Source organism: Amphiprion ocellaris, chromosome 4, assembly GCF_022539595.1.
Source record: "Amphiprion ocellaris isolate individual 3 ecotype Okinawa chromosome 4, ASM2253959v1, whole genome shotgun sequence".
Lineage (NCBI taxonomy): Eukaryota > Metazoa > Chordata > Actinopteri > Pomacentridae > Amphiprion > Amphiprion ocellaris.
Genome location: NC_072769.1, coordinates 19,174,958 through 19,247,046, shown reverse-complemented (window position 1 = coordinate 19,247,046; position 72,089 = coordinate 19,174,958). Strand labels below are relative to the sequence as shown.

Below are 72,089 nucleotides of genomic sequence, written 5' to 3'. Positions count from 1 at the left end.
CATTGAGAGTATGTATTTTGGGATTTTAGCTTAAATGAAATCAAATTAATTCCATTTCAGGTTGGAATTGTTTGCATCAATGCCGCTGTTGCAGATTGTGTTAATGCACAAAGGGGTTAGCAGTAATTTACACAAGAGCCTTTCAGTGCCAGCATAATAAATCTAATGTACACTTGGTTGTTCAGAAGAACACTATGTTGCTGATTCAGGAAAAGTGCTTGTTCGCTCTGGATGTTTCCTGCTTCAAGTCTTTTGTTTTCGTGTATTTAGAGTAGCATGTGTGCAACCAAGGCAATGGTGACCAGTGGTGAAAATTTGAATTTGCACAGAATGACGGCATATGTTTGACAAAAAATGTAAATATAGTATTGCCAAAGGTGTTTGTGCAGGATTTACAATTCAAATTTAAGAAGTGAGAAAGTCCGACAGGCACACATGACTGCAAACAAATCCCTAAAATAATATGAGCTGAATAAGAGGTAAACGCCATACTGAGATCCACAGAGTAATATAGATCGAAGCAGATTGTAAAGGAGCTCGATACAGTTTTATGTAATGTTGTTGGCCGTATAGTGTTTTATTGCCTTGATGGCAGTTTCAATTGTTACCTCAAGTAAATAATCTGTTTTTGCTTTGATTGTTTAACAGTTTTCTTGGATATTTTTGGTCTTTTTGTCTTTTCAATGGCTGAATTGTATCAGAAAGTGTTGCCTAGTCTTGTTAAATGTGCACCTGACAGTGATATAACCACACCCCCACAGCTGGCAGCAGTAAAGCGATCTCTAACCTCTGACTGGATAGTTTTTTTAAGACAGTTTTAAGAATTATGAATATCATCATTTTTCATTTTTTTCCCCTACATTCCAGATGTTTTGTTTGCAGTGGAGTGGAGGTCGCTGGGGTCCCCAGGGTGGAAATCATTTGTGGTTAGTCTGCGGCCTCTGGGGAAGCCTGAATGACTGCACTTCACTCACTTCATGTGCTGATCCTCTGCCATGTGGTGGGCTGCCCACAGAAACTCAGCTTGACATTATTTATGACAGAATATTACCCCTCTTGACTCTTTCATAACAGTGTAGAAGTTCAGTTATGAGTTTTCTGCTCAGATACACCACCGTTCAATAGTTTGGGGTCACTTAGAAGTGCCCTTATTTAAGAAAAAAAGCAATTTTGTTCAATGAAGATAACATTAAATGAATCAGAAATACAGTCTAGACATTGTTAATGTGGTAAATGACTATTCTAGCTGGAAACAGCTGATTTTTAATGGAATATCTACATAGGAGTACAGAGGAACATTTCCAGCAACCATCACTCCTGTGTTCTAATGCTACATTGTGTTAGCTAATGGTGTTGAAAGGCTAATTGATGATTAGAAAACCCTTGTGCAGTTATGTTAGCATATGAATAAAAGTGTGAGTTGCCATGGAAAACATGAAATTGTCTGGTTGACCCCAAACTTTTGAATGGTAGTGTGTAATGTTTCACAGCATCTGGTGGTCTAGATTTTGTAGAAACAAACACTGTTTGCAAAATATCAGATTCAGCTATAATTAACAGCAGTAAGAAGATAAAACTATAAATGAGATCTGCGTGAATCTCAGTACCATTTTAGTATTGATGCATAATAATATGAGGATCATCATCGATATCAGCCAATAATGGCTTCAGAATCAAGAAAATGAACACTTACAGGCCAGTGACGCCCTCTAATATCCATCCTTCCATTATCTATACACCGCTTAATCCTCTTTAGGGTTGTGGAGGGCTGGAGTCTATCCCAGCTGACTTAGAGTGAAGGCAGGGGACACCTGGACAGGTAACAGTCTATCACATGGCTACATATAGAGACAAACAATCACACTCACATTCACACCTACGGACAATTTAGAGTTACCAGTTAACCTCAGCATGTTTTTGGACTGTGGGAGGAACCTGGAGAAAACCCACACAGGGAGAACATGCAAACTACATGCAGAAAGGTCTCAGGAAGGCCAGGATACAAACCGGGGATCTTCTAGCTGCAAGGTGACGGTGCTAACACCGAGCCAATGTGCAGCCCTGCCCGCTAAAATGTTATATAAAAATAAACATAGCATGTTTGACTTGTACGCTGCAGTAGTTTCCTTATTTGCCTTGTAAATGGGCTCATTTGCAAATCATTGTGCTTCATGTCTGTACCTGTCAGCAGCCCATCATGATAAGAGTAGGAAAAGTATTATGTTAATGCCCCTACAAGAGAGATTTGGTGTTCTTTGCAATAGGTGAAAGTAATATGTGCACATGCTGGCATCAGAGACCAGCCAGGGAGGGTTGGAAAATGTCAGTATATCAGAAAAACAAATCCAATATCGTGCATTTATAGTCTGAACTGAAATGTGCCTGTAGTTTAGAAACATATGAAGTTCTGTAATTTGACATAATTTCATAGAAGGTAAAGTTCTTCTTCAGCTTGTGCAGATAAGAGTGCTTTTTGCCTCTTTGGTTAAATTCATCATTCAAGGCGAACATTTTTCTGTGTATGGGATCAAAATTATTGGCATTCTTGCACCGCCCGTGGAGCTGATCTGTTCACGGCCACATAGTCGTGCCTGAAAACAGAGCAATATGTTGGCAGAAAAAAACTGAAAGTTATCTTCTTCCAGTGCTTGCTGCAGTGCTGGTTGCTTGTTTGGATCCTGTGTGTCCTTGGTTAGATGTTGCTCTTCACTACAGCACCAGTGTTATCGATGTAGTGTTAATAAACCTGTGGATGCATCAGGTGGTTATGAAGTGTATGCTACACACTACTGCACAGAGGTGTATGATTACTACAGTAAACTAGAAAAGCAATCAGAGAGGGCAGTACTCTGCCAAGGCTGCTCAGCTGTTGTATCATTTCCGATGGCTGAATTCTTGAAAAAATTTGACACAGAAATCACGACACTATAGAATGTGGCCATATAATATAGATGTGCCCACAAACAAAATGACCTATGCATGTGTACATTACACATGGATACCAAATTGCGTGACTCAGATATGTAGGGGAATTGATGGGACTCAGAAACACTCTCACAATTTAATCAATTGTTCTTGTATCATTTGTGATGGATAAGTCCTGACAAGTCTACAGCAGTGGCGTGCACACACACACACACACACACACACACACACACACACACACACACACACACACATACACACACACACCCACACACACACACACACACACACACACACACACAATGCCATCCTGAGCCAACATTGTTCCCCATGCTGACCACATAACCAGCAGCCATTTGTGAACAAAGGAGGTCTCATTTACATGGCTGCAGGTTTGCTGAACCCCCAGTGACAGTCGCTTTGTTTTTACAGCGGCCCCACATCCAGCACACACACTGACATTTTTCGATTTTACCGCATGTGGCCTGAATGACATTTCCAGAGGCACAAGTGACACCAATGAAATTTTGGGTAGATGAACATACAGAAGTAGATTCCACTGTGGATAATATTTCGACACAAACCAAATGTACACGACCGTTCAACAGTTTGGGGTCACTTAGAAATGTCCTTATTTTTGAAAGAAAAGTATTTTTTTACCAATGAAGATGACATTAAATGAATCAGAAATACAGTCTAGATATTGTTAATGTGGTAAATGACTATTCTAGCTGGAAAGTTTTAATGGAATATCTCTATGGGGTACAGAGGAACATTTCCAGCAACCATCACTCCTGTGTTCTAATGCTACATTGTGTTGGCTAATGGTGTTGAAAGGCTGATGGATGATGATGGTTAAACACTGTAAAGCTACTCTATTTTACACAGTGACAAGTTGTAATAGGGTTGGAGTAATCCAGCCAGACAAGCTGAGGCAGAAACTGATTCCAAAGCTCCATTTTCACCAGAGAGGGTCTTTAAATGTGTGTCCGGTTGCATATATCTCGGTGCTTTCTGCAGAAGGTGCAGTTGTATTTAGGTTTCTTCCATTCGAGTTTTTTTTTTCCCCCATATAATGTCACTGGGATTCTGCCATGTTGGACAAATGGCTGCTGGTTATGTGGTCAGCATGGGGAACAATGTTGGCTCAGGATGGCATTGTGTGTGTGTGTGTGTGTGTGTGTGTGTGTGTGTGTGTGTGTGTGTGTGTGTGTGTGTGTGTGTGTGTGTGTGTGTGTGTGTGTGTGTGTGTGTGTGTGTGTGTGTGTGTGTGTGTGTGTGTGTGTGTGTGTGTGTTTTACTATGAGAATGCTGTGTTTCAATATAAATTTTCAATTTAGAAACTTAAATTTTCTGTTGATGACTCACTTGCTGATTAGGCTATTTATCGACTAAAAAAGCCAAACATTCATTGATTTGGAATTTTCTTTTTTTTCTGTCTTAAATAATAATCATGGTTTTTCTAGGAGCTTTTGGTCAAACAAAACAAGATATTTACGTGTCACTTCCTGGGCTTTTGGAATACATTTTAGATGTTTTTCTGGTTGTTGCAATCTGTGACTTTTTTTTTTTTTTTTTAATTCATGCACATTTTGAAGGCATGTGTGTGTTTGACAGAAATGTGGAAGAGAACACAGAGAGAGAGGTGTTTGGTAATTGCTGCCTTCTGTCTGCTCCCTCATCCAACAGAAGAGAAATAGGTTTTGTTAAAAAGCCGCTGACCTTCCCATCTCCTTGAAGATCCAGGAGTGTAGCGACCAACAGCTTTGGGCTTTTGGAAAATGGGCCTTTAGTGGCCTCTTTGTTATGCTTGATTACTACAGTAACAAGTACATGGTGTATCTGTTGCTCGTTCTTGCCGTCCACATCATGACATTTATCTCCTAACTGCTGTGTCTCTCTGTTTTTCATCAGATGACTATGTTCCTGCAGGGGTTGGATGCAACCGAAAATGCTACGGTAGGGAGCGCAACCTTTAACCACAGCTAAGCGTTTAGCACTGCTGGATAATATAAAACATCATCCACATTGGTAGCAAGCCTTAAAGCCATTTCCTCAGCGGTTGCTATGGCAATGCATACTTATTTGTTAGCACGTCTGAGCCTCGTGTGGTAAATATGTACACAGTAGATTTAGCAGCCTCTTCCTTGCTGCATTGTTATTGAACTTTACAGTTTTACTACAGTGTCTGAGCTCGTCTTGACCCTTTTCCCAAAGCAGTGAAATTAACTGGCTTTTTATGACATGTCAAATATTCAATACTCACTGTGTAGGTTTTAGTTCTTCACTTGCTTCCCGTCTCACAGAGATTTTTTTGCTTTCTCATTTTAGGTGCCTGTGAAGGAGATTGACATGAGCACAATTAATGAGGTGGGAGATCTGTTTTTGACCTAATATTTACGCGTAGCTGCCGTCAAACATTAACCAGTCCTTTTCTGTTAACAATGGGTGAAATACGTGATGTGTAATATGAAAGTGGCCGTGCGTAGCGAGGAATTCATAGGAAATGATCACCCTCAGGGCTCCAGAGTGCAACCAATTCTGTCATTTTGATCTGTTAAACTGTTCTAGCGTGTGCTTTGACTCACAGGTGTTTCTGTAGTTTGTGGTTGGCCCATGAGACTGAATCACTGCAGTTTGGTGTTCTATTTTAGCTTCTTGATATTTTGGGTACAAGCAGAGTTACTGCATATTTTAGTGACATTTGTTCATGCTGGTTTAGCAGATCCTTTTTTTCTTACTGTTTGCCTTATTCAAGACAATAATAAAATGTGAAATGTGTCCTTTATTTGCTTTATGCGTGTTTTGACAGTCTGGTAATGATGTAACTTGCAGTGCTCTGGGTGTTTTCTGCTGTCACATGGTGTCATCTCGTTTGATATGCCACCTGTAAACGCTGTTGATGCTCCGTGACTGAGCAAAATCATGTGAGGCGTCATGTCACTGTGGGTCTGGAGAGGGGTCAGCACAATGTTTTGTTTGGGTGGGGCAGGCCGGTGGCCCCCAGCAATTATGAATGCACTGTTGACCAGTCAGTAATAGACCCACCGCTGGTCCCTGCTGCTTGCTCCATACCCTTTATCAATGCATTCTCTCAGCTGTTTTGTACTAGTCTCCTGTGGGAGTGGCCAGCTACAGGGTAGTTTTTGTTTATATGTGTCACAGAATGACACAAGCCAGAAGCCCATTGGTGAGGAAATGTTGAGTTAGTGCACCTCAATGAAAAGGTTAGATGCATGAACGCAACCACTATATAAAATGTTAAATAAGTGGTTGCATGAGTATTAAAGTGACTCACCTAATTCTATACTGCCTGTCCAAAAAATACGTCGCACACTAATATTTCATTGGACCACAATTAGCTCTGAGAACGACACACATTCACTGTGGCATCATTACGATCAGTTTTTGCAATGTCACAGCGTTTATTTCTGTCCAAAGTTGCATTCACTTTCTACAAAGATCTTATATTGATGATGGGAGAGTCGGACCACTGTGCAACATCTTCTCCAGAACATCCTAAAGATTCTCAATGGGGCTGAGGTGTGGACTCTGTGGAGGACAATCCATGTGTGAAAATGACGTCTCATGCTCCCTGATCCACTCATTCACAATGTGAGCACCATGAATCCTGGCATCATCATCTTGGAACATGTCCATGTCATCAGAGAAGAAAAACTCCACTGATGGAAAGACCTGGTCATTCAGTATATTCAGGTAGTCAGCTGACCTCATTCTTTGGGAACATAACGTTGCTGAACCTGACCAACCCCAGATCATAACCCTAAACCCCCACAGGCTGGTAGACACTAGACATGATGAGTGCATCACTTCATCCTCCTCTCTTCTTACCCTGATGCCCCCATCACTTTGGAACAGGGTAAATCTGGACTCATCAGACCACATGACCTTCTTTCATTGCTCCAGAGTTCAAACTTTATGCTTCCTAGCAAATTGAAGCCTTTTTATTCTGATTAGCCTCACTGATCAGTGGTTTTCTTAGAGCTACAGCTGTTTAGTCCCAATCCTTTGAGTTCCCTTCACATTGTGCATGTGGAAATGTTCTTACTTTCACTATTAAACATAGCCGTGAGTTCTACTGTTGATTTCCTACGATCATTTAAGAGTTTGTTCCGAACACATTTGTTCCTCTAAGATGATGGTTCACCACTATCCTTCAGGTTTTAATAATGTGTTGGACGGTTCTTAATCTGATTTTAGTAGTTCAGAAATCTCCTTAGTTGTTTTCTTTGCTTGATGCAGGGCGATAATTTGACCCTTCTGAAACAGATTAACATCCTTTCCATGACCACAGGATATGTCTTCTGACACGGTTGTTTAAGAAATGAGAAGCTCCTCACTGCATCAGCTAGAGTGATTTTTTTTTTTGGACAGGTAGTGTATATAACACATGATAACAGATGCTCGTGTAAATGGGCAGATCATAAAGGTTGGCATTAGCCTCCTATTCTGTCCTGATGTAATGTTTTGATAAAAATACTCTGAATAAAAAGTTAGTGAAGGAAACCATGTAGAAGACTTTCTGCAATGTTATCGTTTCTGCTGTTTTTACATTGCAATGTGGTGTTTTGTCCACTAGGTGGTGAAGCCTCAAGGGAATTCTGGTAGCCAACCTGTAGTCAGTCCCAAGTACTGTCCTGGAGTCAACAACAGTCCAGGTTACCTGTGTGAAACAGGACACTGCTGTGGAGAGACGGGCTGCTGTACCTACTATTATGAACTCTGGTGTGAGTCAACTGACTGACTTCTTCTCACTGTGGACAGGACCATGAATCACTGAAGCATCAAGCGAAAAAATATTACGTTTTCTTACAATACCTTCAAATATTAGGAACATGTTGTGAAAGTGTTCTGCCTTGTGATTGTTTTTCTACTTACATATGTGTCCCACTAGAATCTGCAGACAACTTACTCTATGAGAAAAGAATCTGAACAGGAAATTTGTACTGAAAAACCATCCACATCATTGACACTCTTGGTCAACCAGTTAGTCGGGAAATAGCAGTCCTCACAGATAGAACTGTAGTTTGAATTTCTTCATAAAAGTGTGTTCCATGACAGATTTCAACAGGAGTTTGACTACGTACACGATTGTTCAAAAGTTTGGGGTCAACCAGGCAATTTCAGGTTTTCCATGAAAACTCACACTTTTATTCATGTGTTAACATAATTGCACAAGAGTTTTCTAATCATCAATTAGCCTTTCAACACCATTAGCTAACACAATGTAGCATTAGAACACAGGAGTGATGGTTGCTGGAAATGTTCCTCTGTACCTCTATGGAGATATTCCATTAAAAATTTCCAGCTAGAATAATCATTTACCAAATTAACAATGTCTAGACTGCATTAATTTAATGTTATCTTCATTGGAAAAAAAATATATATTTCTTTCAAAAATAAGGACATTTCGAAGTGACCCCAAACTTTTGAGCGGTAGTGTATATCTTTGAGATTGTAAATATACTATTATAACATTTAAGATTGGATAATAAATAGGCTGTATTTGGGCTTCTACTTGTCAGCTCTCCCTGTACATTACTTTCCATATTTTTCATTGTTTTGGTGAAATTTGTACAACTTTAACATAAAATAATCTTGTACTAAAAAAAACTGTCATGGATAAAGAACAATAGGAGAAATCAAGCAGCTGTTTTAGGTCACAGATTGCAATGCGATGTCATTAAAGTTGGATTATTAAAAAAAAAAAAAAAAACAATCTAATAGCATTTGAAATTTAAACCTTTTTATTGTCAGATCATTTGCAAAACATTTCAAATTAAAAGCGAGCAGCTAAAAAGCACATCATTCATGCCCATGCATTCTCAGGCTGTGTTTTGGACAATGAATGAGCAAAAATGATTTGTATGAAATGGGATAAAACATCCAAAACCACCGGTGTAGTGTTTTTGTAACAATTTCCGCCTCTGTGTAGATCTGAGATGTAATCCAGAATGTTTGTTTTCGCAATGATGAGCGCTGGCTTTGTTTCCTGTTTGCTGCAGGGTTCTGGCTGTTGTGGACGGTGCTGATCCTGTTCAGCTGTTTCTGTGCTTACCGCCACCGCCGGGCCAAGCTGAGAATCCAGCAGCAGCAGAGACAGAGAGAAATCAATCTGATCGCCTATAACGGAGCCTGCAACTACCCTTCCTCAATGCTGGACCTCAGTAGGTTCATTTCAATGTAGTTCCAAACAGCTTGAACCCTCTGAATCCAGTTTGTGGGTGTTTTTTTGCACATTTTTAGTCACTGTGGCGATGTTTTAAATAGCAATTTAAAATCCTGCACTTCATCAAAACAGCACAATCATGGCTAGAAGTAGAGAGAAATCAAAAATATCTTCTGTGTAGTATGACAGAGTGATATTGCCATTAATCATAAAAAAGAAAGAAAAACAGAAGCTGAATTTCTTTGATGACTTGATCTGTAAAAATGGTAAAATCCTCAAGTCAACATGTACATAATTTTTCCAAGTGTCCACAGTAGTTACCAACACTGGAAAAAAAATGTTGACTTGACCTTCCATAGATATTTTTACAACTTTAATTTTTATTGTATTTCGATACTTGTCTCCTCTCTGCTCTTTGTAAACACAGCCTGCAGTTCAATCCAGATCAGCCAAATAGTCCCTGATTTTTTTTCATTTCACAGTCATAGCTTCACGGTTGACTTGAAGAGCACATTATATTTAGTTTTGTTGTAAATAATTTGGTTCATGAAAGTGCTTAATTTTTGGTGATTTTTTAAGAAATGAGACAAGTAGAATAAAGTGATTTTGCCAAAATGTTGCAATTTTAAGCTTAGATTTGGTCAATTTTTCCAACAGAACTGCACCTCACACGCGCATAGTTCATGAACCACTGGAAAGTTGAATTGCTTAAAAATATTTGGACTTTTGCAGTTTCCCGCTCTAACAAATTGTATAATTTTGCAGATTTTTTTAAAAAAGATAATGTGCTTTTCAAACCAGGTTTTGAGGTTAAGCGATTTAAAATCATATCTAGTTCTTGCATAGTAATTGAAATCAATTTTCAATCTTTTTTTTTGTTTGTTTTTAGTTACACCACCTTTCAAAAGTTTGGGGTCACCCAGGCAATTTCACGTTTTCCATGAAAACTCACATGTTTATTCATGCGCTAACATAATTACACAAGGATTTTCTAATCATCAATGAGCCTTTCAACACCATTAGCTAACACAATGTAGCATTAGAACACAGGAGTGATGGTTGCTGGAAATGTTCCTCTGTACCCCTATGTAGATATTCCATTAAAAATCAGCTGTTTCCAGCTAGAATAGTCATTTACCACATTAACAATGTCTAGACCAGAGGTGTCAAAGTCATTTTAGTTCAGGGGCCACATTCAGCCCAATTTGATCTCAAGTGTGCCGGACCAGTAAAATCACTGCATAATAACCTATAACCACAACTCCAAATTTTTCCTTTGTTTTAGTGCAAAAAAGTATGCTCTGAAAATGTTCAGATTTAATGAACTATCTTTTTACAAAACATTATGAACAACCCGAAATTTTGTAAGACAAATAAGTGCAAATTCAGCAATATTAAGCCTCAGTTTATCATTTGTGTATCACAGCTCACAGATCACAGTGTATCTGCAAAGAGGCACAAAACATTTAGTCTCAAATATCTGGAACTGAACAATGTAATATTTTACAACTTGTCAAGATCTAGAAATTATTTTAAATTTACATTCATTTCCACATCTGTGTAGTAACCCTGAGCACCACACAAACTAAAGTGGGAACTTTTAAGGAAGAAGGTTCAGTTGTCCCCCTGCCTTGTAAATGCAGAAAATTTATACATAGAAAAATGCATAAAGGTTGTGGCAGTGAATCAACAATAGGGTTCCACTAAACCAAACTCAGTCATACTGAAGCTGCTGACTCACATGATATTGCACAATGTTCAGTGTCTTTAAATATTTTCACAGTTGTCACTTTCACCTTTTGGCCTGCGGGCCTTATGTTTGACAACCCTGGTCTAGACTGTATTTCTGATTAATTTAATGTTATCTTCATTGAAAAAAAATGCTTTTCTTTCAAAAATAAGGACATTTATAAGTGACCCCAAACTTTAGAACAGCAGTGCATGTCAACACTTTTTGATCGGGTTGATACACTACATGCAGTACATTGTAATGTTACAGCAATGAGTTTCACCCATTAGGAGGGTATTGCTATTACACTAAACACAATAAAATTACATCAACAAAAATGTTCAATAATTAATATCTATTAAATATAACATGATCCAGTAAAACAATCATTATTAATAATGAATTTCCAACCTCTGTATCTGAATTTCAGTTTCTTCTGTTGCAGGTTTTCTGGCTTCGTTCAAGCTGCCCTCCTATGAAGAGGTGGCTGCACAGCCCAGCACCCCTCCGCCGCCTTACAGCTCCATCTTTGCACTGCAGGGAGCTACCACAGGGGGTCCCAGCTCCTCTTACCCACATCACCACCACCACCGTCACCCCTGTCCTCCCTACCTGGGCCCCGGCCCGAGCGGCCTGACCTCCTCCCAGAGCTCTGACAACTACACCAGCTGCTCCTGCGAGTCCTGCTCCCTCACCTCCCCTTCCAGCACCTCCTTCTCTGTGCAGGTGACAGACGAGACGTACGACAGCAGCCGCATGTCCACGCCCAGCGAAGCGGGAGGCGACTTTGTCGTCATGCCGAGAGTTGGGCCCAGCTTCACGCCAACGCCCTCCCCGCCTCCTCTATCACAAGTTCCACCTGACATCATACCCGCGGCCGCTCCAGATGTCATTCCTGTGCAGAGATGCTCCTCTAATGGCGGTGAAAGAGTCTCGCCTCCTGCTCCACCGCTCTCTCTCCCTTTACACTCTCGTCCTTCACACTCTTCACGCCTTCCTCTTTCTCCCCTTGTCCTGTTATCTTTCATTCCCACTGGTCAAATGCATCCTCCTGTTTCCTCAGACCCACTCGGAGCCATGGTCGCCCAGAAAGCTCAAGAAGAGATCTCACCTCACGAGCCAGCTGCCAGGCCCACGCCTTCTCCACCCAAACAGGCTCTGTTCTCACCAAATGTTGCTGTTTTTGTGCATTGCAACAACAAAGAGGAGCAAAAGAAAGAAGAGGAGGAAGAAGACGAGGAGGAAGAGGATCATTTCCGGCACAGACGCCTAACAGGCGACTCGGGCATCGAGGTGTGTCGCTGCCATGTGAAGAGAGAAGGACGAGAGGAAGAGGAACTGCAGAAAGGCCACTTTAATAAAGGAGGGAAAGAGATTTTAAAGGATGGGGAGAAGGCAGACATGTTGCATGACAGCGTGGACTGTTCCCACCGAACCAAGGCCGCCATGCAGTCGCCCGGTGCCGAAAACTGCGTGGAGCAGCGGCGAAACGTCCCTTCATCCTCCAGCATCATCCACAAGACCGGCGAGGCCATCATCACTGTGAAGTCCTCGTAAGGTGATGGGAAGAGAGGTGTTGTGGAACAAGAGGGAGAAGAGAAATATTTATGCTTAACGGCCAACTGGTAGGTCAAGACTAGTAGGTGAAAAGTAGAATCACTGAAGAAAAGTCTTGCAGAGGGACAGGATGAGTAAAGGAGCGTTTTGGTTTCTCTGTATTTTATTTCAAATGAGAAACTCGAATGGAAGCCGACTCCTTAAAAGTTTTCTTTTGTTATTCATAGTTCTTTAGTACGTGGTTTGGGAGATGGCATATTTTTTTCTACAAAATATTATTGACTTAATTGCTTTTTCTTGCTGAGGTCTCTATAACAAAAATAGAAATGCCTGACATACACTGCACACCAACCAAACCCACTTTTTCTCCACTTAATCCTCTTTCTCTCTTCTCTGTGTGACGCAACATCGTAGTCAAAGTAGCATTTTAGCGCTCAGAAATATAATCCCTCGTATCGGTGGTTCCCAACCTGCAGGTATGAACACTTTTAAGGAGTGACAGAATGGAACACATGATTCAGCTTTACCAAATTATAGGACAATGTAATCAGATTTTCCTCTAAACTGTGCTTTGTTAAGGAAAATATAGTTTTATCTTCTTTAGACATTTAGAAATGGAACAATCTATGAGGCGGATATCAATCTTAGGTGGAAATTTCACAACTTATCGACATATGTATTGCAGCCAAAAGGTTGGGAATCACTGTCTTACTTTACTCCTGTCATCCCAGGCTGTTAATAGCATCTAAATAACATGAACAAGACTGCTTTTTCAATAACTAAAGGCTCCTATTTTCATTCCCAGCTAAGCAGCTCCAAAAGAAGGGCACTTAGATCACCTTATTTAAATGTAGATCTTTTGAACTCAAGTTGAATATTGAAAAGTAATGTTCTTTTTGCTGTCACCAGCCTCCTCCCGACTGTTTATTGGAGGAAATAATGAGTAACTATTTGATTGATTCAGTGTGTCACTGTTAAATACATTGTGTCTTATTTTGCTTCCTTAGTGAAAAAGGGGTGCAAACGTTGGTTGAAATGTGTGGGTGGCAAAGGTTTACAATGGTACTACGGTAATATGTCATTGTTTCATACTTTTCTGAGTATACTGTAAAATTACCTGACAGTTTGACTTTGGATTTAACGTGTTTGAACTTGTTCCTCGTTGCCATTTTTTGCAAGGCAACACGAATCTGACTCCTCCATGGATGGACTGTTGAGTTTTTACAAGGCAGACACTTTAAGCTTAATCTCGTCACTGATAATGAATGTAAAAAGGTTATGCATCGCAACAAAAAATACACTTAAAACTGTTTACAGAGAATTTTTATAGCATGATGCTTGACTGAACTGAACAAACCTCTGGGAAAGTGTCCAAAAACTGCAGCAAGGCAATACAATCTGCCAGGTGTGGGCTTTGAGAAGACACTTTAGAAATGAAGTGCCCATTGTAATGTCTGTCTGCGTCGAGTAATGCTTGTTAAATATCGACGGTGTTAAAGGATGACATGAAGGTTGCACAGAACCGAATCTCGCTAGAATATTGCTAAACGTGTCATCACTTGGGCTGATTTTCTCTAAATGCATCTGGGTTGGGATTTAGTTGTGGATTTATTTATTTTAGATTTTTAGTGGAGGATAAACCTCTTAGGAAGCATCTTCTTGTTTTCAAGTTGCAAAATAACAAAAAAAATTTGAGAAATGTTATCTTCCAGTTGCTGTTCATATTGGTAGCTTCAAAAACATTCAGGAGGAAAACAGCCACAAGAAGTATGTGACTATTGTGAGGCGAAGTCACATTTTATTTTGTACTGTACAGCGTCTGTCTCTAAAGGAAATTCTCTGCCTTTGTGGCCCAAGTGGTTTGATGCTTTGCTTGCTGCTTTTGCATCCAAGGATTAGGTGGAGTTAGCTGGTCCTGGTGACAATATGTAGTAGGGATAGCACACATGTACTCTCTTGTAATTAACCGTCAGTACAAAATGTACTCGAGAATAGAACAAGTTTAGAAAGAGAACGTCTCCGATCGCATTTTGTACATGTTTGTCTTGCTGTAGTTGTGATGAGACAAGCGTCTCTGTAGTTCACTGACTAGAGGCCACTTTGCTGCATCCTCACTGCAAAGCTGACTTAATTGTCTAATGCCTGAAGGCAAAACTTTCAACTAATTTATAGCTCTGTGGGCAGAAAACTTTACCACAGTTTGCTCTCTTTGTCAAGGACAAATATGTGTTAATTTGTTCCTTCATATTGTGAGTGTTGGGATTGCGAGAAGGTTTGTGTTGCAGTTCGGTTTAGTTCTGAAGGTCATTTTGCTGTCTGATCATCTCTGTTCAAAGCTCTTGTGCAGTGACTCACCGGTCTGTCTCGGAGCGACCTGGTGCCCCGACAGACATATCAGCATAAAAGCCTTTTGGCAGCTGTACATTTTTTACGCTGAAGGATGGACAGTCACTGTTTTCATTTTCGTTAGTTCTAGCTACCGTATGATGTTGATCCAAGTATATGGTGCCTAGATGAAAACAGATTTTCTGTTAAGCTAGTTTACTACTAATATGTGAGTGTGCGTGTGTGTTTTCTTTAAATTGTGAATAGTTGTAAATCAAATGTTTTCTAACAGTGCTTAGCAGTCTCTTTATAAAATATAGACAGTACATGTGAGACTTGCAAAAATAGTATTTAGCAATAGTATTCACACTTTTTTCCTTATTCTAGTTGATGCTGGTTGATAGGAAATAAACTGTTGTGAAAAAAGACATTTACCTCTTTATTGCTGATCCATGAGCTGTGCTGGGCAGAGGCCCTTGATTGTAAAAACACAGCATTTTAAATGCCTTCGGCTTAAGGTTTCTCCCAAGTGCAAACTCAGATTATCTGGTTTCACCTTAGCCCCCGTTTGTGTCTTGTGCTTTACCATTCACAGAAATAAACATTGTGTTTCCTGAAGAAAAATACCTGCACAACCTTTGTTGAAGATATTCACAAATTTGTCAGACACTCTTCTCTTCCCTCCATCTGGGTGAAAACATACATCAACTGGATGATGTAAAAGATTTGTAGACCATTTCCCAAGGTGCAAATGAATTCCACATAAAGATAACACATGCTTGAACCAATAGCCAAAAACTGTTCAAAAGTTTGGGGTCACTTAGAAATGTCCTTATTTGTTAAAGAAAAGCAGGTTTTTTTTCAATGAAGATAACATTAAATTAATCATAAATACAGTCTAGACATTGTTATTGTGGTAAACGACTATTCTAGCTGGAAACGGCTGATTTATTTAGCACTAATTAGACATTAATTCATTTGATAGCAGTGAGAGTATAATTTCACAATCAGCTCACACCTATAAACACAAATGATTCTGATAACACCACAGGCACAAACTGGGGCCACTTTTCTCCCAACTCTGATTTCCAATTGAAGCCAATCTTGTCTGAGTTCAGTGTACAAAGAGCAAGTTTGATTTGTTTTGCCTTGTCAGCAGCTAGTACACAGCTAGTACACAACATGCCCAAACTCTGCCCTCATTGCCACTGTAGGCCAAGGCCTGATATAAGACTGTTACCTCGCTCGAGTTTTGACTGCAAAGGACTGTTTTACTTCTTCTTCTGAAGATAGTATTTACTCTATATTTGTACTGATTTTATTTTGTAATGCCGAGAAATGAAGAATTAACAAAAGCCCACGTTGGTACAGCTGAACTACTTTGCCAGGAAAAAACAAAAAAACACCAAACCCTGTTGATTCAGGACAACTCAAGACTGTCTGTCTCCCGCTCAAACAATGCGTTCTCCTTTTTCCTCCTGCGGCTACTAGACGGCAGGTTGTATAGCAGTATCTTTATGTGACTGTCTGTGGAGTAGTTCAGATTAATATTACTGCAAAATGTGGTGTACTTTGAGGGTATCTTTGTGCAATTCTACCTGCAGCTCTTCAGTGTGTTGTGCGCATGTGTGAGGGAGTTATTGTCAGCCGTGTTGTTGTGTTGTTGAAATCATTGTCGCTTATTATAAAGCCAAAGTTGAGTGTTGATGGTATTCGTTGACATTTTTCTCAATATGAATACACAAACATTTTTATGTTATCATGAATCTCGAGTTTGATTTTGTATCTTGTAGAGATTTCTGATGCATACTCAGATGTAAAATCCAAACATTGAGATGTTTTCATATTTGTAAAGTCCCTCTCTGGTCGCCGATTAAGCCCCTAAAAACTTGTCTCCGTGTATCAAAATTAGAAATATTACCATGAAAACAATTTTTTTCCTGTATTAAAATGGCTCACATTTACCTCTCCTCTGGAATGTGCAAATCCATAAAGTCTCCAACACTCTCCATCCACAACTCCCTCTCGAGCACACCAGCTCGCCTATACTACCGTTCAAAAGTTTGGGGTCACCTGGAAATGTCCTTATTTTTGAACGAAAGGCAGTTTTTGCCAATGAAGATAACAGTAAATCAATCAGAAATCCAGTCTAGACATTGTTAATGTGGTAAATGACTATTCTAGCTGGAAACAACTGATTTTTAATGGAATATCTCCATAGGGGTACAGAGGAACATTTCCAGCAACCATCACTCCTGTGTTCTAATGCTACATTGTGTTAGCTAATGGTGTTGAAAGGCTCATTGATGATTAGAAAACCCTTGTGCAATTATGTTAGCACATGAATAAAAATGTGAGTTTTCATGGAAAACATGAAATTGCCTGGGTGACGCCAAACTTTTGAATGGTAGTGTAAGACTCTGGTCAAACAACTCTACTTTACACAGTGGCAAGTTGTAATAGGGTTGCAGTAATCCAGCCACACAAGTTGAGGCAGAAACTGATTCCAAAGCTCCATTTTCACCAGAGAGGGTCTTTAAATGTGTGTCCGGTTGCATATATCTCGGTGCTTTCTGCAGAAGGTGCAGTTGTATTTAGGTTTCTTCCATTTGAGTTTTTTTTTTTCATTTATTGTCACTGGGATTCTGCCATGTTGGACACAGATATCGTTGCTACTTTATTCAACAAAAAACTTTGGATTTTGTGTCAAAATAAATGTGCTACCAAACACACGTCTGTATTTTTCTTAGCCTGCCATTCTTGTTGCTTTTGGTGCAAAACTCTGAAATATACCAAGTGTTAAACTTTTATTTGGGCACAGGGATGACCTAAGAAATCTCCCACTCATGAGTATCTGTCACTGCGACTGACTAAGGATGAATCATCTCGGTGCACTCGCTCTGAAAGCTTCGTCTTTTCAGGAGTTTGATGAGTTTGAAATGTGTGTCCTTGCCTTGGCTGACAGCACGGTGTATCACCAGGAACAATCACAACATGCAGGGTGAGAAAATTGGCCGTCTTTTGTAGTTATACGTAATTGTAGTCTAAGAGCTACCACCATATGCCTTGTTAAAACCTGTCTGGTGTCATTGTTCTTCTCACACAGAGCCTGAGTCACCGTTATTGCAGTGCCACTAGAAATATTATTGCTGGGGCGACATTATCAAACAGCAGCTTTATTGTTAACTCTGTGTCAACTGTTCTCTACTTAATGAATTGAAAGTTTATGACTAAAACACAAACTCAGCGGAAACGACAAGAAGACCAAGTGGTGCATCTTTTTGAGGCAGGTCAGAAACTACTTTGAAGACTTTTGCCATTTTAGTCTTGAACTTAGTTGCATAAGAGGAAATGGGCGTCAGTTTGGTCGTCTTCCTCAAAACGCAACGTTTGTGGATGAGTCCAGACATATGCAAGTTCTGTCCTGTACAAATTAAAGTTCAACAACACAATAGAGGTGCTGCCAAGGGCCAAAACAACAGGTGGCGATACAACCCTAATCCTAAAGCCAGCCTGTCCAGGATGTCCCCTGCTTTCACTTGAAGTCAGCTGGGATAGACTCAAGCCCCCTGCGACCCTAATGAGATGTATAGATAATTGATGGATGGTTCCAGTAGGCTGCCACTAATGGCACATTAAGGACTGTGGTCACTGATTCTGATGCATATGTTGCTCAATATATAAGGGAGCAGTAACTACATTTTTTTGTGTAAACATAGTAGCACAGACACTATCTTATCTCTAGCCTCATATAAATAATGGAGATAGTCCCACAAATTCTGGCATCACAGGCTAAACCTCTCCCCGTCTACATGTCAACACTGCAAACAGTGTTTTATACAAGTTTGTTAAAAGCTCCCTCTTAATTGATCTGAAACTGCAACTTGCATATGAACAAAAGGATAGAATGCATAGAAAAAGACATGTTTTAAATAACACCTTAGTATGTAATTCTTGAGATCAAAACAGAAACAGAATCACTCATATCTGTTGTCTAATTTTTATTTGGGTTAATTTAATATGCATTGAATCAAATGACCACATGGTAAACCCAAGAAAAAACAGCCCTATTCGTTTAAATAATTAAAAGCAAATAGATTATTCAGGTCTCAAGTTCTTTTTTGAACTGTGCAGGTTGAGCTGTGCATGACTATTACAAGCCTGATGTGTTATTGTTGGCCAACTGAGAAGATATTCTGAAAAGAGGAAGTGCTGACTGTAGTGGAAGAAAAAAACGACTTGGAAACAGTAGAAAATGTAAATAGTTTCTCAACAACTAAGTGGAATAACGAGTAACTGAACAAATTTGCAGGCATTTTATTCAAATGATAGATGACTGATAGTAAAGAATACCAAGAACACCTGAGGGTCATTTGGTCAAATGCAGCTAAATGTGTTTTCAGCACCATCTGGTGGAGTGAAGTCAGATAGCAAAAATACTTCAATGTGTGCATCAGGGGTCCGTTTCACGAAGCAGGTTCAACAAACTGAGTTTAACCCTGAGCTCTGAGTTGATCTACTCTGAGATAGAAAACTCCCAGGAGGCAACCGAATCAGGGGCCCGTTTCACGAAGCAGGTTTAGTGAAAACTCTGAGTTTGTTAACCCTGAAATGAGGGAAACTCGGAGTTTTCCGTTTCACAAAGGGAGGTAACTCAAACCAGAGACGGGGATAACTCTAGCCTGTTTCACAAAGAGGGGTAACTTAAACTCTCGGTCAGTTACCATAGTAACAGACTCTATAGCCGCGATTCCACAAGCATCTACTCGGCGCGGTACGGTTCGCCACTATTGTATCTGACTCGGCTCCTCTCGGTTTAGTTGTTTTTCCATACAGCCTCATCGTGGGTGTAGTCGTCATAGCGCAGCGAGCCGAAAGTCCCTAAACGTCATTTACGTGCGACACAAACGCAACATAACGGAGACGATGGTTCACCTGCTGCTCGGTCTGTGGCTTTCTGTCAGATTCAAAGTAATAGAAGAGTCAGAGAAAGCTGAGAGCGGCGAGTCGAAACACTCAGGAGACACACAGGAGAGTTTGGGAGGCGATGCAGCAGTATTAAGCTGAAGACAAGAGGATATGAACGAGACGACATATGAGGGTAAGCTAATGCTAGTTCGCTAGCTATCGTGTATCAGTCCTGTGAACGACCCTGTAATGGCTGCAGTTTGTCGCTATTAGGTATTAAAATATGTATGCTGTGTATGTGTTTCAGATGCTCTCTGATGAGACTTCATGGGATTTACCTGAAGCAGCAGCACATGAGCCTGCAGTGGTACAAGGTGTAGAGGAGGAGGGCAGAGATGTACAGGATGCACTGATGCACTACGTGTCATGCAGAGGTTAAGTTATTCTTCTTGTTATACTTCTGTTTTTCTGCTATTGTTTTCTTTAATGCAATTCTGACAATAAACTTTTGTACCTTTTGCAGATGTGTCTATGCTATTGTTTTATTTGTGAAGGTTAGCAAGATTACATGACAAATTAAACACCAAAACATTAAAACAGCTGTTTTAAGAAGATTCCAGTTTGATAAATCAGTGTTGCTTTGGTGTAATTCAGTCAACGGAATTCTGAACCATAAAGGAGTTTGTGTAAAAACATGTTAAATCCCATTAAACACAAATACATTATTAGGGAATACAGAATTGTTTGGTTCAGACTGTTGACTCTTTTCCTACCAGTGTCTTAACAGACAAAATGAAAAGTTATGATGCAGTCACATAAGTCACAAAATAGTTTATTAGTCAGCAGCAAAATCAAAACTATTTACAATGTGCAAAGTACAAACTGTGGTGGGCCTCTCCTACAGTGGAGGGCTAAAAGTAAAACTATATACAACTAAATCTCAAGTCTCTGGGAGGTGGACTCGCTGGCTGCCCACTGCCTGCCCAGCTACCCCAGCTGCCCCAGTACACCCAGGAATGACTGGTTGAAGGCAGCATTCTGGGCCATCTCCTCCCGCTGCAAGGCCGCTTCATTCTCTCTCGCCTCGCTGAGGAGCAACCAGATGTTCTCATCATGCTGGGCACGGTTCCGCTCCTTCTCAGCCTGCATCTCCACAAGAACGCCTGGAAGGTCCAATTTTCTGTTGCACCTTTTCCTCTTGCCTAGACCAAAGACAGAAAAGTGATCAGAATCAGCTTTAGTAAGTACACAACATGCAAGGAATTTGGTTTCGGCCGTTGGTGTCACACTAGGAATATGGAAGAGAATAATAAAAAATAAAGAAACTATAGAAATAGGAACAGGAAGAAAAATGAAATGGCAAAATTAAATAAAACAATATATACAGAAATTTACAGCTAGCCTGGAATAATCACATTAGCATTAGTGGCAGGTGAGACAAACTAATCCCCCAGCAACCTCTGACTCAGTGTCGCGTGGAGATTAAATCTTCAGTACAGATGCACAGACAGAGAGCGTTTTCTCCGGAGTGCTCCACCTTCACTTTCTAATCTCCTGGTAGCAGAAAGTGTGATGTCAAAAGAGCTTGTGTTGCTCCATTTTTTTATAGAGGAGAGTCTCAGAGACACTCGTAGAACTCTGTGCCACCTTGAGAAGACGGGAGCAAAGGAAGACCTGCTGAGAGATGAGCAGTAAAAATACAGCAGGGATGATCTGCTCACTTCTATAGCACGGCATGAGTAAATACAGGCAAAGATCTGCACTAGAAAATCATTTAAATATCTTTTTTGTCATCCAGATGTGTGTATCTGAACCTCCACGCCAGTTTTCTTCAATAAAGGACTTATCAAATTAGCAAATTATATTTAGCATTTGTTTTTAAATGACAATACAATGTGTCTCTTAAGATGCTGTCCTAGTTTTCTCAAAAAATGTAGCTTTTTTCCACTTTCTGTTTTTCTACAGTAGAAGAGTCAACACACACACACATTTCAGCCTGATGGAACAGTCCACCTTCCATCAATTAATCATCAGCCCTTTCATCTTTAATTAAACTCACTATCTTTAAAGCACACCCCTTCACGCATGCCATCGCTGTGGCTGCACACACGCTCGTACGCAGACACAATGCAGTGCTCTGTGCTTCCTTATGGCAAATGTTCAGTGGGCGCATGAGCGCATGAACACACACACGCGCGCACACACACGCACTTGTGTCTTGGGATGTGGTCTCAGAGGATGAGCTCCCTCCAGGGATTCCCTCAGCCACTGGCCTTCCCAAATTCTGGCTTAGGACCAGCTCCTCTGCCTCCGTTACAGGTGGTGGTGCTGGGCCACCTCCCTTTTTACAGGCATCTGCTTTCTTTCTGTTGGCTGAGTAGAAGTCTGTGTTGTTTTAAATAGGCTTAATTGTTTAACGGAACATGATATGGATGCAGACATTTAGGCTATGTGTGGGATAGAACCACTGCACAGTCAAACAGCCACTTAATAATTAAGCTACTTCACAATGTAAAACATGATCAAAATGAGGTAGCTCCATGAAATTATGCCGACTTCTTACCTGTTTGAACAATGTTCTTATATTTCATCTTCAGCTGCTGCCACATGCGCTTCTCCCCTGCAGGATTGCACCTAAATGAAATAACAGAATAGGCTGCTATTAAACAGTTTTCTTCCTGTAATATTATTGTGATTTAAACTTACGCATTGACTCGGGCAGCAATGTTCTCCCACGCCGTCTCCCTCTCTTTTGCAGCTGCAGGTGTTGCACTTCTTTCTAAAAACGTGCTCGAAGTCGCCATATGAACGCATTAAGATGTCCACTTCAAGTGGTGTAAAAAACGTAGCTCTCCGCTTCCCCGTCACCACGGTGAGTCGTCGAATCGGGGTTTCATTGATGCTGTCTTTTTATAGTTGCGGTGCACTCAGTGAAACTACTCCGAGTTGATTAAACCAACTCAAATCAGCCGTTGTTAAACCGAAAACTCAGAGTTTTCTATCTCAGAGTAGATCAACTCAGAGTTCAGGGTTAAACTCGGAGTTTGTTGAACCTGCTTCGTGAAACGGACCCCAGATGTCCAAACCACCTCAAACGGCTTTCGACGCAAAGGAGCAACAACCTGAGATCACAGCTTGAGCTAAACCACAAATGACATCACAAACCAAAATACCTCATATTAGAATATTAAAATAAATCACTGATATACCGGATGAAAATTATCCAAAATGGAGTCGCTGTAATGATTTGAAGAAGAAAAGAAAAAAAAAAAAACATGTAAACGTTGATGTTTATTGTCCTGCTCTGTGATTGGTCAGAGAGGACCAGCCCCCTCCCCCTCGTCTGACCACTCCCCATCCGCGTTTCCTCCACGTGACTCCTCTCGGGTCGCTTTGCAAAGTTAAAAACAGACTTTGTTTATCTTGCAGGGTGTCTGTTGAAATGCGCTCCGACTAGTGAGCTCGTCCACCGCCGTCTCCGCTCTTTTGACTCCTCGGAGGAGAAACTCGCCGCCTCCTCTCTGCAGCATTTCTACTCTCTTTGTGATTCAGTTTCATCGTTTTTTTGTTTTTTTTGTTTGGTTCTTTTCAGCTGTGAGATCGTGCAGGGAAGAAAAGGCTCAGCAATAGAGGCTGGAGTGTTTCTCTTCTGTCATTTTGGTGCCATTTGATTAAAGGACTTGGCTGCATTAAACGAAGTTATCGTGCACACTTGCAGTATTTTATTTTATTGTTTGTTTTTTTTTGGACGGGGGAATCTGTTGCAGCTCGACAGGAGCAGAGCGCACCGTGAGGGGGGTTTTAACCGAGACAAAGTGAGAGAGACATGGCGACCGAAGTGGAGACGTGGTCCACGGCAGCTCCAGCCGACGGTGAGTGAATGAATCCGGCGTGATGTGGTGAATGTCGGGTCCCCAGGGGAGCCACCGCTGTGGGGCCTGCTGCTGCCGATCTATTGTCCCTGCATGGGATGGGCTGCAGCGCCAGCCATGCTCCACCATGTGCTCCGTCCAAGGCGCACACAAACACATCGCTGGTGCACGAATCACTGCACGCAGCTGTTGCACTTTCGATGCTGCAGTTTGAACTGTTTGCACATTTTTCCACAGGTTTGTAAATGTTTGTTGTTGTTGTTGTTGCTTTTTTTTTTAAACATTTAACCCTTTCGCGCTTTTGATTGGACGGCACACACTTCCGGTTTGACAAGTCGTTGTTGTGTGCACGCTTCCGGCTTTTTAAATTATCATTATTTCCCCCCCCCCTCGTCTTTGCAGCACATTTTCGATGAGACACAGTTGCGCTTGTCACCTCTAAGTCGTGCGTACCGACACATTCTAACCTTTTACGCACGACGCGCCACCGCAGCGCCTCTCCTGCGTTAAATCACACCGTGTGATTGGCGCTTGCAGAAGTGATCGCAGAGTTCCATCACCTCAGTGTGACTTGCAGCGGTGTTTTCTCGCAGTCTGTGGACGGTGGTTTTGGATCTCTGAATAATAGCTGAGCGGCTGCCACATTGGGTCCCGTGATGACGTCGACATGTATAGCCTACTATAGGAGCCAATCAGAGCGCCTTACATAATCCCTGCCTTGTTGTGTGTTCAAATGTTACGTAAGAAACGTATTGTCGGTCTTGTAACTGGTGTTAGTGCATGAATCTTGGACATGTTTGGCAAACATGGAAGCCCACACTCTTAATAACGTCTGTTGGTGTAAATGCGCATTGACTGGCCCCAGGTGGATCATTTGACATATGCCACATGGTACGTTGTGTCAGTGTAACAGCAGCCGGTCCATCAGTGCACAGATGGGCTGTTCTGCATGAACTTTGCCTGGTGTGTTTTGTGTTGTTTTTTTTTTTTTCTTCTCAAGGAACATTGAGGCAGGCTTGATGGAGCAGCAGCCTCCGTTTGATGAGGTGCTGTCAAAGGATCTATTGTCTTGGCTGGAAAACAAGAGGGGGCACAGCTCCTTGTTGCATTGTGGGTCAGTCTGGGCGCTGAGCCACCGCAACAGTATGGGGAACATACAGAGCCAAACATGAATCATCCCCAATGGTCCGACTCTAAAGACTTCCCTCTTGTCTTTTTCTGGATCACAACTAGTGGTTTCTGTTTTACCACCAATTAATCTGCCAAATGGTGAAGTTACTGTAGCACAAAGCAAAGGTTTTACATTGTTATTCAAGCAGACAGCGAAAGACCCACATTATATGCTTTTAAAATCAAGCATCTTCAGTAAAAAGCATACTTCTAAGCATTGTACCTTTTCACATCCAAAACCATGTAAATGTTCTCGACCTTGTGAGCAGTCTGACAAAATGGTCTCAACTCTTAAGAGCTTGGTTGAGAGCTTTGTGTCGCATCTTCTTCAGAACAGTTTGTTCGCCTTTCAAGTTCCTTTATTCCCATAAACTTTTGTGGTGTTTTTGTATTAGCTTTGATGTTGACATTTGGTGCTTTAGAAATCTGTTGCTTTAAGGCAGGGATGTCAAACATGTGGCCTGTGGGCCAGAGTCAACCCGCTAGAGGGTCCAATCAGGCCCGCGGGGCGACTTTTCACAGTGTAAAAATTACATAGAAGACATTAACCGGAAATTATAAATTTGTAAAACTAGAAATTTAAATTGGTTTCTAGACTATGACAAGTTGTTTTGATCATAAAGTAAAATACTAGATTGCTCATTGTTCTTTTGTCATTGCGTGTCTCGTTTTTGTAATATTTTTGTTGGTTTGTTGTCAGACTTTTGTCATCTGTCGCACATCTTTGTCATTTAATTTCTCGTTTTTGTCATTTTTTTGTCTCATTTTTTGGTCTTTTTCTAACTGTCTAATTTTTGTCTTTTTTGTTTTGTGTTGTTTGTCTAATGTTTTTTCATTTCGTTTCTTGCTTTTGTCATTTTGTGTCTCATTTTTGTAATGTTTTGTCTTCTTTTTGTTGTTTTTTTGTCTGACTTTTATCATTTTGATCATAAAGCAAAATACTATATCATTCAGTTCCAGATACCTGTCAATAAATATTTTGTGCCTTTGCATAAACTGTGATCTATAGGTTGTAATGTCTAAATGATAAACTGAAGCATAATATTTTTGAAATTAAATATTTTTTCTAAGAAATTTCTTATTGTTCAAAATGATTTGTAAAAAGTTACATCCTTATATATGAACTTTTTTTGCACTAAAACAAAAGACAAATTTGGAGTTGTGGTTATTTATAGATTATTATGCTGTGATTTCAATGGTCCAGCTCATTGGAGATCAAATTAGGCTGAATGTGGTCCCTGAACTAAAATAAGTTTGACACCCCTGTTTTAAAGTATCGTGCACTTTTTAGGCTTATAAATGTAAATTAAATTAGTTTCACCTCAAACGTTGACTATCCTTTTTTTTTAGGTCACACAGAGCAAATCAGCGCTCCGATAAGTGCCCTGTAGGGGCAGATTTTGCGGCTGTGTAGAGCTCCACCTGTGAGAACATTTACGTAACTCCTTGGATAAATAAATGTGTTAAGAGCACAAAGCCATAAATGTCAAGCCAGATCTCCTCGCAGCCTGCTGACTACTCATTCTGTTACGGTCTTGGCCGCTGTTCTTTTGTTGACCTCCACATACGTTCATGGAAACATGTTTGCATGCACCATCAGTTTGCATTAACTGTGTCAGCGTAGAAATGAAGCAAACCACCCAACTCGTGCAAAGTTGCAGTGCACCAGTGGAGGTGATTGGGGGGAAAAAGTAAAAAACACGTTATCAGATATTTTACCGTTTATCTGAGTAGCTGTACGTTATCTGTGTTGTTCTTTTGCAGCTGTTAGAAGAAGCACACTCAGCAAAACTTATCATTCAGTTGAGCTGTTTACTTTTATCTCAGAGACTGAAGCATAGTTTCCTGTTTGTCCATGTGCTGCCAGTTCCTCAGCCTCCGCTCTTACAGTTGTATATTTAACCCTGCATTACCATATGTACACAAGTTAAGGCTGTGCTTCTGGAACATGTTTTTAAGTTTAAAAAAAATCTGCCCAAGCCTCCTTTCATTAAATGAAATGACGGTTAAACCCGAAGGACATCCACACCCTTCACTCCTGTCGTAGATAATCACCGCAGTACCATTTGCAGAAAGCCTGCTCTCTATTTGTCCCCTTTATCATGGCGCAGATGCTTATTTGACCTCAAAGGCCACCGCACGTTTCTGCTAATGGTTATCTATGTTTGGGTTTAACGGAGAAAGATGGCTTCTAGCAGACTGTTAAATTGAGACTGAGCGTGGCACTGAATGTTTCACAAACTACTGGATATAGAAAAGAAGAAAATGACAGAAGAAAGTTTTGTAAAACTACAGCTTCTGTCTTTCCTTGTGTGCAACCCTTAATTGTGCGCGTTGAATCACCCACTGCCACCATGGACAGTTTACACAGAGGTGTCGCCACAGTTTGATGTAGGGTGTTATTCGGTAGCACTGTATTTGTTAAGCTACACTGGGCTCTATATAACAGAAGCTAAACCAATAACTTTTTGTGAGTTAGCTGAAACTTTTGTAAAACGTCTGGTTTATTTGCATAATGATGCCACTTACTGGCATTAAAGTCCCTCTCTGCTTAGTGATTAATCCCTTAAAACTCATTTGTGTGCATCAAAGTTACATATTCAAAAGCTTTTCTGTGGAAATAATCCCTTCCTGCTTTAAAACAACTTAGATATCCACCCACCACGGCCCAGTCGCTGCAGCTCAAACACACCAGCTCACCAAAGTTGGAATATTGGAGTAATTCTGCACCATACACCACCGTTCAAAAGTTTGGAGTCACCTAGACATGTCCTTAGTTTTGAAAGAAAAGCTATTTTTTCCAATGAAGATAACATTAAATGAATCAGAAATCCAGTCTAGACATTGTTAATGTGCTAAATAACTATTCTAGCCGGAAACGGCTGATTTCTAATTTTTCATGGAAAACATGAAATTGCTTGGGTGACCCCAAACTTTTGAGTGGTGGTGTATGTTTAACCCAGGAACAGATTTTTGGGGAAGAGCTGCAAAAGTGAAAGTGCTGTTTTGAGCATGATTTGTCTTGTAGCATAAAAAATGCCATATGGAGGCAAAAAAAAACCTTTATTTTTCACCTGAGGGGGTCTTTCAGGCATGTCAAGACACTCTACTATGAATCCAAACTATCTTTAGTTACTTCTGTCCTTGGAAAGTTTAGAATTTATGAATGCATAAACTGTTTAACTTACTAGTTTAAAAGCTTAACCTTTTAATTTCACAAATCCTGCTAGTCTGAAACTCAGATTTAACTTGAATAAAGAGAAACTTCCACCCTATTTCAGCAGATAAAATAACAGCCCCCTGGTACCAAACTCTTACACTGCATGTATAAATAATTCTTTTTGGAGTAGAGGGCTGCTAGAAAACAGTCCTGAGCATGTCAATACTGCAGCTTGGAGAGTTAGTTTAGAAAACTAGGTCTGCCCTGCCCCACTGACCCACTTCCCATTCATAAACACTGCTACTGTATGGATATCTAAGGCTCAATAACACTGCTGCTGTCCTTTTCGAACCTCCCACACAGTATGTAGGGATGAGGTCCTGTGCTGGCCTGCATCTGGCTCTGTGTTAACGGGTAAACTGTGAGGGCGGTGTTGAAACCATCATGATGTTGCTGGTGTGCTCTGGTAGGCGTGCAGTGTCAAAGACAGCAGTTTGTTTATGCAGCTTTATGGGATTGTGACACTCAGTTTGCGCTGCAGTTTGTGGGGTAAACCTTTGAACAACTACTCCAGAGCTGCACCATCTTTGCTTAAAAAGTTAGTCGGCTCAGCTGCATTTTTTTTTGTCAAGATTGCTTTGCAAGTCTTGGCACAGCGCTCAGACTTTTTCTGCCCTCTCGTTTTTGTTTTTTTTTTCCTGTTCTTTTCCAATTGGCCGGGTGAGTGTTTGGCATGCTGCCATTGGCTAGTTCCTAATTTACTGCTCTGGCGAGGCCCCTTGGCCTACATTGGGGGAAGGAGGAGGAGCCACAGGAGGAGGTGACACATGGTTGGCTGTTTACAGATTTTAGAAGGCCAAGGGTGTGGTGCTGCTCCTACTGCAACAGGTTAATTCAGGGAGGCTTCCTTTCCTTTTGTTTTTCACATTACTGAGCTGCCTGAACTCTGCAGTGATTGAGATCATGTGAGCACCTTTTTAAAGTTGCAAGGTTTCTAGTTGTATAAAATCTAAAAGTCTACCCCAGTTGCAGCGATTTGGTTTTGCTTTTTAGATTATTAGTTGTACCTGTGGCTTGGACGTTTGCCCCCCGCATGCTCTCATCATGTCCTGTAATCTAAGAGGCCATAACTCCTCAAACTGCCATTTTGGAGCCACGCACATGGGATCTGAGTATTCATTACACCCTCAGACATTCCTCCTCCTGCTTTCTGTCTCTCTTTCAGCCCCGTCATGTGACCGGTCATGGACCCAACCATGCCATATGTAGTAAGGTCCACTCTAGCTGCGGCGCACAGATCGCGAGAGGACAAAAAAAAACTGGTGTCAGCATTTCTGCAGCATGTGTTTCCCTTCACTCCCTCCTCCCAGGCCTGCAGCAGCGCTCCAGTCCCACTTGTTGTTTTGTTTTTGCTCTTTCTCCGCTCTTACAAGAAGCATCCAGATATTAGATTCTCAAACTGACCACACACAGAAGAGTAGTGAATTCATTACCCCACCTAATGTCTGCTGGTAAAGCTGGAGAGTGTCACAAGCATGAATATGTGCCACCTTCCTGTGTAATGTTTTAGGTGTTCTGTGACCTTTTGGCTGTCTGTACAAAAACCTTCCATGCTGTCAGAAAGCATGGCATAGTTGCAGAACTGTAAGTTGGTTGTGCAGTTTGCAAAATGTGCAGTAAATAATCCGTACTGTTTGAAATGCAGGTAAAATTAGACCAAACAAACTCAGCATTTGCACCATAAATATGTAATGCCTCGCTGCATGGTGTGCACTAAATCCTGGAGCTGTATTCCTTGCACAAGACTTGGCTTGACTTTCTAAACATCTCCGGCAGAAACTTGTTTGTTAGCGTTGTTAAGCTCCCAGCCAGCCTCAGCTTCATTGGCTGAGCCGTGACATGACGTTGTTAGTGGAGTTTTCAATAACTTTGTTTAGCTGTTGTAAAAATGACTTTCTTCTGAAATCAGTTTACTAGTGCAGATAGGATTTTTTCTTTCCGTCACCTGTATTGTTCTTATTAGTGTTGTGGGTTTTTTTTGGACTACAGAAATGAACAGGTCTCTAACAGATACATGCATTCTAACAAAATATTCGATTAACGTTTCTGTCTCTGTACGGTTTATATTCTTAACAGAGTGTCAGTAAGTTCACACAAGGAAAGTTAAAGCTTAGAATGTAAACTGCTTGTCCAAAACACCAATATGTGACTGAGCAGATAGCATTATCCTTTCTTTTAAGAACTCTCTTCAAAGCTGTAAGTTCAAACAACATGTTTTCATTGATCTGCACTGGAACGTTATTGTTATCCTCACGCCACAAACTTTGAACTACTTTATTACCTTGAATATTGCTGTTTGTTGAAACATTACAATTGACCATAAATACAGATTTTAAAGACAAGCCCAAACCATAAAACCCAAGCCAGGACACTTTGGCGGAGACTTGGTTGTCCACATTCTTATGGCTATTTGATGTCTTAAGTGTCTTGTGCACAACAAAGGTAATCCTCAGCATTTATGACTGTCCCCTTCTGGCACAGTACAACCTAGGCTGTTCAAGGCAAATCAACTATCGTAACTCTTTGATCACAGGGATGTTTTCTTTTGACGCCAACTTGGCAGAGGCTTCCCGGCCCTACAGTGATGACGAAGACGCGCTGAACGAGGTCGAGGTCAACGGCAACTGGACGCCCCAGGAGAAGGCCCTCCACGAGGCCCGTCTCAAAGCCAAGGCCAAGCGTCGCCTGCGCAAGTCCTCATCTCGCAACTCCACCAGCGAGTCCTTCTCCGAGTCGGGAGATGTTCCAGGCGGTGACCCACACAGTCCCAAGGGCAAAGTCAACACCAACGACCGCAAATCCAGGGCGGGCAAAGGCAGAGGACTGCCGAAAAAAGGTACGAGTTGCGGTCGGTGCAGACTTTTGTTGATGGAAAAAGTTGTGCTTTGTAGAGGTACAGTGAAGATGAGAGGATTCTCTCTCTTTGATGAGCATAATCAATAATGAATGGATGGGTTACAGCTTCAACATCCAGGTTGGAATGGAAGAAGCACTGATCATGAGCTGATTCCTCTTGTCCTGAAATTTGTAAATAATCTGGTGTTTATGACTTCTGTTATTTACTGCTATTATTTAGCTTTCATTAAACAGTAAACTAACAAAAAAACCAAAAGGCGAGTTAGTAACCAGATTAACATTAAAGGTTAGTATATACTCTAAAAACTTACTCTACAATGCTATAAACAAAACACTTCTAATTTTAAAATCTATGGAAATACCAAAGAATTACAAGTCAATATACAGTATTTACACATTTCAAGGCACAGAGATTTAAAGTGATTTCGACAGGTAGTAAGAAAACAGCTGTACAGTCAACCCTTGCCATATTGCGGTTCACTTTTCGTGGTCTCACTATATCATGGATTTTTAAGTTGTATATATCTAATTCTGTATCGCAGATTTTTTGCTATATCGCAGGATTTTGCGGTATGTAGGTATTTTTAATAGATTTTTAAAATTATTTTTGCAGAAAAATAAGCATTTTCTAGCTTAAAAAATTGAAAACGATATAAAAAAATCTAAGAAATAATAATTAAAACATATTAAAAGAATTTTAACTAAATAAAATGCATAGCGTACAGCGATGAGTGCAGATTGGCTCAGTAACTGTAGCGTCAGTCTCCTCCATCTCCCGTCTATAGCAGCGTTCAGCATCTGGCCTTGTCCATTTCACATCAACGTCTGATCGCTGTCATTGTGTTGCTCTGCGGTGTTGTGTTTTTGTGTAATTTTCTTACAAAAATTTAATTTATTTCAAACCCTACGATGTGGATCAAACATTCTGCGCCTTCTAAGGCTTCTGGCATTGAATCCAAGCACCAGAGGAAGATGCTTACCGTCTTCCTCTGGCAGAAAAGGTGGAACACCTTAATACATTAAAAAAAAAATTATTTAACAAAAAAAAACAAAAACAAAACATATGTATGTATATATATATGTATGTGTATATTAAAAAAATACGAGGTCGCTCCTTCGTGGATTTTCGTCTATCGCGGGGAGTTCTGGAAGCTAACGCTCACGACAGACGAGGGACCTCTGTAGTGAACTACAGAAAGTGGACGGAGATTGTGCAGTCGCATTGAATTGGTCCTAGTGTGATCATTAGCTGTACTAAATACAATTGAAGCAATGCTTCTTAGACAAGTTGTATTGGTGATTGGTATTTTCTGCTGTTTGTCTTCAGGTGGGGCTGGTGGTAAAGGCGTTTGGGGAGCTGCTGGGATGGTTTATGAAGATGAGGAGCCTGATGCACGAGATCCCAACTATGATGAATCCTCCCAGGTGAGTCTGTACAGCCGAGTCTGTAACAATACAGAGATATGCGATTTTGTCTTAAAACTTTGGGTCATAACTACATAAAATGGAAAATGTTGCACATGTTTACATTAGAGAAAGGAGTGTTTGCTTGAAAAAGATAAATTATATCATCATAATAGCTGCAGACGTACTCATCAACACTTTATTAAAGGATATTTTTCATTTCTATGGTGCCATAGAAGTCCTTTAATTCCAGATATTGTCATTACACGAGCATCAGCAGTCCGTGCACACAAACAGTGTTTTCCAGTGATGAATGAGCATCACCAGCAGAGGTTAGTTTAGCGGAGCAGCTTTTTGTTCCAAAGAGCCGCTCTGATCAAAGCCCTGTGGGGAATCGGTGCCTTTTATGTCTTCTGTTGAGCAAACATGCTGATATTGAAGAGCTGATGAAACACACGGACCATAAAAAAGATTTCACTCTATGAACAACATAATAATGTTTGTCCACACTCTAATGACAAGCATGTGCACTGGCGAATCTCTAATGAGTTTCACAATGTTGTGCTCTCCTGTGATGAATTGTGAGGTCTTTAATGGCATACTGTATAATCAAAGAAAATAGAATTGTTTGTATCTCATACAAAAACTACAATTCAGCTCAAAATATGATTTATTTCTATCTCAAGGAATACATACAATAAAAAGAATTCACAAATACAACTTTGGAAAGAGTTCCACAGTCAGTCAGTTGCTTCCGATGGAATCAGTAACATGAATAAAGTTCTTCCTCCAGCTCCCTCTGTCCAGCATTGCTGTCAAAAGTTCTTTGCCTTCCAGACCCATGTCTTCTTCTAGCACCTTCCTTAATGTTGTGCTCGGCCTGACAGCCCTTCTGATAGTATCAGTTTCCATAACAACGACCAGCTGCTTCATTGTGTCTCACCACATGTCCAGCCAGGGCTAGTCTACATTGCCTATAGAGCCATATAGAGAGGTGTGATTTCCAGGAGATGTTTTGTACCATCCGTAACATTCTGATATACCGTAAATTCCATCAGTTCTTTTTGAGAGTGTCTTTGTTAGTGACCAGGAGTCATATCCATAAAGCAAGATGGATTCCACTGACACCTTGAATACAGGGGGTCCTCGGTTTACGACGTCCTCGACTTACGGCATTTCGGCTTTACATGGGAACTGGTTACGCGTAACTAGTTGATGAGGGGAGCAGACAAATACGTTGTCACACAGCGCTATAAAATGGCTTAGTTTACCTTCACCGGTTGTATGCCACCTGATTCTCAGCCAATCAAAGGTGAGCTAACTAAACATGACATGTTCAGTGACATTAGGTAAATCTCGAACTGAACAGTAAACATTGAAACCTCAACAACAGTATCAGTCCGTTACAATATTCCGTTATCTTCTTGTAAAATGACTCAGACATGCATGAAAGTCGTTGTTCTTGACTTTTCCGAAGAACTGATCGATATCGTGATGCATGTAATGGTTTTATATACATTTTCGCCGGCATTCTGACTTATGGCGAAAATCGACTTGCGTCATTCCGTAGGTACAGAACTCCAACGTAAGTCGAGGACCCCCTGTACTCTTGTTTTGGTTGCCGTTTTAATTTTTAGATATCCATATTTATGACAGAATGCAGTGCTCCCCATGCTTTGCTTTGTTTCTATATCATGTACTGTGTTGGTGTAGCCTCAAAGATATCGGAAATTGTCAACTTTTTCAATTTCTGACCCATCTAGTGCATGCAGTGTCTCCTCAGATGTTGCGTTAAGGTGCATGAACTTCGTCTTTCTAGCATTCAGCTGGAGTCCAATCTGGGTTGTGAGTTACACACAAAGATCTGTGAAGGTGGTGAGACTTTAGTTGCACAAGGTCAGCATCACAATAGTGCACATAGTTCTTGGTTTTTAAAAAAAAGTACAAAACATTGATTTCTTTTGGATATATTTAGATAGTCAAACATTTGATCCTCTTTGATACAGTGTCTGAATATGCACAAGGAACATTAGCGCCTTCAGTCAACTAAAATAGCAATAGATGGGGCTTTCTTCAGTGGAAAAATTGGCTTGGGAAGTTAGTTTTGCTCCCTTTTGCAGAAATATCTTCCTGCAGACATTTTGTATAATTGTACACTACCCTCTGACTTTGGCCTGCTGAAATTTTTGGCCCCTCTTCCATGCAAAATTCCTTCACTAGCAAGATGTTTGAGGTTTTTCTTGCACTTCAACCCCCACCACAACATTTAGATGAGATTTAAATCTGGCATTCCATAACCCTCAGTTTCTTCTCCTTGTTTTTTAAAAGCTATCTCTTGATGGATTTTCCAGTGGATTTATGGGATCATTAACTTTCTGACAGGTCTGCTCAGTTCATCTTCAAGTTTTGAAAAGATGGCATCTCATTATCTCCGAAGGCTGTTGTGATATGATACAGGATTCACACTGATTCAGCAAAACAACCCCGAACTGTAACATTCCCACCACCAGCTGGTATGAGGTTCAGCTCCTGAAAAGCTGCTTCTGATCTGTGCCATGTCAGCTGTTACTGTGTCTAAACAACTCCTCCTTTGATTTGTCTGTCCAAAGCACATTATTCTCATCTTCTTTGTTCATTGGCAAACTAGTCTTCCTGTTAATGTTCTTTTTGGACAGCAAAGTCTTACTCATGGCACGTCTCCTGTGCAGCTCAAATTTGTGCAATGTTTTCATGAATATAAGAGTTTGTGATTTTGGAATATGGACAAGATGACAGTTGATGCACCTACATCATTTTCAAATCAATTTCTATACTCACAGGGTTTATGTTTTTTCTGATGACACCACACATTTGAAAAGTAAAGTGAACATCAGACTCGAGATGTCAGAATTTGAAATAAAACTGTTCTAGCCGTCACTCTCTGATACTCTAATTCTAATTTTTGGATTTAAAAGTAGAATAAATCTACTTACTTTAGTCATGTGAATGATGTTTTCTTTTATTATTCAAATTATGAAAAGGATCACAAAATGTTAATTTTGTGCATAATCTGTTCAAGTACATGACTTTTATCTAAAAGCACTGTGTCAAATGTTTTCTTGTCCAGATATGTTTTTAAAAAGCCAGCAATTTCCATGAGATGCACCTAATTTTGTTAAAAAAAATATCGGATGCTAAATTTACTAGTGTGTTTATTAAATAATATCTAAATAATCCAAATAGAGCATTTCTTCTAACGGCATCGGAAATATAACCAGACTTATTTCAGTTAGTTTTGCATGTACATCACATTTCAGGTTGCAACAGCTGAAGCTGTCGTAGAAGACGTGTGGGGTCATTAATACACTTTAAAGCCCTTTTTTTTTAGGGTTTGTTGGATATTAAGCTGCACTAAAAGGATCTTTCTGTTTAGCCAATTATTTTAGAACTGAGGTTGACAACACCTTGCAGTCGGTTCTTGTCATTTTAACAAGTGAAAGTAAATGTTAAAATGTTAGAATACGTTTCATAGTGTACCGAGACGGTACAGATGCTGCAGAGCTTCTTTTAAAACAAATTCTATCTTGTGCATTTTCACCGTTGCCGCTGTTAAAGGCCAACCAAAAGTCACCTCTAAGTGTTTGTAGATCTGGACATTTTCAACACTTTATTCCTGAATAATTTTCTGTACATATTTATGAAATTATCAGTTAATTTGTGGCACCATTCCACAAATTTTCCCATTATGGGTTTCTGAAGTAATTAGTTGTTTTTAATTAATAGGTTTGTGACTGTCTGCGTACATTTGTCTGTCTGTCCGTCTGTTCACAACATTACTCAAAAACGGACTTATGGATTTAGATGAAATTTTCAGGGAATGTCAGAAATATCACAAGGACCAAGTGATTAGTTTTGGCAGTGATGCTGCTTATAGTCTGGATCCACGGATTTGTTAAATATTTCTGTATCATTGCAAGATAGCGGCACAGCATCACTGTAACTATTTATTTATTTGTTAACCTTTATTTAACCAGGAGAAATCCCACTGAGTTTAAGAACCTCTTTTTCAAGGGAGTCCTGGTCAAGATAGGCAGCAGCAAATACAAAACACAGCTACAAAATTACACAATTAAAACACAATTAAGACACTAGCAAAAAACAAATGAAAATATTAAATTTACAAGAAAATTATGACACACAAGTGAATATTGTGAAGTTGGCCTCAAGAACTTGCAGTTTTGATATAAAAGCGCTCAAGGAGATTAACTTGGTTAGTTTTCAGTCTTTCTGCAAAAGGTGTAGAGTAAATAAAAGCCTTTTTACCAACTCAGTACAGGCATATGGAACAGAAAGCAACAAATGATCTTGTGAATGGAGAGAGAGAAGATCGGAACTTTTCTGTACAGTTAAGGAGCAAATGTAGGTGGCCAGTAGTCCAAGTACTGCCGTATATATGAAAGTATACCAATGTCTAATCCTTCTGGTGGCTAAAGCTGGACATCCCACCCGAGAGTATAACTTGCAGTGGTGCGTCGACACTTTACAGTTCCTAATAAACCGCAAAGAAGCATGGTAAACTGACTACAAATGAACACTACATCAGCTGCCTGTTACAAATCAACCACTGCGGACCACGAATTGTTTAAAGATTTCATCCGTCGGAAATCATACAACAACTGAGCAACCTTGGTAGAGAACTTCTGAGTCCTTTCCTTGGTTCTGACAATGGAGAGACATAACAGCACTTCAAGGAAATTCTAGACTGATTCAAATGAAAATATTAACTTGAGCTCATTTAAAACCCGATTGTTTAATCCAGGTGGCTCCATCCCATCATAATCAACAGTACGTTCAATCTTTAACTCCGTTATCATGCAAATGCTCAATGCGATGCTGAAGGCCAAGTTTGTTTGTCTCCTGCCCCCGTCACGACTGAATGCAGAGTGGGAACGGAACTTCTGTCAGTAAAATGCTGATAACAGTTTGGGAATGAGTCAGAAAAGCCAGTGTGATTTGGCCTTGACTTTCGCACGAAGGTAGTGGAAAGATGTCTGGTGTTAAAAGGGAACTGGGACAAAGTGGCACAGAAAAATAGCCGGGACATGTTCAGACGGTGGCCTTTGAATCAGACTGAGTGGATCACCTGATGAAAGATGCGTAAATGGCACAGGTCATCCTGTCCTTTGGGAAAATGATGGAATGTAAAAATGAGTAGCCCTAAAATGGGAAACCTAACGCTTCCTTTTCCTCTACACAATATAATTTGTCGTGAAGTTAACATAAAAAGCTAAGAGCCCTTGCAGAAATGTTCAGCACAGGTCATCACTTTGCCTACACTTGGCCATAAATGTATTTTCTACCATCACTTTCTAGAGTTACTTGTGTAACATAAAAACAGCAAAGTGAATCAATATGTTGAACTTTAGGCCATAATCCTCCTTTTATTCTTTTAAATTTTTACTGTTACACAAGCTCTAATTTTTACAAGACATTAAAACAGGGAGCCGGCTTTTAATTCTTTTCCAGCTGCAGTTTTATTTGCTCGTTCAGTGCTAAGATTACCATTGTATCAGTGCTTACCATTGTTTTCCAGGTCATGCAAAACCTGACCTGAAAAGTTTGTTGGACTGATTTTTATTGGTGTTCTTGGCATTCATGAATGCAAATGCTGAAACGAAAGAGAGAAGTTGTCAGATGGAAATACAGGAGGATAGAACATGGACAAAATACACTGGAATTTTTAAAGAACTCCCAGCAAGAAAAATCATATATATATTTGTTTGTCTTGATAAGACGGTAGACCTGGTTTCATGTGAATTTAGAACATTCACAGTGAATGTTTGAGCTTTTTAATGATAATCTAAATACTGTCAGTTAGAATGTTTAAATTTCAATGTAGCACGCTGAAAAGAAGATGAGATATGATAAACATTGGAAAATATAGATTACATAGCAAACTGGGGCTGCACAGTGGCTTGGTGGTTAGCACTGTTGCCTTGCAGGTAGAAGATCCCCGGTTCGTGCCTGGGCCCAGGATCTTTCTGCATGGAGTTTACATGTTCTCTCTGTGCACGTGTGGGTTTTCTCCAGGTTCTCCAGCTTCCTCCCACAGTCCAAAAACATGCTGAGGTTAATTGGTGATTCTAAATTATCCGTAGTTGTGAATGTGAGTGTGCTTATTTGACTCTATGCGTAGCCCTGTGATAGACTGGTGACCTGTCCAGGTGTCCCCTTCCTTCACCATAAGTCAGCTGGGATAGACTCCAGTCCCTGCACGACCCTAATGAGGATTAAGCGGTGTATAGATAATGGATTGGTGGACATAGCAAACTGAAAAACCTGCAGTAATGGTTGTGCATCTATGTTGTCATGTAGTTTTGTGAACATTTAAGGTTTTTTTCTGACTGATAATGAGTCTGTTTTCGCACAGGGGGACACGGTTTATGCAACAGTTGTGCCAGAGGTAGACGAGAAGGAGCTAGAAAAAATGGTCAACCCAATTGTACAGGAGTACTTCGAACACGGAGACACAAAAGAGGTCGAGGTAAATGATTTCAAATCTTTCTTTAACTCGGATCATCATTAGTAACAACACTGGTTGGACTGTATAGATACCGTGTTAGGTCTGTATGTGGAAACTCATTCAAGCTTAATTTTTGCACTTTCTCCTCACTCTGTCAGATGTTGCTGAAGGAGTTAAACTTGGGCCCACATAAGTACGAGTTCTCCTCTTTGGCCGTGTCCTTGTCCCTTGAAGGCAAGGCCAGCCACAGAGAACTCACCTCCCGACTGCTGTCCGATCTGTCGGGGAAGCTCATGTCTCAAAGTGACATGGCCCGAGCCTTCGACAAGATGCTCAAAGAGCTTCCAGACCTCATACTGGACACGCCGGAGGCTCCACAGGTAGAGCTGATATGCAGGAGGGAAAAGTCAGAGCTGTGGACCTGACGACTTAACGCACCTAGAAGATTACATGGAAATAAAGATTAAATGTGGCACAATATACACTACTGTTCAAAAGTTTGGGCTCCCTTAGAAATGTCTTTATTTTTTTAAAGAAAAGCATTTTTTCAATGAAGATAACATTAAATGAATCAGAAATGCAGTCTAGACATTGTTAATGTGGTAAATGACTATTCTAGCTGGAAACAGCTGATTTTTAATGGAATATCTACATAGAGGTACAGAGGAACATTTCCAGCAACCATCACTCCTGTGTTCTAATGCTACATTGTGTTAGCTAATGGTGTTGAAAGGCTGATTGATGATTAGAAAACCCTTGTGCAATTATGTTAGCACATGAATAAAAATGTGAATTTTCATGGAAAACATGGAATTGTCTGGGTGACCCCAAACTTTTGAACGGTAGTGTATGTTCAAGATTGTTTACTTCATAGAGATGCACAAATCTCATTAAATATCCACACTGTTTGAGCTTTGAACACCAAGTAACTTCCACACTCGTGAGATGCAAGAAGCAAAAGATAACTTTCATACTACATCAGGATCTTTGCCCAGTGTCTCTTGTGTTTTCCTCAATAGTTGAATGATTCATCCATTTATGGAAATCGGTGTGGAAATCCAAGTTATCATTGGTATCTTGGTCCTGTCCGCAGTCTAAGCCGATAGGATAGATGTAATGCCTGTGGCAGTTTTGAGGAACTGATTGAAGAAAAGATGGTAGTTGGGGAGAAAACAGACATTTCCAGTTTATTTAAATATTACAGATTTAAAAAAATATTCAAGTTTGTATCAGTTGAGGTGCACTGTATCTGTCATATCAATACCACTTTGGACTTAAACATGTGATGTGGAGACGTTTTAACACGTTTTCTCTCGTCTCTTAGATGTTAGGTCAGTTTATAGCCAGAGCCATCGCCGATCACGTCCTGCCCATGTCTTTCCTGGACTGCTATAAGGGCAAAGTGGACTGTGAGTACGCCAGGTGAGTAAAGCTGAAACGCATATGTTGGATCAAGGCGTGTTGAAATTATGTGTTTCTGCAATTTTTTTCCTCCATCTTGACCTTTTGCTTTTCCAGAGTGGCTTTAGACCGTGCTGCAGTGCTGCTAACCATGAAGAGGGAGATGGTTCGTCTAGACAATGTGTGGGGCGTCGGTGGAGGTCTCAGACCTGTCAAACATCTCGTCAAAGAGGTAAACTCACACCAAACAGGCAGAATATTGCACACTTTATCACAGGGCTGTCAAACTGATTTCAGTTCAAGGGTAAAATCACAGCATAACAACCTTTAAGTAACCACAACTCCAATTTTTTTTCTTTGTTTTAGTGCAAAAAATGGTATGTTCTAAAAATGTTCACATTTAAGGAATTATCTTTTTACAAAACATCCTGAGCAACCTGAAATTTCTTAAGAAAAATAAGTCCAATTTCAAAAATACTATACCTCACTGTATTATTTACACATTGCAACGTACAGATCACAGAGTTTCTACAAAGGCACAAAACATTTAGTCACAGGTATCTGGAAGTGAACAATCTAGTATTTTACTTCATGATCAAAACGACAAAAGTCGGACAAAAACAACAACAACCAAACAAAATATTACAAAAACGAGACACAAAGCGACAAAATGGACAAATGACATAAGTGAGACAAAAAGACAAAAATGAGACAAAAAGCAATGAATAAAGCAAACACAAAATGATAAAATAAGACAAAAAACACAAGTGAGACAAAAAGTAAACACAAAATGACAAAAAAAATTAGACAAACAACAAGTCACACACAAAACGACAAAAGAACAATCAGCAATCTAGTATTTGTCATGGTCTCGAAATTATTTTAAATTTACAGTTTTACAAATTTACACTTTGCAGTTATTGTCTCCTCTGTATTTTTCACACTTTACAAAGTCGTCCCACAGGCCAGACTGGACCCTCCGGAGGGCCGGTTTCGGCCAGCGGGCCGCATGTTTGACACCCCTGCTTTATTACCATGAACTGATAAGGCACTTGCTTGTTTCAGTACTCAAAGGGATTTAAACAGTAATCCTTTGCACCTGAGGTCAGAATGTTTGTGTCCACAAGATCTGTGTCTTTCTTAACATTATATAACATAAACGGGAAGCCAAAATGCATGCTGGGTAGAGAGCCACGGGCCAAACCCTCTGCTATGTTGCTGTGTCAGCACAGCATTTTTCTCCCCCGATAAGTGAGAAACACAAAAACGAGGGCACAGGAGGAGCAAACACACACCCAAGACTTGAACTGAAATACCGACAACACACTCTTTCTCTTTCGCTCTCTGTTTCTTGGCTTTGCCTTTGTTTTACAATTGCTGTTCTGGTTGTTATGGCTTTTCTTTTTTGTGCGAATGTGGGTGTAGGAGTTTCAAGTGCGCATCGTTTTTGTATATCAAATTGTAAGTTATGCAACATTTTAAATGACTGTGTGCATGCTTGAAAATGAGGGATCGGTGTGCCCCCGGCAACTGTGCTGTGTGTCAGCCTCAGACCTGCAGACGCTCTTGTCCATTTTTGATTTCCTGCCTGGTTGTTGCTGCCTGAGGGAGAGTGTACTGGCCTGGAAGAGGTTTCATTCACTCCTCTTTGCAGCCTCTTCCTTGTCACCCTTTTAGCTTCCTTGTCGTTCTCTGTGTTGCTATCCTGCTTGTCCACGTCATACTTCTCTCCTGTCACGTTTCCCTTGATGCTCAGACAAACACACATCATCTTCACTCAGGGAATTGATTCAGAAGCGTCTTTCTCTCCGAGTGTTTTTGAGCATCTTGCATCGATCACGCTCTCCTCAGCTCTCAGGCTGTATGACTAATTGTTTCATAAATAGGCTTAAATAAGACAATGTTTGTTGATGTACATGCTGATTAGCAACGAGAGTGACATAACCAAGCCTGTTAACAAGCGAAAGAGACTCAAGCACTACATTTGAAATTTTGCCATAGAGCTCATTTAACATCAACAATTAGACGCCAGATGGGATTGGCCCCTGACCCATTTTGCTTCTTGTGCCCCCATGGAACCGTTGGCTCATTTATACATGTTGCATGGGAATGTCCAGGAGTTTTTGTTTTGTGGGAGACGGTTATCAGTACTCTGATAGAGCTAAGGAAGGTACAGTTACCAATGGACCCAGCTGTACGACTTCTAAATGAAGACTCTCGCACTGCTATTACGGACAAGAAGTGCAAAATTTGGCTGACAGGCCTGACTGCAGCAAAGAAGATTGTTGTCCAGCGCTGGAAACCCATCTCAAATACTCACTGGCTTTGGAGCTTCTTGGACAAGATGGATGGATAAGATAATGTTAGCTGCTACTTTAGCCTAAATAAGATAACATTAGCTAAAAAAAAATAACGTAAACTGGACTGTTAGCCTATCTAGAACTGTCATCAGCAAGAGTCAATGATGCAAGACTAAGCGCAATACAAATGTGGAAAGAATTGATATCAGTCTTGAAAGACCTTCTTCCAAACTAGACAATCTCTGTATGGACATTGCTATCCTGGCAGTTGGTTGTGGGGTGTGTGAGGGGACTGGGGGCTACAGAGCAGGGATGAGGGGAAACTGACTTGTCAGGGACACCAGACATGTATGTGGATTTTATTTCCCAAGGAAGTCGGGTTATTGCTGAAATAAAGCTAAATTAAAAATACTTCAGAGATGGATACTTTTAGGTATTTTTGGGCTCTCTGTTCAGCTGCTGGAATTTTGCAATATCCAGGGTCATTTCGAGGGAACACAGGTTTGCTCCAGATAAAAGCAGAGGAACACAGGTGTCAAAAACAACACAAACCCCAGTGTAGCAGGATAAATTCAACACATTCTCAACCTCCAGAGTATTTTCTCCATCAGAAGATACACTCATTCTTAAGACTTTTTTTTCTACGGAACAGAAAAGGTCTTCTTACTCACAGATTAATTCACAATGTCTCTTCCGTTACTGTGCGCCCATGCTGTTAGGCTGCTGTTAATGGAAGTCAGCATTTTCCACCAATTATTTCAAGGTAAAAACTCTCCATGGGAGTGAGCTGCTGGAGGAAATTTTTCATATTAGATAAATACAGAGGATAATAAACCCCATAAATACCTGCGCAGATTAGGTGGAATTGTTTTGTTTATTTATGCATGGTGATGTGACCCTCATAAATTCTCGGATCAATAAATTCCGTATTCATGACAGAATCTGTTGATACTTCCTGTGCGAGCAGAAGTTTGTAACTGCAGTTTGCAGCTGTGTTTGATGCACTTTGCACACACTGTTGACCTGATTTGTTTGTGTGTTTGTTCCAGATGAACCTCTTGCTCAAAGAGTACCTGGTATCAGGAGACGTGTCGGAGGCGGAGCGCTGTCTGCGGGACCTGGAAGTCCCTCACTTCCACCATGAGCTGGTCTACGAGGTACTGAGCGTTTGATTTTATGCGAACCAGATTAGCAGATAGTTTCAAACTAAATGGAGTGTTTCCGTTGGATTTCCCCACACATCGTAACAACTGGAATAGTAAAATGTGAACTTTTTGAAGTGTTTTTGTCCCTGGTGACTACTTATGTAAACTGAAGAGCAAAACTAAAAAATAAGATCTCTTCAGTGACTGCCATTACTGTGTTCTGCCAGGGACAGTGTGTGTTTGGCAGCGACTTTCTTTCGTTTGCAGTGCATGTATTTGCACGGCTCCATCCAAAGCAGTCAATCCTAAATGTGTAACTATATTAATGAATAATTGGTTAACGATTTTCTTAACGTGCACACATTTTGCACAAACATTCTTGGACAGCAGAGTTTTCTGTTCCGAATTAGATTAGGGGCAAACATGCTGCTGTCAAAATTGCAAGTCAAAAATAGGCTCAGGGTTTTTTTCTGTCACGGAAAGTCTGCACACACAGTTGTGTTCAGTTGCACATGCAGTGATCAGTTCTGCACCTATGACCTCCGTAAAAAATCTGGGCACCATTTGGGTTCGTCCTCTGACTTCAAAGTGTAATCGAGTTGAATTTGACACCACATGCCAAAATGTCTAATCAGAGTTATGTTACTTCCACATAGTTATACATGAAAAACGAAAAAGCAGAACTGCTATTTTTATGTTTAAGTGTTGCCAGATTTTGTGAGATGAGCAAAGTGATGTTTGGCTTGAGCCTTATTGAGCTCATGTTTTGAAAATGTTCGATGGTAATTGCCTCCAGTAAAGGTGGAAACACTGCCCCCATGTGGTGAAACGTTCAGCTCAGACACCTCTGAAAAGTCCATCCATACATCCATTATTTATACACTGCTTAATCCTCACTAGGGTTGCAGAGGGGCTGGCGTCTATCCCAGCAGACTCAGGGTGAAGGCAGGGGACACACAGCTACATATAAAGACAAACAATCACACTCACATTCACACCTACAGATAATTTAGAGTTACCAATTAACCTCAGCATATTTTTGGACTGGTGGAGGAAGCCGGAGAACCCGGAGAAAACCCACACATGCACAGGGAGAACATGCAAACTCCATGCAGAAAGATCCCAGGAAGGCAGGGACACGAACCCAGCCCCCTCTGAAAAGTCAAGTCACTGTTTTTACTGCACATTTTAGAACAAAAGTTGAGCGGTTTCATAGAGAAATAAGATTGGTGTAACAGATTTACATAGCAAGGTTAAAAATTAAGGTTAAGAAGCTAAAATATGATTAAATTATAATCCTTAGGTGTGAACAGGAGTCCAACTTATCTAAACATTAAGGCTCAGACGCTAAAGCATTACGTAATCGGTCCAATGTCCTGACTAGTTTAAAAATTAAAATAAATACAAAATTATGTATTGAAAACCCCCAAAATTCAGATTCGCCATGAGCAAGAATACTGGTGACAGTGGAAAGAGGAGAAATAAACAACAAAATTGTGAGACAAACAACAAAAATCTGAAAAAAAAGACAAAAACAAGGCAAAATATAAAATTTTACAAAAATAAGACACAAAATGACAAAAGAACAATGATCAATATAGTATTTTACTTTATCAAAACAGCTTGTCGTGGTCTAGGAATTATTTTAAATTTTTAGTTTGCAGTCAGTGTCTTCTTTGTAAATGTTTACACTTTACAAACTTGTCCCGCGGGCCGAATTGGAACCTCTGGAGGGCCGGTTTTGTTACACCGGCCGCATGTTTGACACCCCTGATGTAAACCGTTTTAGCATTGTACCAGAATAGAACATCTTTGATAATGACTGACCTAAATGCTGCTCACATTTAATTTGCTGATTGTATAATTGCGCTTAGTGCGCCATGTTTCTTCCTCTTGTGTATCATGTTGTGCATCATTGTTGTTTTTCAGGCTGTGGTGATGGTACTGGAGTCGAAAGGAGACACTGCCAGTCATATGATGATAAAACTTCTGCAGTCCTTCTGGAAAACAGGCCTCATCACTGTGGATCAGATGAACAGGGTTAGCCCCTTTTTTTGCTCTAGTTTTATTTATATTATTTTTAATGTAATGATTGTTTAACTGAAGTAAACCTTGTTGTGATACCATATCTTCATATTTCTACACTGTTTTCTGTGCAGGGTTTCCAGCGAGTCTATGATGAGCTCCCTGAAATCAGCCTCGATGTGCCACATGCCCACTCCATCATGGAGACCTTTGTGGATCTCTGCTACCAGGAGTCTGTCATCACCAAACAGCTGAGGGATGCTTGTCCCTCCAGGTGAGTTGGACAAATAGTTAGCACTTCCTTTTGGTATTTTCTCAGCAAGTCATTCTTTAGACTGCCAAAATCTTTATCTGCTTATGTATCAGTGTTTCCCAGTTGTCAGCTACAAACACTGACTGATAAAACTGGTTATTAGTAAATAGATCATAGATATACTGTTTACCCTCAGAACCCCATAATATGACAGTAGGATTGTAAGGCATGTTATGTTTTTAAATATCACACAAAATGACACCACTTAATTGTCACAAAAAATCTTTGAAAACAGGAAGAATTGCGTGGTGTTGGCCTACCAACGGTCATTTGCGAATTTCAGATTCATCTGAAAAAGCAAGCGAACCAAAATCACTTTTTTCTGCATTTCTCATGTAAGAATTTGCCAAAAATACATCGTTTGCATTTACCGGATTCTATTCAAAAATGTTCTGCACTCTGTGCAACCAAGAAGCCTGTAGTGACTCAGCTGCCAATAACTCAGGGGCTTTTCGGCTGAGCTGAAGGCCATGTTTACACAAAGCAGATAGGAGAAAATAATGAAAGGATTTAAGGAGTTGGAGTTGGAAAATATCGTAGATAGTTTTTTTTTTTTTTATGATTGGTAACAACTGGAGACGCAGTTATTTTTCCATCTATTTTTTCATGTAAATAAAGAATTTCAACATTTTTTTTCTTGTTTTTGATCTGTGGCATTACCACTTAGTTATTCTGCACAAGAGATATTTTTGAGCTCGCCATGGCTGTGGTATTTCCATAGAGATACAGGACTTTATATTACAGTGAAAAATTTTGTCCACAGTGAGTGAAAATGCGACGGGAAAACTCCCAGAAACGGGTTGATTTTTAAAGACAGCTCAGTAATTTCAGAACTACGCTGCAGAAACACATCAGCTGCTTTAACTGAGTGATCCAGTGTTATTGGTCGTTTTTGGACAACAATGGAGATCTCCGATGATTGAACTTAGGCTTTAATTACACAAGAAAAACTAGTCTATAAATTAAATTCATTGTTGGTTTTGGTCTTTTTACATGGTTTGTTGACAATAACCAAGCATTGAATATAACCAACTTAATTCTTCAACATTGTCATTACTCCGCCAAGGAAAGCACCAGAGTTACATGACTATCACCGTTGGTTTGTCTGTCTGTTAACATCATTACTCAAAAACAACCAACGGATTTGTATGAAATTTTCAGGGAAGGTCAGAAATGACACAAGGACCAAGTGATTAGAATTTGGCAGTGATGTGGCTTATAGTCTGGATCCACGGATTTGTCAAAGATTTCTGGATCATTGTGAGATAGCGGCACGGCATCACTGTAGCTATGACAAGTGAACACAACATCAGCTTCCTGCTGATGATCACATGATTGCGATCCAACTGCAAATCGACTGCTGCAGAGTTATTGGGACTTATGTACAAAAATTATACAAAGAACAATCAATTAAATTGTAAGTTTGTTTCCGAGTCCCATCAATTCCCACCACCTGCTACATATTTAGATCTTGTGATTCGGTATCCATTACACAACGTACGCATGCATGCATGTTATGGATACATCTATATCAAATGGTTTCATTCTATGTTGCTGTGATTTTTGGTTATCAATAACTAATAAACAAATGCTGCATTCTTACAAAGAAAGGCTGCATTTCTGACAATGTCATATGGGGGAATGAGCAGCCTTAGCGGAGTACTGCGCCGAGTGCTTTTCTGGTGATTCTAACGCTCAAACTTCACTTTCTCCACCAGAGGGCGGAAGCGTTTTGTGAGCGAAGGAGATGGAGGGATGATCAAGAACTAATCCATCAGAGGAAGAGCAGCAAGAGGAGGAGGAGAAAGGGTGTCTACTGGTTCTTACACCTCGTTTCTGCTTCAGTGTGTTTCCCTGAAACCGGGCATGCCTGCAGTCTGACGTTTCCTTGATCCTCTCCTGATCATGTTGTCATTACACAAACCAGCGTTGACGTTCGGTGAAAGCAAACTAAAGAGTGGCTTGGGGGTTCAGTTCCCTTCATCTTCGTAATCACTGTTTTTGACAGTTTTTTTTTTTTTTTGAAGAATATTCTGTGTTTCTGGGGATGGTGTAACCCTCTTGCCTCAGTCTTTTTACCTGTTTGTCAAGAATAACTCAAGTCAGAGCTGCATAAAAACAGGACAGGCAGGATTTTGTGAGAGATTTTTTTTTTTTTGCTTTGTTTCACCTGTTGCCATTTTTTTTTTCATGTATTGTGCTATAAATGGAAAAAAGCACTTCAGGACAGACAGTGCATACTGTGCAGGCCGTGAGCACTTAGTAATTTAGCTCAGCCACAAGGATCTAAACCTTTTTATCTTCTGTCACAAATTATTTGAAATTATTTCAAGGACATCATGCTTTGTACTTTCTGGTTCAAGTGGTTCTATTGATACTTTATGAACAGTGCTTTTTGTTATTTTATTTTTCTTCATCTCTTGGTCTCTGAGGCCAAATGTTTACTTTGTAAAGCAGCAGTGAAAGCAAGAGGTGTTTGGGCACTGGGTGTTTTTTGAGACATGCATTAGGGCAAATGTACTTCTAAAATAATAAATTGGGATACATGTGTATACAAAAAAAGAAAGAAAATGAAAGTAATATTTTGAGCACTCTGACTTTTCTTGCCGTTAGCTGATGTATCCTGCCTCATGGTCAGCAGGTGATTCTGGACAGGCAACCTTCAAATACAAAACCAAATATGCTGTAGAGCATCTGCGATTCTTTAAAGTTGGAATCTGTTTAATGACTCTAAAAAGGTAAAGTCAAATTTTTCTTGGAAGACAGTTTGTCACTGCCCTTGTCTAACAGTTTTACATGTTGACCAAAGTTGAAATGAGTATGTTTTATTCATTAAAAATAGGCAACAAATGAAAGTTTCTGTATTTTTCCTTACCAACTGTTTGGGTGAAAGAGTACCCAGAGATAGAGTCTGAGGAAAATGAAGATGTAAAGCAATCAGATTTTATTATCATTGTCATTAGCTGGGGCTACTGAATGCATACTAAGTAAAAAGAAAAATGCAGTATGTAATATTTTATTACATTTTATCTATTCTTTTTAATGTAGGGGAATAAATATTTGTTGTTTCATTACGTGGCATCTCTACAGCAGAATAGTCGTCATTAAGCAAGCAAGTACGCACTGCATTGGACATGATAATGAGCAGAAAGAGTGGAGTCATACAGATCTCAAGTCAGTAATGAGTCACACATCTGCGACACACAGTGAGGTTGGTGATGCTGCTTGTCGAACGTTGTTGAACTCTTACTGAAAGTCTCTGTGAACTTGGCAGACTTGTGGATATTCGAGTGCCTGACCATGACCTTAACTGACATAACAACAGGCAACTCAATCTTTGGTGCACAGTTGGCTAAATTAGACCCTTTTCTAACCATACAGTATGAGATTTTAAATGAGAAAGAAGATTTTCATCAGGTTGCATTTCACCCTTGTCTTTCTTTTGTATTGGTACCTTCTCTCGTTGCTAATCTTCATCTTTTGATCAGAGGAGGTGGAACAGTGTTAACTTAAACCTGCAACTCAAAAGCAGATTGAGTTTGACTGTTGTTTTTGCCTTGTTTTGGCCTGATCCTTGCCTCTATTTATGGTACATTCTTGGCACAGGGATACATGTGTATATTGTGATTCTTAGAGCACAGTTTTATTCCATTCATCCATTATCTATACATTGCTTAATCCTCATTAGGTCATGGGGGGTCTCCAGTCTATCCCAGCTGACTTAGGGCGAAGGCAGGGGACACCTTGGACCACCATTTTTTAAAAAAGCCATCACCAGTCTATCATAGGGCTACATATAGAGACAAACAATCACACTGGCATTTATACCTACGGACAATTTATAGTTACCAATAAACCTCAGCATGTTTTTGGATTGGTGGAGGAAGCCAGAGAACCTGGAGAAAACCCATGCATGCACAGGGAGAACATGCAGACTCCAGGCAGAAAGATCCCGGAAGGCTGAGACGTGAACTGGGGATCTTTGAGCTGCAAAGCAAAAGTGCTAAACACCAAGCCATTGTGCAGCCCACAGGTTTATCTCCTACAGTGTAAATAACTGGTTTGGGGAAAGTTATGCTAAAGGCCCCACATTGTGTTCCCCTTTTCAGCTAATTAATGAAAGACTTGTGTCCTTGGAATATCTTTAATTTTTCAGTTCAAAATACTGAAAAATATGATCTAACCCCTGTTCTGTTTCAATTTCTGTAGCTTTAATTGTAGCAGAGCCACTATCCACACCCCCTTCAGGAAGAAGACTCTCTCTGCCACTGATGGCGCCATACTAGGATAAGGATAAGGATAAGGATAAACTTTATTGATCCCACAGTGGGGAAAGTTCACCGTTACAGCAGCTAACAATAAGGCATCTGACACAAATGTGATCGAGTGTGCGAGGCTTTCTTTTGCTTCTACATTTACATCTGATCATTTTAGATGGAAAACTTCTCAGCATAGTCGTTTTTAAAAATGTGTCTGTGGTCCATCTGTCAGACAAAGTTGCGATTGTGAAATGCTAGCAGAACAGCACTAAAGTGACTGCTGGTTAATGTGTAGGTTTAATTTGCTATGTTTTAGTCGTTATTATTTCATGCTTTTTCTATTGCTTAACAGAACAAGAAAATGGTATAAATGAGAACAGCCTTATTGGGAATTAAGCTGTGTTTATTGGTTTCAGTTTGATCTTAAAGTTTCCACAGTCTCTGCTTGTCCTTCAGCTTTACAATTTCCACAGAGCATTTTATTAATCCAACTCATTGTACATGCAAGGCTGTCCCAATTTAAGCAGCAATCAGTCAGTCAATCACGTTTGCTACGTTAAGCTGCTGGGTTGCATGCTACTTGCTACTTCCAGAATGCTAACACTAGTGATAGATAGATAGATAGATAGATAGATAGATAGATAGATAGATTAAACCTTTATTGATCCCACAGCGGGGAAATTTACAATGTAACAGCAGCAGCAAATAGAACAGAATAGAAAGGAGACCAGCACACAGTGCATAGATATTTGACACTGTCTTCAAAGTTAATGGCTACATTCGCTGTACAACAAGCTAATACTAGGGATCTCACGAATGTTGTTAGTGAAATTCCAATGAAAAATGTAAGTATTGCACTGGATCTTCAACTTCTAAGGTGCTAGGAGTGCACGAGGACTTGTGTTTTCACTCTTGCAGCCAACAGCAGAACATTTGGTGAGCTTTTCTCTTGGCTGGGACAGTTTAGAGTTAGCAGAGACGGCTCTAGAAAGTTTTTTTTTTTTTTGAAAGTGTGGTGGACTGTGAGGCAGCTGGTCTTTATGAATGGCTCACATGGAAAGCAGCGGGCAGTGTGGGGGCAGGATTATATAAAGTCCTGCTCTGGGCGTAGATGAGATAGATGCCTATTGGTTTATTTAGTGGTGAGTAGCACTTAGGTCAAATTCTAACTCAGTAAGAAACCTGGGAGGCTATCTTGTTGTAGACAGGCTTCAGGAATGGCAGAAGTAACAAATTTTGGTTTCCTCCTCCAAGTTTACAAAAGCCACAAATTACAATAAAAATGGATTTTCACCATTTCGAACCTTTAAATCCGTTTAAATCCCTTTCTGGTGTATTCCAGATCAGCAAAACACTAAATAAGCTCAGGTTATTAAAAATAAATAAATGAATAACATCAATTAATAAATAATAAATTCAAATATAATATAATATAATATAATATAATATAATATAATATAATATAATATAATATAATATAATATAATATAATTATTTATTTTAATAAGGAGCACAGTCTAAGGTCTCTGGTAGTTGGTGACGTCACCGAGGGGAGCAACGGACACGTCAGTGGAAGTGAGCCATAACCAGGAAGTGGCTAGTGAGCTTAGCCAGCAACTGATAATGAACAGCTGAGGTTCTCCTATTTCGACAGGTCAGTAACCATATGCTAAATGAACATTGAGCTAGAACCACGAATTGGACCCGTATTTTATCAGCTGTTGGCAAATTAGAGCCGCATTATGTCGCCAACGCCGGCCGTTAGTGTCAAGAACTAGCGTTAGCATCGCGGCACTAGCTAGTAGCGTGCAACCAGCCGGAGCGTAGCGGGGAGATACTAGCTGAATGTGGTTGAACAGGTGTCGGTGGTTATTGCTTAATTTGCGGGAAACATTGCCTGTGAGCTGACTTGAATTTGTATAATGTTCAGATACGTAATAAAGCCTTTTCTGTCATCATAGACGGTGTAATGTGAGCTAAACCGCTTTTTTTTTTTAGCGAGACATGACGTGAACTTTACGTCGGTTACAAGGCTCTGACATGACTCACAACAGTAATGACACATTTTATGAGAGGAATGTCGCTCCTGTTGTGACCAAATCACTTGCTGCAAGTACTACTTGGGTAAGGTGCAAGCTTAAGAACAATGTCTACTGTCTTTAAAAAAAATAAAAATAAAAAAATAAATAGAATATCAGCACAATATGTATGCAAGTGTGCTTAAGTGAACACAGTTAGAGGTTAATTAAGTCATAACAGACTACAGTTTTGTGACTATAAAACTAAATGTGAAATCTTGAAAAAGGGGAATCTTCCCCTTTAATCTAGGTAGAATGTAAGGCTTCGGCTGTAACATGAATGTAAGATATCACAAATGGAAATCCTTTTTGATTGAACACTTTCTAAATAATTTGCAATTAAAGCGCGTTAAGTTCTAAATTTACTGTATCATCGCTAATGTTTGAGTTAATGGAATGAAGATACTGCAACATCATCTCACCCCCGTTTTCTGGAATGATTGTATTCTTCGTTTTTAATATTTAACAGCTTTCACAGTAGCCACTTTTTTTAGACACACCTAACTAAAATCAGTGCAGTCTGTTCCCTTTTAGCTAGTGAACAATTTGCAGTTGAAAGGGCCCAGACTAAAGTTCTAAATTTACTGTATTATCACTGACATTTGAATTCATGGAATGAAAATACTGCAAAATCACCTACCCCTGTTTACTCTAATGGTTGTTTTCTCCTCTTTGAAGTTACTTACAGAAACACCTAACTAAAATCAGTGCAGTCTGTTCCAGTTTAATTCATGATCATGTTTCCTTCAGTAGAATGAACTCCAGATATCCTTGTAGAAGGCCGTAGTGAAAGTTAAAGATAAAAATGAGAAAAAGCTAAAAAATCTTTAGTTTCTTACATTTTAACCTGTCATTTATGTGATAATAAAATAATGTAAAATGTTAGCAAGAATTAGAAAACAGAGATCAAAAGAAATGGGATTCAGTCCACCTAGTTAAAACCAGTTTGCCTGTGACGCATCCTTTACAATTGTGCGTGAATTGTGCTATATAAAAAGAAACTTGCCTTGCCTTGACTTACAGTGAGCCACAAGCACTAATAATATGCTGTGAACGACAAGATTTCAGTGTGATTGTACCACAGATATTTCCTAAGGTTTTCACATAAATAGGTATTTCATTATAGTAAATGTAATGAGTATGAATCAGAAAATTACTTCAATATCCATAGTTTATCATATATAGATAGAGTAATTATTTAGAGCTACAGAAAGCAATCTTTTCAACAAATCACGTCATAGACACTAATGCTGTGATGATGGTAATAATCAGAGCACTGTGGACAGTATTACAGGTTTCACTCACAAAAACAGATATTCTGCAATGTGTTTCATTAAACTCTCCAGCATTATATAAGAAATAATAGCTCCACCTTGAACAGATATCAAGTACATGTCCGTACATTGTGCAAAACTTTTCAATTTGAAGTATAAAATGAATGCAGTATTTTTTCTTTGACAGTGTTTTTACACTGATGGTAATAGTTTTGGTAAATAAAAAAACTGAAGTGCTTCTTCTACCACTAATATAACATTTATTCAGCCAATGTTTGTCTTCTATGTCACAAAATCCCCACTGCTGTGTGCTCTGAAAGTGGAACTAAAATTCTGATCGGCAGCTCAGACAACGCTCTGAATTTCAGACTGAATTTATTAACACAGCCATAGTAAAAAAAAAAAACAAACAAACAAAAAAAAAAACTTCTAGTGACTGTTAACTTTTTTTTCCAACTGTGTTTATTGTTTTTTTGAACACTTTGGTGTAACAAACAGCTAAGACACATTCAACAAACATAAGCACATGTACACACTTACTTGGCTACACAGGTAAATTCAGGGAAAAAAATGAGTAAAAAAATAAATTAAAAAAACTCACAATGTTGAAGTCTGATAATCAGTCAAAGTTTATTTCTATAGCCCTTTACAACAGCCCAAAGACTGACCGAAGCGCTTCACAATGAAAAACAAGAGAATAACTTAAAACAATATAGTAACTTCAAACAGGACAATCACACTCACACTCACACCTACGGGCAAATTTAGAATAATCAATTAACCTCGGCACATTTTTGGACTGTGGGAGGAAACCTGAGTACTAAATACAATAAATTCTTCTGTAAAGGTAGAATTTATTTCATTGCTGTTATATCAGACTGCATTTAAGCTTCGCGAACCTAACAAACCTGGTCGCTGAGTAAAGAATACAGTGTAGACACAATGCAGACAGAAATACTTGTGCATCAATTAGTGTTTCTGTTGGTTGTTTTGTCTAGATCCCTTTCTATTTTTTAGCCTTTGTGTCGTCTACACACTAGCATCACTTCAACTTGACTTACTTATATTACCATAAATTAACAATAATTTTGTGTGCTTGAAGGTTCTAAATTAATCAAGTAGTCTCAATGAGATCAAGGTCTCTTTTTTTAAAGAGAAATCTGCCAACAAATGGTTGCTACAGGCAGGCAGCCATAATAAGCCGGCAAGCACGTAAGCTAAGTACACAGATATGTCTCAAAGGGCTGTACTATCAGAAAACAGCACTTTCTCATTCTAATTCAGACAAGGAAAACCCCAGAGAGATGAAAAAAAAAAAACCTTGGTTGGGAATATACTGTTACTGAACATCATGACATTGAAGAAAGCAGGGTTTATAGCTTAAAGGTTGGATTTGTTTAAAGCAATTACAAGAGGCGTAAAAATGTCGTTGCTGTATTGTACAAAACTAAAGCTTGACTATTTCTAAGGCGAATGAAAGAATCCGATTGAGAGATAATTCCATTCCAGTCATTTCAAGATGTTTGTGCTTCTGTGTATATCTCTGATGCCAAGGGGTAAATAATGATCAATCCTGTACTGTTGTTACAAGATTTAAGTGACTTTATTTAGCAAAAAACATCTACAAATTCATGAAATGTCTGATTAGATCGTTCAATTACAAACGCGAAAAAGCAAAATGGAAAATAGACAGGAAACAAAGTACCAAATGATCTGTTCACAGAGCAAAACTGTTACATATCTACAGCTTGTCCTGATTTTTCTCCTCTCCTAGGCTTTCAGCCAGCTCTGTCTTTGTGCACCATCCATACTTAAAAAGTCAGTATCTGTTTTTATCTTAATAACCAAAGCACCGCACAATTCCTTGTCAAAATGATAATAGAAAACAATATGACTTCTTCTGTATCCTTCAGGCAGCACATTGAACAAATCTGCTTTTCTTCTTCCAGGGTGACATACTTATAAAATAGTACGTGTCAGCAGGGCACATAGATCTAGATATGTTGTTCTTTTTTAGAAGTGTACGCTGTAATTCTTATTACCACAATAATTGTTATTATCCTAAATAGTCCACATATCATCACCATATTGCACTTTAGTCTGAACTAGCCAATGTAAAGTGTTTTGTTATTAATAAAAGCCTGAAATACCCACAGCAGTGTGTTCATGTCTTTTGACCAAGCTTGAGTAAAGTATTTATCCCAAATACAAGCTTCCTTCCTATCATAAAGAAAAGAGACTTCTTTGAAGCAGACCTTTGGCACTGGTACACACAGAATTATACTATTTAATCAAAATACATCTTTCTTCTCTTGTTTCCAGCTTCAGAAGGGTATGATGGGCAGGCAGAGGAAGAGGGTGGTGATGGGTGAAGCTGCTAGCCTTCCAAGGAAAGATGAGAAGCCCACCATATTTCATCGCAAGGAGAAGAAAAAGAAAGTTGACACGGGGAAAGTGTTCATCAACATCTCCATTGGTCTTTGCATATCCAGCCTAATCTGGTTCTTCTATGCCCTCCACATGAGATCCGTCCTATCCAAACGGGTGGCGACTCTGCACTCGTCACCTCCTGTCCTGGATGCCAATAGCAGCAGTGCCAAGGTTTCACCAGAAAGGTTCTGGGGCTCGTACAGGCCTCAGGTCTACTTTGGAATGAAAACGAGGAGTCCCAGGTCAATTGTGACAGGTAGGCTTCACCCTGACTCAGTGTGTTTCTGTATTCTACCAATGGGAGTTTACAGGCACATTTAGTAGACTGTAAGTAATATTGATGACTGAATACCACAATATATACAATTCTGTCATGTTTATCAGATGTTTCCCAAGATATTTCACCCATTATGAACATCATATACCTTTAATGTGTATATATACACTACCGTTCAAAAGTTTGGGGTCACCCAGACAATTTCATGTTTTCCATGAAAACTCACACTTTTATTCATGTGCTATCATAACTGCACAAGGGTTTTCTAACCATCAATTAGCCTTTCAACACCATTAGCTAACACAATGTAGCATTAGAACACAGGAGTGATGGTTGCTGGAAATGTTCCTCTGTACCTCTATGTAGATATTCCATTAAATATCAGCCATTTCCAGCTAGAATAGTCATTTACCAGATTAACAATGTCTAGACTGTATTTCTGATTCATTTAATGTTATCTTCATTGACAAAAATGCTTTTCTTTCAAAAATGAGGATATTTTGAATTGACCCCAAACTTCTGAACGTATAATACATACTTATGATGTTGTCAGACTGTGTGGAATACAGTGTTTTTTCCTCCAATCTTAGAGCCTTCCTTAAGGGAAGATTAACAGGGGGAACTAAATGTAGGGGTTAAATTGTATTTCTATATTACTAAAATCCAAAGCAGTATCTAACCTTATGTCGCATCATGAGTGTTATGCTGATTTATGGCTGTAACACCAGCGAGAAATTAGTTGAATTTGGATGTAACATTTTATGACCCCCACAGAGTTAATGACTAGTCATATTTTATAAAACAGTGTAAATATATGGACAAGAGACCTCTTGGTTTGTACATGCTCTGTTTACTCTCAGATTTTACTGAATGAATGTCTAAAGTGGAATACCACACTCTAAATTCTATTTAGGATGAGTTGTCCCTTTGATATTTAATAGTTTTTACAAACATTTTCATTATTGTATTAATTAAAATTTCAGTACTTTGTACCACTGAAATAGTGAAAGGATGGAAAATAGCGCAGACACTTGTCAAATTCAAGTAAATTTCGACCAGAGTTCCAAGCAGTGTTAACCCTGGATTGCCAATATTGCTAGTTAGTTGATACAGTTTTCAGTACTAGGAGAGCAGCCGTAAGTACGTACTCCTGTTCTGAATACCGAGTTGGCAGGAAACATGGTGCATGAAGTCAGAGAGTTTTTGGATGCACTTTTTATCTGAAACTGCTGACAAGTAATTTTTTACCATATAATTTGAAGCATAATTTGACAGCTGCTCTATTTGTGCATCCTCCATTTTCACAACTTAATCGGGTTCATTTTGTTCTCATATCACTCTCAGGCATGATGTGGATGCGTCAGTTCTCTGACTTTGACATGAATCTAAGGCACACGTGTGAGCAGGGCGATCATTTGCAAGGCTATGGCTGGCTGATGCATGATGGGATGACCTTTGGTGTACAAGAAATTCGAGACAACAACTTCACACTCACAACAGAGTTTGTAAAGAGGATGGGAGGAGATAATGGAGGAGACTGGACTTGGAGGATCACAGCCAAACAGCATGTGAGTAGTTACTCAGATTTGCTGCATGTGCAGACGTTCCCTCACGACAGGTCACCAGTCTATCACAGGGCTACATATACAAACAAACAAGCACACTCGCATTCAGACCTACGGGCAATTTAGAACCACCATTTAACGCGAGCACGTTTTTAGACTGTGGGAGGAAGCCGGAGTACCCGGAGAAAACCCACTCATGCACAGGGAGAACATGCAAACTCCATGCAGAAACATCCTGGGATGGCCAGGATGCAAACCGGGGATCTTCTAGCTGCAAGGCAGCAGTGCTAACCACCAAGATTTTATGTGGCATAAGGCTATTATTTATGTAAAATGTAGTCATAATTATAAGATGCTGTTTTTTTTGTTTTTTTGTATTTTTTCCATCTCTACACACCAGAGCTCTGCTCCCCACCCACCAGTCATCTCCCTGATGTTTTACGCTGCAGCAGACACACAGGGCTCACTGCAGGCTCACGTGGAGGAGAGAAATCGCCTCGCTTCCATCACTGGTTTCTCGGAGGAACTTGGGAACTTTAAGATCACCTTCCGAAAGCCTGTGACTGGGGAATTGTCCAGCGCTAAATATGCCAGGTAAATGCATGATTAGTCTCAGGACCAAGACAAAGAAGCTAGTTTAGAATATCTGCTAGTACTCAGCTGCAACAAGTGACCCAAAAGGCTTTTGTTAATGAAAAAAATTTCAACCTACTGATTATAGGTAGATTTTGCAGTGTTAAAACTTGATAGAAAAGTGAGAAAATGTTGTAATAAAGCAGCAATGAATAGTAACTCTTTTAACCCAAATGTAAGATCCATACGTAAAAACTAGCAAAAAACTACTTATTGAAAATTTTAGTGTCACGAACTATGCGGTTAGTTGCAGTGTAGCAAAAAGGCACAGTATTTGAATGAGCTTTACATTTATAAAGTGTTGCAAATCTTTCTATGGTGTACTGGAGTGTGATCTTTGAACTTTGATTTTTATTTTAGCATAATATGTCATTATATGTGAATATGTAATTAAGTTTTAAAAGTCCAGAGAAAGCCAGAACTTTTCCATAAGGGTTCTGTCAGTTCTGGCAAAATTATTACCGTTATTTTTTATGGTGAACAAGCTCAGGACTATTCTAGTTCTCTGCCCATAATATTTGCAAGGAGCACCAATAATTCCCATGTTCAAGAGGGCCAGACAAAACCAGCATAGCAAAATAGAAATTACAGTATGCACTGATCAAAATTTTAAGAAATTTGTGAAAATATTATTTGAATTTATAGTAGGAATGTGGATGATATAGTGCAAAATAGACCTTAAGATTGGATTTTATAGTGACCAGTTACTTGATCTGAGTCACCTGTGCAACACAAGATGGCAAAAGCAAAGCTACAGTGTGCTAAAGCTACCTAAGCATATCTTACAGTTTAAGGTTTTGTTTGACCGTAATTAATTGATATGAAAACAAAGAACAGTTTACACTAGATTTTTATCTTTTCAGTTACAACTACCTTCAAACTGTCTCTACTGGCTTGGAGAAGCTGACTGACATAGTGAAACACAGTCTGAACCGCAGGTTTGTCTACAGCCCTCCTACTGGTGAGAAGAGGCATTACATTGCTGTAGACACCTACAAGCCTCCCCACCACCAAAGCCAACAGAAACCTGCTGACACAAGGAAGGAAGGTGACTTTGTTGTTCACCAGGTTACTGTCCAAACACCATTCCAGATTGAAGTTTTGTTTGAGTCTGGAAGTTTCCACAGTCGCCCCAACCAACTGGTGGGCTCCATCATGACCCAGGAGCTGGAGAAGAGGAAAGCTGAGTTTGACGCAAAGTTTGAGAAAACTTTTGGGCTTGAAAGCAAAGGTTTCAGTCAGGCACATATTAAATTTGCCAAGGCAGCACTCAGCAACATGTTGGGTGGAATGGGTTACTTCTATGGCCAATCACTGGTACAGTCAGTCTACAACGAATACCCACTCCTGTACCCAGAAGGTGCTTTATTCACTGCTGTCCCATCCCGCTCTTTCTTTCCCAGAGGATTCCTTTGGGATGAAGGCTTTCACCAGCTACTGCTGAGTAAGTGGGATCCCCAGGTAACAAGGGAGGCTATTGCCCACTGGATAGACCTGATGAATATGGAAGGCTGGATTCCTCGTGAGCAGATTCTGGGTGATGAGGCTCGTAGTAAAGTCCCAGGTGAATTTGTCGTTCAGCGGAATGAGAATGCCAATCCACCTACTCTGTTCTTAGCTCTTCAGGAACTTACTGAACAGCTCTCCTTAAATCCAGACAAGGCAGCTTCTCAACCAACTTTGCCTTTCCTCCGGCGGCTCTTCCCCAGGCTGAAAACCTGGTTTGAATGGTACAACACCACACAGACAGGGCCCTTACCCAACTCTTACCGGTGGCGTGGGCGTGACAAGGACACCAATCTGTTCCTCAATCCCAAGACCTTGACCTCTGGGCTGGACGACTACCCACGGGCCTCACACCCTTCAGCAGAGGAGCGACATGTTGATTTGCACTGCTGGATGGCTTTGTCCTCAGGCATCATGGCTCGCATAGCTCAGCTTCTAGGTGAGCCCCATGAGGACTACAAACTCTCACACGATGTGCTCAGTGACAACAACCTGGTCAACAAACTGTACTGGTCAGAGCAACTACGTGCTTTCAGTGACTTTGGCAACCACACAGAGAATGTATCTTTAATGCGGGAGAAGGTGTACGTACCTCCCGGACAGCCTCGTCATCAGTTCCCTGTGGCACGTCTTGTGCGCTCTGTCCGCAAGAACCCCAAGCCTCAGTTTGTCAATGCATTTGGTTATGTTAGCTTGTTCCCCTTCTTACTGCATGTCCTCCAACCAGACTCACCCAAACTGGAACATATCCTAAAAGACATGAGAGACTCCAATAAGCTGTGGACACCCTATGGCTTGCGTTCACTATCAAAGACTGATCCCTTGTATATGAGGCGAAACACAGAACACGATGCCCCCTACTGGAGGGGACCAATATGGATTAACATCAACTACTTGGCAGTCAGAGCCCTCCACCATTACAGCAAGACAGAAGGGCCATATAAAGAGAAGGCAGCTGCTCTTCACGAGGAACTCAGGACTAACATTATCAATAATGTTTATAGAGAGTATGTTGAAACAGGGTATGTCTGGGAACAGTATAACGACAGCACTGGCAGGGGCCAAGGAAGCCACCCCTTCACTGGCTGGTCAGCCCTGACAGTATTAATGATGGCTGAGCAGTATTGATACTCTAGATTTCATCTCATATCTTCTAAGATACAGGCCATCATTTATCTGTATGTGATTGGAACAAAAGTGAGTATTAGGGGAAGTAAATATGGTCTGGTTGACTCTACTAACAGCATCCAAATGAGAAGTTGATTTTTGTAATTTCTAAGTGAAAGGTGAAGGGCAAGTAAAACAAGTGCAGCTACACTGCCTTTGCTGTGGAGCCAAACACGGTTTAGTGCTTCAGTTAAATACTTCAGATGCATTTTACTTCATGCAATTATTTTGATGACCACTTCACTTGCTTGCACCTTCACTGCAGACGAGGCCTCCCAGGACTCACCTCAGTTCACGCTGAGTAATAACTCTCACCCAGTTACCGGCACCGTGTCTTCAGATAAGAAATGTGGGTGCTGAAGAAGCAGGGATGGGCTGATTTAGACTTGTTTAGAAAATGTCTGAATATTCAATTTACACGTTTGAAAAAGTTCACTACCAGAGCATTTAGGTTATTTAAAGGGAAACCTTTTAATGGAAGGAAAATGCAGATTCACCTCACTAAGGAAAATTCATGCTTTCACACTAGATGAAAGAACAGTTTGAATTGACCAATGTTTAAAGACAGGTTTCTTGGAAAAGTTAAACAAGTTGTGCTTTCACTTGAGGAATAAGGGTCTTTATCTGTAATTGTGCCATTTTCTCTTTGTTCTATCACGTCTCTGATTCTCTGTCTTAATGATTGATAATTTTGATACTTAATTGTTAAATCGCAGTCTTTAAAAAAAAAGTTACATCCAGTCTTGGTCAAAGTTTCTAAAATTACTGCTTGCAAAGGCAGCCATATTTTATATACACAGCCTGTGGTTTGACTGGTGGGGAATACAATATCGACTGTGACATTGGTTTTGTTTTGTCAAAAACAATAAATTTTTTAAAATATTTGCTGTCAAGCCTGAACTTTTTTTTGTTAATGTTGGTATGTTCCACCTAATGGAAGCAAATTGCTTATTGAATCCAAGTCTTAAGCTACAATCTCTGCTTGAAGCATAGAAGAAAGAATATTAGCTCCTGGCTCTGTCCTTTATAATTTGAGCTCGGTTGTTATGGCTCAGACACTCCTTCACAGTGAGGTGCTTGTAATTGATGATCTGTCACTTCTTAGGTGTTGCTATGGATAAAAGTATCACTTGCGATTCTCTCAAATTAAACAGACAACTCTCTTTGGAAACACAATTTCTTTTCTTTATTAATCTAACACAGCTGTGACTTCAAATCCATACTTAAAAAATGTGATGAGAATAATGTATCAAAGCATGCGACATGTTTTTAATACACCTGTTTGTTGATCAGTGTTACGCTGCATACATGAAGTAACTGCATTCGCATCCTCTTCTGGGAGGACTTATCTGCTATATAGGTGTAGATATTATCACAACAATGTGATTAAGCCTAAGATCTAAGTGTTAATATTTAATGACTATTATACAGTGCAGTGGAGAGCCAGGATATTTAAACCTCCAATTCCATTTTTCTCTTTAAAAAATCTTCCAGTTCAATTTGCTGACATAAAACCTATTTTGCAGTTATTTTGTAGTACTGAAATTGCATTTAAATCTTCACATGTTCAATATAGATGTTAACGCCACTCTGTCAGTCAGAGCAGACAGTGGATTCACTGCACTGTGACCTTAAGTGCAGCAGCCCGGTCCTCCTTCTTTTGTCAGATGGCACATTCGAAGGCCTCCAGCTGACGTCAATAATTTTTTATTTTTTTTTTGGCACGGTTTCCATGGAGCGCAGTTGTTGTGAAGGCTTGGTGTTTTATTAGCCAACATCAATAGGTGCAGAGAGTACATAGATGGCCAATTCTATTCACTCCTTGACATATGCTGGTATACATTCACACACTGGGGCATGCAGTGGCAGTGTTTTTATTAATACTTTGACTCCAAATATAAAACATTGGTACAGAGAGCACTGATACTGGCTCTCAGTATGTGTGCAGGACCACTGGGTTCTAACCTCTAGACTTATATGAATCCTTTGAATGGACTAGATGTGCAGTTGTATAGTTGGAGGCTTGGCATGGTGCTTTAAGGTTGCGTGGCTAAAAATAGTGTCTCTATCAGTTACAGCAGGAAGGCTGTGAAGCTGCAGGTTCATAGTATTGCCAAACATATTACAAGCTGCAGTACCAGCTTCACTAAAAGTATACAGACTTTAATTAACACTAAAATGATTAGTCTTTTAGAATTTTTACAACATTGTGAAAAATACAATTGATTGAATTGCTGTGAGTGTAGATCTGAAGACCTATCGTACAATGTGTCAGTGTGAAACGACTGCCTTCAGGCTCAGTTGTAGGAGCCGCGAGCGCTTCGTTTGACCCTTTGACCTGCTAACGCACAGCACAGTATCAGGAGACTTTGGACACAGATGAGTCGTATCCTCTGCCTTTTTGCCGTTTCTCTCAGAGGAAATGGATTCCACATCCCCTCAATGCAACTGCAGTCGAAAATGCATTTATTTCTTTGAAGAGTGCGGACAATCTGTGTGACTAAAGCACTCACTGCGCAATCCATCCCCCTCACCCAAGACCCTTTTTTCACAGTGAGATGGGATAATAGCCAAACAGCATCAGAGCTAACTAATGTGACTGCATAATAAACAGATGAGTCAGGGACTATTCATTTGCATATCATCCCAACCTTATCAGAGCTTCTATATAGTGAATGTCGCTGCCAGTGAATTGACTAGTGAGTGCAGTGAACATGGAGTGAATACAGCGTCCACAATGCTGCTGCTCAGTGTTAAAATAGCTTTTTTTTATGATGGAAATCATTATACATGTGCAGAGTAATTATAAAGTTGTCTGGTGGTGCCCCCCCTACACTCCACAGCACTGACTGCTGTGTTGAATGTAATTACTGGGAACGTATGCTAGAGGGAGCTAATTAATAAGGCATTTGTGAGTGGAAAAGTGGCTTTTTGAATACAGCTTAGCTATCATTTTACTTACAATGGAGAGCTACTTAGAATTAAAGCAGTATAAGTGGATAATTATGCTAATGGCTCAATTTGGTTTTAAGATATGGTGGCAGGCTGTATTTCTAAATGATCACTGTTCGTGCATTGCGGCGGCTCTCGCACAGGTCCTGTACATATATGGGCTTCTGTGTTCATATTATATCACTGCAGATGTCAGATGTTCAGTCCTGAGGCCACATGATAATTTGTTTGTTTATATGTGTTGTCCTCTGACACAACTTTTGCACCTCCCATACAAATTAACAAGGCTTCTGGGCCAAATGGCTCTGAGATTTTGCTCCTTGTGACGTATGCATTATTCTTATTTTTTTCCTTGTGTATTCCTCATGCCTCAGGGGTATGAAATGTCGAATGTGTCGATTTTCATTAGCTTACTGCATGTTAATGCGTGCAGGACTCCGGCTTTGACCTCACATGACAGTGTAACGCTGCTCTCCTCAACATCAAAACAGCAAGCCTCCTTCTCTCCATTTAATTTAGTTGCCATGAGCAGCATTCCACACTGTAGTAATTGCTGTTTACACATAATGTATTTCTGTCAAATTCACTCCAGGATCCAACATCTTCACTTCCATGTACCCTGCCTTTGCCCCCCAGAAGCTTGCTGTTTAGTACTAAACTTGCCTCAGCCAGCATAGGTCTATGTATGTTATGTAAGGCCCACTATAAATAGGTTCACCCGGGATCTTTTGTCTTTACCTGATTCGCTCTTAGCCCAACAGTTTTTATTTCAGGAGAGAGCTGTGGAAGCTAGTGCAATGTAGAGCTGGCCGTTTCCATAGTTACTTTTGTTAGCTGCAAGCTCTTAACATTCTTCATCTGTTTCCTCACATGTCTGCTGTTAGCTGTTTGTTTGAATCTGTTTGCATTGCATGTCTCCGTAATGACTGTATACGCATCAATAAAGCGGCCATAGAAGCATTCTTTTCTAATTATTAACATTCATTTCTTTTCATGCACATTGTGGTGTCATTGGATAAGAGACAGAGCAACAAATAGAAATCAGTGTGGGTGCAGATGAGTCAGAGACTAGAATATGTAGACCTATTAACTTCTGTTGGTCAAAAGTACATGCAATTAGTCCCATGTTGTGTGATAATGATTTAGTGTAGTGTATGTTATTGAGCTTCGGTCTAAAGGGATTGCTGATGTATCTGTCAGCAAATAACTCGGATATTTGCATTTTCGGCTGTTATCTAGAATAGTATTCAGGAGTCTTTTTTTTTTTGAATCGGCTGTAATTAAAGCAGAAAATGTAAGAGGTTAGTGTTTTTTTTTTTTTTGTTGTTGTATGTGCAAGCAGTTAGGTAACACCAGGTGCAGGAGCTGGATCGGGCCCAAGAATTGGACTGTCAGAGTGCTGCCAGCATGGATCCAGCAGAGAAGAGGGCAAGGTGGGAGCCATGCGAGTGCAGTTTGTGTGGAGGAGTCTGGGGGCATGGTTAAAGAAACACTGGGGCATTCCGCAATCACGATTGGAGAGCTCAATATGATTCTCACCCATCCCTGTTGTAGAACCAAAGAGTACAGGCGGCTGGGGACCAAAGTGGGCGAGTGTGAAAGTATTTTTGGATCGCACGGGAAACCTGCCACACCAACAGCAGCAGCAGCAGCAGCATCGGGGCCTGGTACCGGGCTTCCCTAACCCACTCCCACTCTCAGAGGAAGAGCAGGAGAGAGATGTTCCTTCAAAAGAAGAACCACGCTTCCGCTGCTTTCATTTTTCTTATTTGTGCTGGTTCTCTTTGAATTGCCCAGCGTTTGAATGATGATGTAGTATATATAACTATGCAGAGCCCAACATGACAGAGAGAGAGAGAGAGAGAGAAAGGGAGAGAGAGAGAGGGAGAGAAAATAACGAACTTGGCAGCTGAGGCGAGTATCTTGTATTTATAGAAAGTCGTGTTTCCGGCAGAGGTTTCTGTGGTTTTAGCACTCCCAATCCATTTTTGCGGTGTCTTATGGGCTCTATTGTATTCAGGTTGAGATTGAAGATGTTCCCTCATCTAACGCCTTGGGGGGGAGATTTGACTGTGAGACACGTCAGAATGTGATTTGGGGGAGGCAGATGGATTTCTCCGGCTCTGTTCAACCCTGGCTTTCGTAGGATTGCTCCAAAAAAACATGTACTTTACATCCACAAACTTAAGAAGACATTAGTCAAAAGTACAACACAGCACCAGAGGCTAAATGTAAATGTGTGTACTGTATTTTTTATATATATATATACATGCATCTCATTACGATATGGATGCAGGCAAGGCTGTAGCCTATCTTTCTTTTTTTTTTTTTTGTATTTGTCTTGTAGATCCAGTGCAGTATTTCCTGTATAACCTCTCTGGATCATGGTGGGTTTGAAGTGCTTTTTTATTTCAAACAGCAACGACAGCCTCTGCATCTCAGTGGATTTCCTAGTATGGATCAGGTTCTTCTATTATTTACTCTCAAACAGTGTGGGCAGCATAGTTGGTTGACAGGGTGCCAAGGCATTGAGATTTTCAGGAGCTACTGTACATCAAATTCATTTTGAAAGTAACAACCATAAGTACAAAAGGGGTGTCTTTTTCTGACGCGTGAACGTGACATTCGAAACAACCAACGCTTTAAATTCTTACAGCCCAGAAGTTAGTCTGGCGTTTCAAATTGTTAAAGTCTGAGAAAAGCCAGCAACAGTGGAGCCGCTCAGTCCGCTAAATTTAGATTTCCCACTGCAAATCCATGGATGAAAAGAGGCTGGCTACTGATTTTCAATAACAAGAGTAAGCCATCTACTTATCTGATTTGGCTTAAACCAGAATTATAATGTGCTTTCCAGAACAAAGAGCAATACAATATGTCAATAAGAAGGGATAATTATAACAGTTATCCTGCCTCTGGTTGCCTTCGGTCTCTGGTTGAGACTTGAGGTTACATTTTTGGGGAGCTGAAATTATGAAGTCCAAAACTGACACCTACAGAGCTGCAGTGTAATACTAATGAGCCGTTTTGATTTTCCAGTTTTTGTCACTAGCGCTACTGCTGCAAAATCAACATGCCACAGAGTATTTCATCCTAAAATCAGCTTCGTCTGACACACAATATATCATTTTGGTAAAGGAAATACATTTATGATTGTCAAACAACTGGGTTTATTGCTGGTTTAGATTAGCTGGGTGCAATCCACAGAAGCTCTTTTTTGCTATAAAACTAACGAACACCAAAGGATAATATGAGAAGTCAAAACAAGAAAATATAGAACAGACATTACTGTCCACACTAGCCTTCATCTTGCAGGCAGTGATCTCAGAGGGCAGTCACTCCTTGCTGCCTCTTCAACTCTATCAGGCACCCACCTGCAAGAAAAAACACCCACTCCCTGTCCAAGAGTGAACCTGAAAATAACACGGCCAGGGGGTTACATATGCAGCGCAAAGAAATGTGTTTACCTTTTCTTTGTGTTTTCACTTCTGTTATGGAAGTAATATCGGGCATCACACAACATAATTAAAGCAGCTGTAATGTAACGATTGAATCAGCACAGATATAAGCAGTTTAAATGTGAGTCACGGTAAAGCTGCAGTTGTGAGGACATTTACATTTTATGCATGCAGAGACTACACTCATTGCAAAATATGGGGTGTGTATAATGAAAAATGTTCCGCATTCTAGCAACATGGCTCTACAGACAGCAGTGTTGCTCAATCTACCTCAACTATAATACCTCTAGACTGCTGTGAATTGCTGCTCACACATTCATGGTCCCCAGAAGATACACTACTGGCCTTCTTTTTGAAAGAAAAGCGTTTTTTTTCAATGACGATAACATTTAATTAGTCAGAAATACAGTCTAGACATTGTTAATGTGGTAAATGACTATTCTAGCTGGAAACAGCTGATTTTTAATGGAATATCTACATAGAGGTACAGAGGAACATTTCCAGCAACCATCACTCCTGTGTTCTAATGCTACATTGTGTTAGCTAATGGTGCTGAAAGGCTAATTGATGATTAGAAAACCCTTGTGCAATTATTTTAGCGCATGAATTAAAGTGTGAGTTTACATGGAAAACATGAAATTGTCTGGGTGACCCCAAACTTTTGATTGGTAGTGTAAGTCTTACTGACTTTGATGATCCCTTGACTGATCCCCTAGTGCCCCTAGCAGCTTGAAATTTAGATTTTTATTGAAGTATCTTTATAAATATTAAATGGATTGCTATGGTTTTTTTTTTCAGGCATTCATGGCTGCCAGATGATGTATCTAAATGGCTCTGGTGATCCTTTTCTTCTAGTGGAACCATGAGGTTGATTGATGGGATGCTCCAAAAAAAATGGCAAATATGTTGGATAAATTGTAAGTAATTTAGTGATTTGTTGACCCCTCATGTAGTTATCCTATAATTTACACTTTGTTATATGACAAAATATCTACAAAATCAACAGCATACTTTGTGTTTTTTACTCATTTATGAATGTTGACATGGTAACATGCTAAACCAAGATGACAATCTGGTATTGCATAATAGATCTGACATTGTCTTATGTTAGCATGCCAGCATTAGCATGTAGCTCAAAGCCTCATAGGGTTAATAGCATGGCTGTAGACCAGGGGTGTCAAACTCATTTTGGTTCAGGAGCCACATTCAGCCCAATTTGATCTCCACTGGGCCAGAATAAGGCCATAATAACCTATAAATAACCACAATTTTTCCTTTGTTTTGATGCAAAAAAAGTACAATTTTGAAAATGTTCACATTTACGGATTTTTTATTTTTTTTTTATAACGAAACATTATGAACAACCTGAAATTTATGAAGAAAAATTAAGTTCAATTTCAACAACATCATGCCTCAGTTTATCATTTATACATTACAGCATACAGATCACAGTGTATCTACAAAGGCACTAAACATTTAGTCATCTGGAACTGAACAATGTAGTATTTTACTTTATGATCAAAATGACAAAAGTCAGACAAAAAAACAACAAAAACAAGACAAAATATTATAAAAATGAGACCCAAAAGAACAATGAGCAATATAGTACTTTACTTTATGATCAAAAGGACAACAAAAAGACAAAAAAACAAGAAAAAGAAGACAAACTTACAAAAGCGAGACACAAAACAACAAAAGTGAGAAACAAAGCAACAAAAAAATAGACAAATGACACAAGTGTGACAAAAAGGAAACATAAAATTACAAAAAGAAGAAACAAAACAACAAAAACATGAGACAAGCAAGAAATGTCAAAAGACAAAAAACAACATAAACAAGACAAAATATTACAAAAATGAGACACAAAATGACAGAGGAACAATGAGCAATATAATATTTTACTTTATGATCAAAACAACTTGTCATGGTCTAGAAATTATTCTTAATTTATAGTTTTGTAAATTTGCAGTCTTCTCTGTAATTTTTACACTTTGCAAAGTCGTCCCATGGGCCGGATTGGACCCTCTGGTGGGCCGGTTTTGGCCCACGGGCCGCATGTTTGACACCCCCTGCTGTCGACTATTAATCTTTTTTATAAAGCAGAAATATGTGTGTGTGTTGAATTAATAGTAGTGCTTAATAAGAAGTAATTTAGAAGTTCAATAGGATTCTAATAGCAAATGGTTTATAAAATAACTAAGAACTGAAGGAATATAATAGATAGACAGAAGACAAATGAATACTTTGGTTAAATGATAGCACCTACAAGTTGAGCCTGTTTTAGGTCAGGGCTACATTAAAGCATGTTTGACTGTGTTTTACTGAAACTATCCATTCAGGAGAAGCGCCAAGATATCCTTTCATTAAGCCAGTGTTTCATCTTCTTTCCATAGCCAGCGCTTTGAACCTCTTTTGAAGCCAATATCTTGTTAAAACATAAAAGCAACTTTGTATCGCTCTACATTCTTTCTCAGCCCACCAAGCTGTTCCCTAAGAAACAGGAGCATTTTGTCTCAGACACGAGGAAATAAAACAAAGGCTTTCATTTAACTTTCGCAGGTATGGAGTTACCTCTGCGCTATAATGTCAGTAAGTGCTAACATTACATAAATCCATTACTTAGTCCCTGTGCTGTGGCATTTTATGGAGGAGAGAGGTTAGCCACACGGCAGTTATCATAACAGCATCCCGTGATCTGAACTCTGTGTGATCAGATTGGTTTTAATAGACTCTGGATTACTTGGAGGCAGTTCCTCAAAGCTAAACATCTCCGGGCCTAGAATTAGAGTGCATAGCTGAGGTGAAAACGATTTGTTCCGGAGAATGTCACTGCTGCAATGAAAGAGCTTATATGCTATTATCATACCCTACCTTAAAAAGATGACAGGGTAGCGACTTAGAGATCCTTTAATACATTTTCGCCGCTCAGTATTGATGGAGATAACATAAAATGCGAGTAGTCTAGGATGAGCAGGCTGTTTATTATGTCTAACAGTATTTTTACATTTGTGCTGCAGTAGACACAGTATCTTTTATTCCACAGAGCCCACAATCTTTCTGAGCTTCAGCTAATCTTGTCTGTAACAAAACACACTCAGATGCTATTCAAATGGCCTGAGATCTGAGCTCACTGGAGCCCTTTCATTACAGTTCAGAAAAATCCTGTGGTTATTGGTAAAAGGCAGTCTGTAGCGATGTGAAAGAAGAGATTTTTCTGGTTTTGGTTCACTTACCTTCTAACATATTTGCTGGTGCACAGCCACGTGCACTTGTGACCCCTTATTGCTGGTTTCATGGCTGTTGTGAGAATTGTACTTGAAGAAGGATTGTTTTTAGTACTAGTAGTATCATCATTATTGTTATATTCTACATTATTATTATTATTATTATTATTATTGTCATTATCATTGTTATTGTTTTGTCATATAAGCAAGTATTTACATACAAACACAATAATGTAGAGCCATTACAACATAACATTACAAAAGAAAAATAAAACTGCACACTAAAAAGCTAAAAGTAAAAAAGATTAAAAAGGACAAATAAAATGAATAATATACAGATAATTCCCTCAGGTAAAAGTAACACAAGTACGCTATAAAAAACACTCTAAGTGAAAGTCCTAAATTCAAAATGTAACTTTAGTAATGATGCAGAATTATTTTGAACAAGATGCACTCAACGATAAAAGCAAAACTACTGTTAATGTTATTATAAGATCATAATATTTTAATTACTTAAGCAGTAATGCTGCAGTTGGGTGGAGTCAGTTTTTAGCAGCTCTCAACAGATTCCTGTTTTTGGAATCTTGTAAAATGCTGAATATTTTCTTAACTGGACAAATAGTTTTTTGTGTGTAAACTGCTAATGCAACAAACTGAAATACATGATGTACTACTTAGGTGTTTAGTAAAGTCTGGAGCTTGTATCTATCTAACAATAGAGGGAAACATTTGGAGTACAGCTAAAAAAAACTAAAAAAAAAAAACCTAAAAAAACTAAAATCACCCTATAAATATTCCTTAGGGCCATTGCTCATGTTGTTTAAACAGGATCATTGTGTGTGTTGACCACTTTTTCTGCTGCTCCACAACTCCCCGGGATTAAGGCGAAATCATTATGTTAGTAGTGACTCTAATTTCCCATAGTCCTCTAGGGCGTGATTGGATTGATTTCATGCAAAAGAATACAGTTCACTTGGATACAGGACGACAGGAACCAGCCGGTTTAAAGTAAAAAGTAAAGGGTTTGTGTCCTGCTGCTCCGGTCCACGTGTGATTACACGGCTGAATGCTGCACCGGCGCTGTCCGCGGTCCTGAACCTCCAGCCGGTGCCAGAGGTCTGCTGCAGACTGCAAGCGTCCTATGAAAGAGTATTGACTTTTTGTAATAGGAAGTGTGACCACGGAGTGCACCCGGCAACAGATGCGAAACAGAAAAAAAAAAATGCTTTGGGGGTTGAAATGTCATGTGAACAGTTGGGTTCAACCACTGAACACCTCAGGGGTGTTATCGACTCCCTTCAATGCTTTTAAAGGCCAAGGGTTCGTCCAGACTGGGCTCTGCAGTTATTCGCCCTGATGGTGTGAGCGACCACAGTTTCCAGCGGCACCTCGAGAGGAAGTGGATTTGTGAAAAGCAAATGTGAGCA

The 72,089-nt window shown here is 39.8% G+C and overlaps 3 protein-coding genes across 7 annotated transcripts in view; all 3 read left to right on the top strand.

Annotated features, from left to right (window-relative positions):
- The window catches only part of LOC111575458 (proline-, glutamic acid- and leucine-rich protein 1-like), a 19,165-nt gene extending 1,707 nt beyond the window's left edge, over positions 1–17,458 (top strand). For 2 of the 3 annotated variants that reach the window (XM_055010154.1, XM_023280599.3), the window contains 5 exons: positions 4,840–4,884; positions 5,257–5,295; positions 7,526–7,673; positions 8,952–9,113; positions 11,290–17,458. In XM_055010154.1, coding sequence (XP_054866129.1) covers positions 4,840–4,884; positions 5,257–5,295; positions 7,526–7,673; positions 8,952–9,113; positions 11,290–12,401 — 1,506 coding nt within the window. In that variant the 3' untranslated portion in view covers positions 12,402–17,458. Of the gene's footprint in view, positions 1–867; positions 927–4,839; positions 4,885–5,256; positions 5,296–7,525; positions 7,674–8,951; positions 9,114–11,289 lie in introns of all 3 variants that reach the window. The other variant, XM_055010155.1, reaches the window with a different exon arrangement.
- A 5,629-nt stretch (positions 17,459–23,087) lies between these two features.
- Positions 23,088–48,697, top strand: pdcd4a (programmed cell death 4a). Of its 2 annotated transcripts, none has more exons than XM_023280592.3 (11): positions 23,088–23,506; positions 30,430–30,732; positions 32,080–32,177; positions 38,566–38,679; positions 38,817–39,038; positions 39,983–40,080; positions 40,177–40,291; positions 43,409–43,516; positions 45,434–45,544; positions 45,664–45,803; positions 47,561–48,697. In XM_023280592.3, exons 1-11 carry the CDS (start codon positions 23,461–23,463, stop codon positions 47,610–47,612), a joined length of 1,407 nt encoding a protein of 468 aa, XP_023136360.1. In that variant the 5' UTR covers positions 23,088–23,460; the 3' UTR covers positions 47,613–48,697. The 2 variants fall into 2 exon arrangements, with proteins under 2 accessions (XP_023136360.1, XP_023136361.1); XM_023280593.3 differs by having other exon boundaries at positions 23,091–23,506; positions 30,460–30,732.
- Positions 48,698–51,630: 2,933 nt separating this feature from the next.
- Positions 51,631–61,913, top strand: mogs (mannosyl-oligosaccharide glucosidase). 2 transcript variants are annotated; one of them, XM_023280608.3, is made up of 6 exons: positions 51,688–51,755; positions 55,228–55,271; positions 55,776–56,139; positions 57,505–57,728; positions 58,126–58,319; positions 59,222–61,913. In XM_023280608.3, exons 3-6 carry the CDS (start codon positions 55,788–55,790, stop codon positions 60,990–60,992), a joined length of 2,541 nt encoding a protein of 846 aa, XP_023136376.2. In that variant the 5' UTR covers positions 51,688–51,755; positions 55,228–55,271; positions 55,776–55,787; the 3' UTR covers positions 60,993–61,913. The 2 variants fall into 2 exon arrangements, with proteins under 2 accessions (XP_023136375.2, XP_023136376.2); XM_023280607.3 differs by lacking the exon at positions 55,228–55,271 and having other exon boundaries at positions 51,631–51,755.
- Positions 61,914–72,089: the final 10,176 nt, after the last annotated feature.

What these genes read in the sequence shown, in the direction of transcription:
- pdcd4a (XM_023280592.3), top strand. Translation starts at nt 23,461, where the DNA reads ATGGCGACCGAAGTGGAGACGTGGTCCACGGCAGCTCCAGCCGACG. An exon ending in GTGGACTGTGAGTACGCCAG is followed by an intron (nt 40,081 to 40,176) that starts GTGAGTAAAGCT and finishes TTGCTTTTCCAG; the next exon opens with AGTGGCTTTAGACCGTGCTG. An exon ending in AGGGATGCTTGTCCCTCCAG is followed by an intron (nt 45,804 to 47,560) that starts GTGAGTTGGACA and finishes TTTCTCCACCAG; the next exon opens with AGGGCGGAAGCGTTTTGTGA.
- mogs (XM_023280607.3), top strand. Translation starts at nt 55,788, where the DNA reads ATGATGGGCAGGCAGAGGAAGAGGGTGGTGATGGGTGAAGCTGCTAGC. An exon ending in TCCCAGGTCAATTGTGACAG is followed by an intron (nt 56,140 to 57,504) that starts GTAGGCTTCACC and finishes TATCACTCTCAG; the next exon opens with GCATGATGTGGATGCGTCAG. An exon ending in TCCAGCGCTAAATATGCCAG is followed by an intron (nt 58,320 to 59,221) that starts GTAAATGCATGA and finishes TTATCTTTTCAG; the next exon opens with TTACAACTACCTTCAAACTG.